This window comes from Pinus tabuliformis, chromosome 7 (assembly GCF_031772625.1).
Source record: "Pinus tabuliformis cultivar Carrire ecotype Pingquan chromosome 7, CPIR1, whole genome shotgun sequence".
NCBI classification, from domain to species: Eukaryota; Viridiplantae; Streptophyta; class Pinopsida; order Pinales; family Pinaceae; genus Pinus; species Pinus tabuliformis.
Genome location: NC_142293.1, coordinates 1,425,943,491 through 1,426,015,579, shown reverse-complemented (window position 1 = coordinate 1,426,015,579; position 72,089 = coordinate 1,425,943,491).

Here is a 72,089-nt window from a genome sequence, read left to right as displayed (position 1 = left end):
TATTTTGCAGATTGCTTGGTTAAAACAATGGCTAAATTGAAAGTGAATGCCTAGTCATAAAAAGGATTGACACAAGTTATTTTGTAGAGGAATTAAACAAGAAAAAAACCCTACACAAGTGAAAGAATCTTTGATTTGATCGATTCGTGTTTTCTTTGTGACTGTGCAACATTGCAAGATTGGCTTCTTTTAGTGAGATGTGAAGGCAAATGGATATTGGCTCCTTTAAGTAAAGTTGTTGATATTGCTAATTTGAGAGGGACATGAATCCTATGTCAGAATGTATTACAAAATTCAAGTTTTATTTGTTGTCTTCTCTGAAATTTCTCATCCAAAATTATTTATTGGTGTTATTTCTAGTGTTTTATCATGAGAGGAAGAATAATGTAAAGGTGTTGTATTTGTGTGTTGTTGGTGAAACCTCATCACACATCAGAGACATTTTTGTTCCCATCACTCCAGAATACATAGCCCAAGCAAAAAAAAATTCCACTGATAGGTGAAGAATATTACAAAGAGCAACACTTCAAAGAGAAATGATGAAATTTATTTTTAGAAAAACAAAGGAAAGGAAAGGAGAAAAAGTAAAGAATGTCATCTACAAGGAAGGAGAAAAAGTACATGAAGGCATAGATATCCTTTTACAGGTAGCTCAAGAGAAAGCTTCATCTTCAAGGGTCAGATCCATAGGTACATCAGCAGGCCAGTCAGCATATAGAAGCAAAATGTCAAGAAGACAGAGGCAAGCATGAGGACATGCCTTAGAGTAAGCAAGGGGGAGATGTTGGCCCTCGTTTTTTTATCAAATTTTGCTTATTAAAATACACCTAATTTCCATCATTTTCAACCATATATCATCCATATACACCTTATTTTTACCTTATTATGCATATTCAAGCAAATAAATTATGTTTTTCAATTTTTAGATATTTTTGCAAAAATTGGGGTTTAAGAGTATTTTTGGACAGAATCAGAAATTCCCGTAATAGCAATGTGGATGACATATTTGCAGGACACTTGGGCTCGAGTTGGATGCATGAATCGAAAGCTTGGGAACTATGAATGAATTAATTCCACTTGGTTCTATCAAAACAAGCTTTATTAGGCCCGGTCAAGGCTGGTCAAACATGACTAGTCACCCAGAAAATCCCTAGGAAATAGGGCAGTTTTGTGATTTCATGGGATTGTCCATATTTCTTGGGATGGATTGAATGAATTTGACTTAGATAGATGGATATGAATAGATATGATTGTTAGAGAGACTTTAGATCATTTTGTTTCATAAACTTCTATTTAAGCCAAGACTTTGAAGGCTTATGGGATGTAATTTTTATATAATTTTATGTTGAGACATTTGAATATTGGACATTAATTAGAAGAACTTGTTCTACTTTCATTTTGTTGTTCATTAGTTTGGATGAGTGCTTGAAGTTTCAGCATTTGATATCAGCCTCAAGTGTGCAAGGCAAGGGTGGAGGGCCCCTACTCCAAGCTAAGTACACTTCATTGTTAAACTAGCTTAATTTTCATGAACTAGTTGCTTTAGATTTGTTTACTTGTTTTGTTTCATATTTTCTTATTTGAATTAATGTGCGATGATTGTTGAATGGATATTGGTTTAATTCTAATCTACATATGAAGGGACACACAAGAATTTAAGTTAAATTCCCCTTCTATTTGATCTTGAACTAAAACTGGATTTCATTCTCCTTTTCTTATTTGAAGTTATTTATTCATTTCTGGTTTGAAGCAATGGTGATTATGATAGAGTAGAATTGTGAAGAAGGAAAATCTAGTCATCCTTAGTGAGGAGCCTCCTCTTTTACATCTTCTACATCATAAACCATTGTTAATTAGTGATTTGGATTTATATTCATGAAAGTAGTATTGTAGGGAAGGACAACCTGGTTCTCATAAGTTAGGAGCCTCATCCCTCACATATTACATAAGTGAATTAGAATTGTTAAAATAGGTTTATATTTGTAATATGTACTTCCTTAACTCTTCAAATTTTATCTTCTAAGCTTGGCTATATCTGATATCCATACACTGTGGACTTGCCTCCAATTTTTACAAACCCGGATTGATAATTAAATACTTGTGTTAATTTGTGTTAATAAATAAGCTCAACAGTTGACTAAAGGAGTTATATCGATAAGACATAAAGGCTTATCGATCTACGTGAAGTTAGATTTAGGGCATAAAATGACATCACGCTGATCTCTGGGTTCGGAAACTTGGTTCTAGCATCCCCCCGTACTGCTTCGGGTGAGACTTCAGTCCGCACTCCGCAGATTGATGTCGAAAGGGCCAGTAGTGTAGGGATTTGTTTGTGTAGAAATTTTGAATAATATGACACTTATTCATAGAGATTATCCCGATTATACACTATTACGGAATACATGCACAATACATAATCTCCTCTACGTTGATCATCAATTTAGCAGCATTAAAAACAATGAAACATCAATCGCATGCACACATTAACACAGTATGTAATCCGGGGAAAGCATACAGCTGAAAACCCCACACTATTTGTATATTATAATGATAGAGAACATGTAACAATACATAGTACAATACTCCTCACAAGTACTCAGTACTATCTCCACCTGTTACACACAAACTAGCTTAGATCTGATGCCTCAAATCTTCTCCATTGTTTGCCTACCTCCACTGCACAATCCTGCAAGAGAATCAATCACTCTATGAAATCGAATTCCTTTGGTTATACTGCGCAAGCCTCATGGGAAATCTCCATCCATTCATGTGAAAATCTCATGCACAACTATAGTCACAACTGATAGCAATCTCAACCTCTAACACCTGTCTCCACTGAACTGTACATGCACTGAGTTAACTGATGTATTCTTTAGTTGCTTTATGAGTTAATAATTAGTGAATTAGTTTAACAATTAATTCACATCACTCATCACTAGTCTATTTGCAGTTAGACTAAATACAACTAGTTCAACCAAGTCAAACACAACTCCATCAACTCCACAATCAACTCCACCGAAACTCAACCACATGAGTTCTAACTGAAGTCCTACATGCAATAGCTCAACTGACCCACAATAAAAGCATATTTCATTCTGATAGCTGCATGTGCCACATCTGTAACTCAAATGGAAGTGCTCCAAGAGGATAAGATAATGTTTATAGTCCAATTATTATTATGAGCTAATAATATTCGACTGTTCTATTTTTAGCCTGGCAGTCTAAAAATAGAAACCGCCCATATGTCTAAAAATAGAAGTCTATCTATTTTTACCAACATGACCAATCATCCACAAATAACATCCTGGAACTCATAGACCATGATCCATATGTCTAAAAATAGACTTTGCGCCAAAAATAGCCTACAGGCCCACTTAGTGAAGGCGACTTCTTTCCACTAAGCTCCATCATCTTGTTGCATTCTCAACACTCCCTCTCAACAAGATATGGATTATCAGCAACCCCTATCCTGCCTCGGTGGTATTCGAATTTGCTCCTGGTGAGCGCCTTCGTCAAGATATCAACATCCTGATCCTCCGTTGGAATGTATGAAAGTAACATGATTCTCCACTGCACACAATCTCTGATATGATGGTACCTGATGTCAATGTGCTTAGATCTATCATGAAATACAGGATTAGCCGAGATTTTAATGCAACTCTGGTTATCACAGTAAATCGCAGTAGGCTCCAAGTAAGAACCAAACAACCCGACCAGAATCTTCCTCATCCATATAGCCTCGCATGCAGCCAAACTTGCCACCATATACTCGGCCTCTGCTGAGTGCCATGGATCTCTGCTTCCTGCTGTACCAAGAAACTGTTGTCGATAGGGAAAATTTTAAGAACCCCCCTAAATTTATATATATAATAAATGGGCGAATCTCCATGGTATATAGGAAAAATGGAAGGCGATTTTATCAATAATATAATATGTATATATAATTGTTTGGCGAATCTCTCACCAAGCATGGCGAATATTTTACTCAATTATAAAATCTTGTAAGATCTTGGTATTACCATGGGTTATTATAAACCTGAAGCTTAAAAGTTACTATTAGTAATTTATAAAAATTAATAAAATTAATAGTTGATTTTTATTTTATTTTTTATTTTAACCAAGCTAAAATGTTACACATACATTAAATTACAACATCCATTTTTACTCTTGATCCACCCCCGAGAGGGATCAAATATTTTTTCACTCTATGCTAGTTTGCATATCACGATATTTGATACCTCTCGGGGGTTAGTAGATCCAGAGTAAAGATGGATCTATGCTGGTTTAATTCCCCCATTTAAATAGGCTACATTCCAGGTGAATACCATGGGTCAATACCATGTGCCATTTTGGATAATACCATGGTTCAATACTAGGTGCCATTTTGGTGAATACCATGGGTCAATACAATGTGCCATTTTTATTTTTATTAATACTAGGGTTAATAATGTTCGTTTGCATGGTATTAATAACAATCCAGTCCATGGTATTTGTCCCATAGTATTTTGTCCATAGGTTTCACCTAAATATAATGCATTTTTTTAGTGTTCGTAAATATAAGTTGACTTATGGAGTAAATATAAAAAAATGTTTTATTTGTTTACCATACCTCTCGTTTATTTATATTTTTATTAATTTACCATACCTCTTTTACAAATATGGTATTTGGCCCATAGGATTCACTTAAATAAAACCTCTTTCTTGAGCCTTTATAAATAGAATGAGGGTTATGGACTAAATATAAAAAGAGGTTTTATTTATTTACCATACGTCTAGTTTATTTATATTTTTATTTATTTACCATACCTTTTGAGTAAGTATAAAAAGACGTTTTATTTATTTACCATACCTCCACTTTACTTATATTTTTATTTGTTTACACCCTTGCATGTATATAAGGTGACTTATGGAGTAAATATAAAAAATGTTTTATTTATTTACCATACCTCTCATTTATTTATATTTTTATTAATTTACCATACCTCTTTTATAAATATGGTATTTGGCCCATAGGATTCACTTAAATAAAACCTATTCTTGAAAATGGGCGAATGGATTCACTTAAATAAAATCTATTCTTGAAAATGGGTGAATGGAAGGTTGTAACTCCTAATTTCAAGGGCTAAATTTACCTTTTTTACCCTCTCCCTTAAAATAAGGTGGGCTATTTGAGGTGATTTGTAAAAATGTACTATGATACAAAATATTCGCCCACTAAAAATTTAAAACCCCTTAATTTCGCCAAAGGGCAAACATTCGCCCCTAAAATTTTCTATGGTTGTCGACATGATACTGAAGACCCCTCTTGATGTGCTCTTTCTTTCCGTTGGGCTCCCTGCCCAATCTGCATCCGTAAAGCCACATAGCTTCACCTCATCCTCTTGTCTGTACCACAATCCATATCCCGATGTGCCTCTAAGATAACGCAATACATGCTTGCCTGCCTTCCAGAAGAGCTTGGTTGGTTTAACCATAGCTTGTGAAAGCTGGTTAATAGCATAGCATATATCGAGTCATGTATTGACCAGATACATAAGCGACCCCACCAACTGTCGATAAATAGTGGCATCCACTACTTCCGCCGAAGTAGCATCCTCCTTCCTCCAACCTCCAGGAAGAGGAGTATCAACAGGCTTGCAGCCATGCATGTTGAACTTCTCTAGTATCTCCCGAGCATACTTACCCTGAGAAACAAATAGTCCATCACTGCGCTGCCAAATTTCCAATCCCAGGAAATAATGAAGGAGGCCCAAGTCCTTCATCTCAAACTCCTTAGCAAGATCATCCTTGCATGAAAGTATCAACAGCTCATCACCCGTTAGAATCAAATCATCTACATAAAGTACAATGATAAGAAACTTACCCTCCACCACAATCTGGTATAGGTTAGGATCCGCCTCACTCTTGGAGAATCCAAGTCCAGTGAAATAACTGTCTATCCGTGTGTACCAAGCACGTGGTGCTTGTTTCAACCCATACAGCACTCTCTTGAGCCTGCACACATGCGACTCGCTGCTGAAGATCTCGAAACCTTCGAGCTGTTCTATGTACACCTCCTCCTCAATGACTCCATTGAGGAACATAGTCTTCACATCCATTTGATGAATGTGCCACCCCATCTGCACTAAGAGAGAAAGAATCGTCCGTATGGAAGAATACCTTGCAACAAGTGCAAAGGTCTCCTCATAATCGATCCCCTCTATCTGTGAAAAGCCTTGGGCAACAAATCTTGCCTTCTACTTCTCCACACTCCCGTCAACTCCATGCTTAACTTTGTGGATCCATCTCGAACCCACCACTAATTTCCCTTCCGGTCTTGGGACAATCTCCCATGCACTGTTTCTGACAATCAAATCATACTCTTCCACCATGGCATCTACCCATGCGGGATCCTCCACAGCTTCCTCGAAAGAGGATGGCTTAGTCACAACACATTTTCTCACAAGAGCCATGTATCCAGTGTACCGATCAGGTGACTGTCTCTACCTGCGTTGAGCTGTAGGTGGTCCTACAACCTTCTCTGCATCTTGAGCCAATCGCTCAGCTTCTGTCAAGCACTTTCGCCCTCTGATGGTTGGCGCTGCATGAGTGGTCTCTTCCACTCCATGAACTTCATCCTATGGCTGATCCATGTCCTGAAGCTCATCGTTAGGAACTAATAGCTCCTCATCTACATGCAAGTGTGGCTCCCTCTCAAGTGAACACTTCATGGCTTTCTCCTCCTGAAATTTTATATCCCGTCGCACAACAGTCTTGTCACTGTCTGGAAAATACACACGATAGTTGTGGGGCGTATCAGTGTACCCCACAAATATCCCAACCTCTGCGGTTGGCTCCAGCTTCTTCCTGGCATACTTCGTCACATGCATGTAAATGTTAGCACCAAAAATCCTCAAATGAGAAAGATCAGGCTTCTTACCAGAATAAGCCTCCTCGGGTGTACCCATGCCAAGTATCCTGTGAGGACAATGGTTCTGCACATATACTGTAGTATTGCATGCTTCCACCCACAAGTGAAGGGGTAGGATCTGATCATGCAACATCACCCATGCAGCACCCATGATCGTTCTGTTCTTCCGCTCAGCAACCCCGTTCTGCTGTGGGTTATGGGGAGCTATGAGCTCTCTTCGAATCCCTTCTGTGCTGCAGAAATCCTTGAACTCGCCAGAGATGTATTCACCACCATTGTCGCTCCTAAGAGCCTTCACCTTCTTCCCCGACTCCTTCTCGACCAGTGCTTTGAACTCACAGAACTTTGAGTATGTCTCGCTCTTCTTCTGCATGAAGAAGATCCAGCACTTTCGAGAGAAATCATCAACAAAGATCACATAATACCTGTGTTTTGCTGTCGAAGCTACTGAGAAAGGTCCACACACGTCTGTGTGAATTCTCTCAAGGATCATCATGGCGCGACTATCCTTCTCGTGAAAGGTGGCTTTCACAAACTTTCCCAAAGTACACCCCTTGCACTGATCTGACTGCGCAAGAGTGCCTTTAGGAAGCCCAGTAGTGATCTGTTGTAGTATCTTCAAGGCTCCATGGTGAAGGTGACCCAATCTCCTGTGCCACAGCTCGCCATCATCCCGGCTCACCAATCCTTCTGCCTTGCATGCCATTGCTGCGCAGCCATCTACATGCAACTGATAAAGGTTCCTCACTCGAACCCCTATCTTCCAGATTTCTCCAGTTGTCTTACTGCGCAGGAAAGCCTTTCCCTCACTGAAAACAACATCATATCCCTTGTCTTCTAACATCGCCACAGAGATAAGATTCTTCTTCAATCCTGGAACATGCATCACTTCCTTCAATACAAAGGGTTTACCAGACTCCCTCTCAAAGGAAATGGTATCGATACCAGTCGCACTATATCTACCATCATCGCCCATCTCGATGTGCACTCCAAGATCTTTCTCCTCCAGATCAGAAAACAAATCTCGATCTCATGTCGTGTGAAAATACACACCACTGTCTAAGAACCATACCGATCCCATCACACTTGATACCAAGCATGCGATCAATGAAAAATCAAGCTCAAACTGCGAGGCTGGATCCTCTCCTGCTACAGATCCAGCAGCTTGCTTGTTCTTCTTCTTCTGCGGACAATTAGTGGCATAGTGTCCGTGCTGGTGACAGTGAAAGAACTTCACCTTGGACATGTCCTGCTTCTTGCATTTAACACCGGACTGAGAAGCTTTCTTTCTCTTCCCCTTCTTTGCTTTGGCAGCCAAAGTGCAATTTTCTTCTTCAGTTCCCTTTAATGAAAATCCGTCCCTGGTATTCCGCCTAATCTCCTCCTGCACAAGATCTAACCAAAGTCTCTCCCATCCTGGAAATTTCTCCTGACCATAGACAGAGTCCTGATAGGAATGCCAACTCTTCGGAAGACCAAGGAGAGCCAAGCTCACCAAGTCCTCATCATCGATAGTCACCCCCACACTTCCCAACTCATCCCTGCACTGAGTGAACTTCGTGAGATACTTGGGCATACTGTCTCCCTTCTCGCATTTAATGTTTCTGAGTTTATCCTTGAGTGCCAGCTTCCTCTGATCACTCTTGCTTTGGAATAGATCTATCAACACTTTCCACATCAAGTATGGAGAAGCCTTTCCATGCAGGCTGGACACAATGTGATCCTTCACGCCCTCCAACAGAATCCTTCGACACTTTGTTGTCTTCTTTTGCCAAGCATCAACTTGCGCAGTATCAGTAGGCTTTGGGACCTCAGCCTCTATGAACTCCTTCAGCCCATTATCATCTAACACTGCCTCCATCCTATCCTTCCATGCAATATAGTTTGAGATGCCCTCAAGAGCATACTCCAATCGCAATCCGTTGAAAGACATTGCCACGTTGACACCAAGAAAACACTGCTGCAAATTCGAATTCCACCAGCTCAAAACTCAACCGCCTCTGATCTAGAATTCATGAGAACAAATTATTTCTCGTACAGAGATTGACTGTATGGGCTTTTACCAGATATCTCACCTTCCAAAGGAAGGATGAATCCAGAGGTTACCTGGCCCGATTACAGACTCTGCCTGAAGAAATAGAATGTAAACACTTTCTGAATAATAGATCTGATGATCAACTGCTCTGATACCATGTAGAAATTTTGAATAATATGACACTTATTCACAGAGATTATCCCGATTATACACTATTGCGGAATACATGCACAATACATAATCTCCTCTACGTTGATCATCAATTTAGCAGCATTAAAAACAATGAAACATCAATCACATGCACACATTAACATAGTATGTAATCCGGGGAAAGCATACAGCTAAAAACCCCACACTATCTGTATATTATAATGATAGAGAACATGTAACAATACATAGTACAATACTCCTCACAAGTACTCAGTACTATGTCCACCTGTTACACACAAACTAGCTCAGATCTGATGCCTCAAATCTTCTCCACTGTTTGCCTGCCTCCACCGCGCAATCCTGCAAGAGAATCAATCATTGTGTGAAATCGAATTCCTTTGGTTATACTACGCAAGCCTCATGGGAAATCTCCATCCATGCATGTGCAATCTCATGCACAACTATAGTAACAACTGATAGCAATCTCAACCTCTAACACCTGTCTCCACTGAACTGTACATGCACTGAGTTAACTGATGTATTCTTTAGTTGCTTTATGAGTTAGTAATTAGTGAATTAGTTTAACAATTAATTCACATCACTCATCACTAGTCTATTTGCAGTTAGACTAAATACAACTAGTTCAACCAAGTCAAACTGAACACAACTCCATCAACTCCACAATCAACTCCACCGAAACTCAACCACATGAGTTCTAACTGAAGTCCTGCATGCAATAGCTCAACTAACCCACAAGAAAAGCGTATTTCCTTCTGACAGCTACGTGTGCCACATCTGTAGCTCAAACGGAAGTGCTCCAAGAGGATAAGATAATGTTTATAGTCCAAATATTATTATGAGCTAATAATATTCGACTGTTCTATTTTTAGCCTGGCAGTCTAAAAATAGAAATTGCCCATATGTCTAAAAATAGAATTCCATCTATTTTTACCAACATGACCAATCATCCACAAATAGCATCCTGCAATTCATAGACCATGATCCATATGTCTAAAAATAGACATAGTCTAAAAATAGACTTTGCGCCAGAAATAGCCTGCGGGCCCACTTAGTGAAGGCGACTTCTTTCCACTAAGCTCCATCATCTTGTTGCATTCTCAACAGTTTGGCACAACTATTCTGAACTTGGGTCAGGACTAACTAAGCCAACAAAAGGGGCACTTCATCGCACAACACATAATACATCTGCACATGCTGCCCAGAACTACAATATTGTAGAATACTTGGCGCAAGCACCGTCAGCTATGTCTGCACTCGAAGTATTGCAAACTTTTCCAGCATAACGAAAAGCTTTTCTTTTGGCTATTTGTGCGGTTGACCCTTAGGATTCCATGCTAGTAATGTTCGACATGGAGAAACGCAAACCCCACCTTTCCCACCAACTTGCGTTTTACGTGCAGATATTTTCGAAAGGCCGATGTGTACATAGAACAATCATTGATGAAGGTGCTTCGACCTGCGTCATGTCTACTTCATGTTGGCTCACCTTGGGTTCTCCAACCCTCTCTCCATCATTGAATTCCCTTAAAGAATTTGATGGCCATACATTCATCCCAAAAGATTACCTTGTCGACTACCCCATCACTCTAAGTGGGAAAACAGTAACGGTGGACATTGAAGTTGTAGATCGAAAACTTGACTATAATCTACTTTTGGGTCACAGTTGGACTTATGCCATGACTACCATCGTGTATTCAATTTTCCACCTCATCCTCTTTCCATTGGATGGGAGAATAGTCACGGTGGACCAGCTATCATTCTGCACCCTGGAGTACTCCTCATTGCCTAGCGGCACCGTACCTTTAGTGGGTGGCATACCTGACTCTTATGTCAGTATTGGTACTGGTCTATTGAAGGGTTCTTCCCTTATGGGTTTCTTTCCTCTCCCACCAGTCGAGGTTCCACAAATAGTTTCTATGGTCTCCACCATTCCTCATGACCCAACTGATCCCTGGATCCTCTCGGCCCCTTCAGACATTGACTCTTATGGAGGATAAATTTCGATGTCACCAATCAAATTGGCTTATCAATCCATTAAATCTCCATCATATTCTCCTGTCACTTTGGTCATGACCAATGGTACCATCTCCTCTCCCACAATTTCTCCCTCTAATGATCTCCTCAATCAAGTCCTACCTTCGGACGAAGTTATTCGAGAGATCATGTGTTTAGAGGAGTGACCTTGGGAAAACTCTCACCATCGCATTTCGATATCTGATTTAGATGTGACCCCTATACAAATATTTTCCTTTGAACCACCTGAGGTTATTCCCTCGAGTTATACAATCGTCCAAACTTTGGATTCGGAAGGGAACATGGGCAATATTTCAAAGACAATGCTCATTGATATCTCAGTCAAGATAGGCATCGTGGAAAATATACAAATTGGAGTCGATTGCAATCCTGAGGAAATTACAAGCTTCACCTACCTTTTCAAGGAATTTCGCGATGTATTCACTTGGTCTTATGAGGAAATTCCCAGCATAGATCCATCTATCATCGAGCATGAGATCAAGGTCTATGACAATGTTAGGCTTGTCTGCCAAAGACTCTAACTAGTCCACCCCCGCAAAACTGCAGCCATCAAGAATGAGGTGGAAAAATTATTACGTTATGGCTTCATCTACCCCATTCCATTGATGGAATGGGTTTACAATCTGGTTCCTATAGATAAAAAACAGGGTACCATCTGGCTCTGTGTTGACTACGAAGCTTCAAACATTGCATGTCCAAAAGATAATTATTTGACCCTGCTCATTGGACAGATAATCGAAGATTGTGTTGGTTGCGAATCCTTCTCCTTTATGGATGGTTTCTCGAGCTATAACCAAATTGCCATAAAACCTGCAGATCAGCACAAAACTACCTTCATTGTCCCTTAAGGAATATTTTCATATATAAAACTCCCATTCAGTCTAAAGAATGCTGGAGCAACCTTTCAACAGGCCATGGACTATGCATTCCATGATATCAGACACATCGTTCAAGCATACTTGGATGACCTTCCTGTTATCACTAGGAACTATAGTTCATGTATATAAGATTGTCCATAAGTTTTTATAAAGTATTGAGGTCTTGTAAATAGGTTTGTTAGTTGATGTCAATTTCAAATTTGAAATTCAAGAGTTGTGGATGAGAATTCGTGTAAAGGCAAGATCATTAGACACCCTCCATCATTGTTAGTTATGTCATGTCATGTCATTGGTACTTTGCGCAGTTTCGCAGCGCGGGTATGATGTCTTTGGTACTTGCGCAGTTTCGCAGCGCGGGTGTGATTGGTCAGTTTTGCTGCGAAATAATGTTTGCGTGTTTTCGTAGCGCTCTGTTTGTCAGCGATTTCGTAGCGCATCCTCTTAAATTTGAACTGCCCGCGCTACGAAATCGGAGTTTCAGGGTTTTTTGCAGCGTTTTTCTCTGAATGTCTAATCCGAGAGTAGTGAGTCACAAATCCGGTCATGATTGTCTTTTCACACCCTTTCTATGTCATGATTAGCCATTATTTTGCCATAAGGTCCGAAGTTATATAGTTGTGTGTCAGTTTGGAGGACGTTATAGGGGGTGGTCATTCCATAATGAGTTCTTCATATCATATGAATGTTTTTGCTCTATGAAAAGCCTGAGCTTTGTTTTAAACGGACTACTGCAAGCGAGCCTGCTCTCTACAGCTAAAGATTGTTTTCGTGCTGCAAACCACCGTCATTCCCTTGTGTAAAAATACTCAAAGAAGCATGGAAAGAAAGGAACACCGTTCGGGTAAATGTGTGAGAACAGAGCCGGAGGGGTTAGATGTAACTCTCAGAGATGAGGAGGTAGCAAAGGCATTTCGAAGTGCTGGCTGTTGGCGATTTTGTGAAAAATTAAAGGGTGGACATGCAGAAGTGACCAAGGCATTTGCATTGAACTTCACTGGACTGAATTCGAAGGTGGCCATGTTGGAGTTTCCGGTGTCCCCTGAAGTCATTTCTACTGTCACAGAAATCCCGAGGGGTGGCCAAGAGTGGTTCAAGAATTTCAAGTTTGACATGGGTCCGTGTAAGGAGTTCTTGAAGGCACCTTATGTAGATGAAGATCTCACTAAAGCTGTCCCAAGGAGCTATCTAAAGGAGAATTATGCTATGCTATTGACATGTATCCAGAAGTACCTGACATGTGAGGGTAGGTACAACAAAGTCTACTCATACCACTTCAAGCTGCTGTTACACTTCACTGGTAAGAGTTCAATAGACATACCTTTTTACTTTTTCAGGAGTATTAGCAAGATGTGTGATAAGATTCAGTTAAAGAAAGATGCTTATGAAACATCTCTTTTTCATCATGGTCTGGTTAAATTGCTGGTGTTGGATAGCCTACATAAAATTGGTAAAGACTGGGATTCATTTGTGTTTATGGCCGGTTTCCCAAGTAAAACGGGCCTCACTCCATTACCTGTAAGAGAAAGAGAAGAAAGGAGTGAGGAAACTACTTTGGCTGAAATTAGGAGAGAAATAACAGACCATAAGAAGCCCAAAGCTAAAACAAAGAAATCAGAGAGGTCTGTAACAGTTAAAGAAACACCTGAAGCATCAATGAAGAAAACTCCTAAGCCAGCAGTTAAAGAGATACTTGAAGCATCAGTAGATAAAACTCCAAAATCATCTAGAGTATCTGAAAAGGAAACACCTCAGTCATCAAAACAGAAGACTCACAAAAGAAAAGATGAAGCTAAATCCAGTGAAGTTGAAAGGGTTTCAAGGGTGAAAACTAGAGGCCAACTAAGCAAAGAAAAAGGAAAGTCAGTCCCTGTGGAAGAAAGTCCTATTTCAAAGGGTAGTTTAAATGACTTACTTGAAGCCATTGAATTGGAACAAGATCATCCAATCCAAATTGAACCACTTGAACTTGAGCAAGATCAATTGGTACCACCAATGCATATTGATCTAACACAATCCTCACCTAAAAGTTCTAAAAGGTCAAGGGCTTCTAAAAGATTAAAGTTTGAAGAACCAAGTGAAGAATATGCCTTTAAACCACGCAGACCAGTGACTAGAAGGCAAATTAAAGAAGTAGAGAGAGCTCAGAAAGAGAAAGCACCTTCGGAAATGCCTAGGACAGAGGCACTTGAAATCTTCTCTGAAACAGTCTAAGCAGCTAAAAGCAAGAACAAGGATAATAAGGTTGTTATCAGTCAAAGTGGAAATGTGATTGCCATTAAGAAACAAGCTGGAGCAAGTAAGGAAATACCTCAGGTTCAAAATGTTTTTTAAAGAAAAGGCAGTAAGATATACAAGCTATAAGAAAGCTGTAATGAAAGGTAAAACAAGTTTGATCAGTCAAGCTAGCTCAGTATCTGATGCCTATGTATGGACAGTGCCAGCTCTGAAGCAAGCAAAGATTATGAAACAAATGAATGCAAGTCTAAGAGCAAAGAACAAGAAGTTGAAGGAAGAAGTCATCAGCCTGAAAGGGAAGCTAGACAAACTAGCTAAATGATCCAAGGAGGAATGTGCTTCCCAAATTTTGATATATTTTGGTTATCATCTTTTTAAAAGCTTTTTGAGACTTTTTGATGTCCTTGCACCTGTATAGAATGACTGAAGAAATCACAGACTTGAGTTATTGTTGCTGTAAGGTTCATGTGTTTAATTTTGATGACCTACAGCAGTTTCGTAGCGCGCTACGAAACTGCTGTAGATGACTGGTTATGTTGAAAACTTGAGTTTGAATGCTGAGGTCAGCAAATATTTAAAGAGATGTCTTAATGCCAGCATGGAGGTTATAGAAGGTCAGTCAGATATTTAAAAAAGGATGCCAGGTGTAAATATTCGAAGAAAAGGTGAAGTTTTGTCTTTTGTTGAAAGTTTCACTTTATGTCCGAGTTTTTAGGGTTATGATAGAGCTGCTGAGGTGTTAAGTGATACACTTGTCTAGTTATGGGATGGCCAGATCATGAGTTTTCTTCAGTCACACGGGATTATCCAAGGATTAAATGGCTTGAAACTGGATCATTAATACATGAACACCGATGGGAGGCAGCAACCGTGAATATAGGCTTCATTTTCTTGTTGGTTGATGAATCATCTTTGCATCAGGCATCCGAAGCCGTTCATACATTGAATCTGCTTTCAGTTTGGTTTGGTTATTATTGTAATGCTACAGGTGGCAAGCTCCAAGAACGCAGCAAAGTATACGAGGAGAAAGACTTAAAGTGCCAATGTGATGGAGTCCTCTGTTTTCGTAGCACCATATCTCTTGTAATTAATTAGTTTGTTTATGTTATAGTTAAGGTCATTAATGTCAAAATTCCGAGCTCCCTTCATGCTTGTTGAGGAGTCTCATGCAGTAGTGTTTTGATTGGCTATATATAAGAATAACTTTTATGTAAAAAAGGTTGGATACTTTATAGAAAAACAGTGTTGTTTTGGGCCATTGTAAGACCTTTTTTGACAGTAATAGTAAAACAGAGTTATTCTCTTCTCAAGATTCTCGAAGGATTGCCATGTTCAAATGTAGTGATGGTGTTTTATACTTTATGTTCTTTTATAGTCTTGTTGTAATGCAATCACTCAGAATTCATAGTTATATGCTCTGACTTCCTGTGTATTCAGCAAGCTATGTTTTGGTGTAGTATGTTTGACATGTAATGCTAAGAGCCTTGATTTCCATGAGATCACTGTGTTTTCCTTGTTTACTTAATATTATAGACTCCATAGCCCAATGAGAGCCAGTTTGATGTGTTTCCAACCAGTTATGCTTTTATAAGTGAATAAAGAGTTAGCCATCTAGTGTTTGAAGGATTTTATCAAGAGTTGTGAGAGAGCCCTCTCTGGTCAAAGAGGCTAATCTTTGGTCTAAAGATAGGTTGAAATAGTTACATGAAATCTTACTTGGTTGCAGCCCTCAGTAGTGATTTTGTGATAACATTTTGGTGCGTCTGCCGGGAGCTTAAGATTGAACTTCTGAAGGTAGCAGGAGTTCAAATGATTTTCGAGGCTGCATTCTACCTTGGTGACTCCATTTGTTATTTAAAAGTTTAAAGGTGGCTTCGAAAGGAAGGTACACAAGGAGTAACCCTGATCCAAATCCACCTAGTCCTATGGAAAATCCTAATATCATCTCAAGGAGTAAACAAAGATTCTCTGATATACCAGGTACTTCAAGTATTTCAAAGTCATTATTTACTGAGTTTTCTAGAAGTCCTGAGAATAAACTTGTTGATGATAAAGTTCAAGAGGTCATATTAAGGTCTGAAAATGAAGAAGAATTAATTGGTATCATTTTGGATCTACAAAAGAGAGGTATTGATACTTCTTCTCTAATTTCACATAAAGATAAAGAGGAGTTTTGGGAAATTGTTTCTTCTGAGCTATTATTAGAGAAAGAAGATTTAAAACAGCTCAAGGAGCTTGACCCTTTCGAAATTTTGCTCAACTCAAAGATTGGTTTACCTCTCCCAAATTGGAGTTCTTTTGTTAGTGGTCTACAAAGTCCTAATAGTCCTTTTCGTACTCATATTTTGTCCTCTGCTTCTGCAAGTCCAAATAGCCCTCAAGCCACATTTCATACTAGTTCTGGTCATAACATACCTATTGTCACTCTTCCTCCTTTCATTATGGCCGTACCTGCTAGGTATGCTCCTTTGGCTCTTCCTGCTGTTCTGCATGATTTACCAAATAAATATGCTGCTAGGATCCCAACATGGGGAGGAGATGAGGACATTACAGCTGAAGAGCATGTGGATAGATTCAATGACTTTATTGATAGGTATGAATTGGATGATGAAGATGTCAAATTGAGATTGTTTGCTCAGTCTTTCATTGGAGAGGTTAGGAAATGGTTCAAGGCCTTGGGAGCTGGTAGCATTCACAGTTGGGCTGAGTTTGAAGATAGCTTTCTGAGGAAGTGGGGAAATAGAACTAATCCAGTTCAGGCCCTCACTGAATACAATAATTTAAGAAGAACTCCAGATGAGACTATTCAAAATTTTTCTAAGAGGTTTAACAAGATTTATAATTCTATTCCAGCTCACTTGAAACCTCCTGGAGCTTTAGCACAATTAAGATATGCTGAGTCCTTTGATTCTGACTTCTCTCTTTTACTCAGAGAAAGAGAGTCTGCTACATTGGCTGACATGCAAAATGATGCTATCAAAGTAGAGGTGAATATACTTGCTGCTAAAAAGTCCAAGATGGCTAAGACCAAGATAAAGGAAGAGGAAAGGCCTTCTACTTCTGCTCAAGAGGATAAAGTTGAAACCATGATAAAGACTATGGAAAAATTGATGGACCAATTAGCACTTGGGAATACTGCTGCTCCTCAAGCACAACAAGAACCTCGGTTTAGAAATCCTCAGTTTAGAAGGCCACAAAATCAACAAAGGCCAAGGGAGAATAGAAATCAACAAGCTGATCCTCCTGTAAGACCTCCGTTTCAGCAAAATATGGTAGATGGAGAAGAAGAATCTGAGGAACCTGAAGAATCTATTCATTGTCTTGGTGAAGAAGATTCAGAGATCTTTCTAACAAAAGAGGAACATGATGAGTCTAGCCAACAAAAAGTTGAAGAAGAACCTTCAGATTTCCTAAAGGGTTATCAGCATGCCATATTTGAAATTCAAAAGCAATATAACCTCAGAAATAGAGATGTCCCCATTACAGCAAACAAGGGTCAGCCTAAGAAGAATATTTCAAAAGCAGTGGAAGATAAAAAAGAAAAGCCAAAACAAGCTGAAGAAAAAGGTGATGCTCCTATTGAAAAGAAAGATAATCAAACTCTTGTTCTTCCTAAGGAAATTGAGAGGTCTACTCCAGTGTTCAATATAGAAAATGAGATTTCTAAAATCAAAATATCAGTCCCATTTAATGAAATTTTGAAAGTAAACAAGTATAGAAGCAAGATTGTGGAAATGCTTAATTCTCCCCCAGGAGGAGCTGATATTTTAAATTTGCAAGAAGACAATCCTATCATTTGTTTAGGCCCAAGGCTTGAAGATGAGCAGAATGATGAATTTCCTCCTTTTTATATAAGCATCAATATACATGAAATGACTCTTCATAATGCCATGTTGGACTCAGGAGCATCTCATAATCTTATGCCCAAAGTCATTATGGAAAGGTTAGGATTGGAAGTCACTAGACCTTATAAAGACTTATTTTCTTTTGATTCTAAGAGGGTTCATTGTATTGGGTTAATTAAGGATGTTGTTGTGGCACTTACACAAATCCCAGCTAAAACCACTGTCATGGATATTGTTGTGGCTGATGTTCCACCTAAATTTGGAATATTACTTTCAAGGTCATGGGCAGCTAAAATTAAAGGTACCATGCAAATGGATTTGACTTATGCTACTATTCCAGTATTTGGAGAGCAGAGAAGGTTATACCGGGAAACCAGGATGGCATATATGGTGAGTAGCAAGGATAAACCACAGAATTTTCCTATCTATTCTTGTGATACAGGCTTGGGATCAGCCATTCTATTTAATGAATCAGTGGGAGAAGAATCACAGAAAGAAAAAGCAGAAAATCAGTGTGAAGAGTTGCAGCAAAGTAATGAAGAAGATATTTCTGGTTGTTGGTCTTTGTATTTTGATGGAGCAGCAGGGAAGGAAGGAGCTGGCGCTGGAATTTGGATCATGAGTCCAGATGATGAAAGTAAGTTTCTGTCTTATAAGCTCAATTTTGATTGCACAAATAACATGGCCGAGTATGAGTCCTTGGTTTTAGGCTTAGAAAATTTGATTGAGTTCAAGGCAAAAAACATTGCTGTTTATGGGGACTCTGAGCTAGTTATAAAACAAGTTCAAGGTGTTTATCAAACAAAAGATGCAAGAATGAGAGCTTATAGGAACTTGGTGTTAGAATTGTTGGAAAAGTTTCAATCATACACTTTCAATATCAAAACCAGAGAGCAGAATTCTATGGCAGATTCTCTTGCTGTAGCAGCTAGTCTTTTTGTCATTCCTAAACATGCTACTGATAGTTATGAAGTCAAAGTCCGCCATAGGCCAGTAATCCCTGATAATATATTAAATTGGCAAGTCTTTGAAGATGACCAGCAGGTGAAAAGTTTCATAGAATTGAAAGGAGAATTTGAGCATTGTCAAATTGATCAGCAAAACATGTTAGTAGAAACAAAAGAAAAATCTGAGGTGTTACAGCTGCAAAATAATCTTATTCCTAAAGGTCTGATTCCACTTGAGAAGCTTTTTGATCAGAATGATGTTTTTAAGGCGCCAAGGTTGCAAGCAAATGAAGAGGAGATAGAGAACTGCAATCTAGGTGATTTAGTAGCGCCTAAATTGATCAAAATTTCAAAATTTTTATCAGCTGATCTAAAAGTTAAGTACATTGATCTAATGAAGAAGTTTATTGATGTGTTTGCTTGGAATTATACTGATCTCAAACAATATGATTCCTCAGTTATACAACATACAATCCCCATCAAGCCAAATGAGAAACCTTTTAAGCAAAAATTGAGAAGAATAAATCCTCTGCTAATGCCATTAATTGAGAAAGAAGTCAAGAAGCTGTTTGATGCAAAGATTATTGTTCCTATCAGATTTTCAAATTGGTTGGCCAACTTGGTTCCAGTTAGGAAAAAGAACGGAGAAATAAGGATTTGCATAGACTTTAGGAATTTGAACAAGGCTTCACTGAAGGACAATTATCCTCTTCCTAAAATGGATCTTATGCTGCAGAATATTGTAGGCTCTCAAAGAATGTCAATGTTAGATGGCTTTTCAGGATACAATCAAATCCTTGTTCATCCAGAGGATCAGGAGAAGACAGCTTTTACCACACCATGGGGCACCTTTATGTATGCCAAGATGCCTTTTGGCCTCATGAATGCAGGGGCGACTTTCCAAAGGGCTATGGACATTGCTTTTGCAGAGGAGAGAGATAAATCAGTTGTGGTATACCTTGATGATATCACAGTCTTTTCAAAGAGAGAGGAAGATCATTTAAAGCATCTGGAGAAGATATTATTGAAGTGTAGAAGGTTCGGCATTTCTTTGAATCCAACTAAAAGTATCTTTGCTTTGACTTCTGGTAAGTTGCTTGGGCATATCATTTCTCAAGAAGGCATCAAAATAGATCCAAATAGAGTTAGTGCTATTTCAAGGCTGGATTTGCCAAGGAGTAAGAAAGAAGTTCAGTCTTTCCTTGGTAAAGTTAATTTTGTTAGGAGGTTTATTCCCAACTTTGCAGAGGTGGTTAAGCACATCACAAAAATGCTAAAGAAGGGAGCAGACTTTAAGTGGACAGCTGAGGCAAGAAAGTCATTTGAAGAAATTAAAAAAGCACTCACTCAAGCGCCGGTTCTTATTAGCCCTGATTTCTCCAAGGAATTTTTAATATTCACCTATGCCTCTGAAGATACAATCGCTGGAGTTCTTTTACAGAAAGGGAATCAAGGTACTGAGCAGCCTATCTCATTCTTTAGTAAAACATTGGCAAATGCTGAATTAAAGTATAACATTTTAGAAAAGCAAGCATATGCTTTGGTAAAGGCAATCAAAGATTTTAGAATCTATGTGCTACATTCTCATATTATTGCATTTGTGCCAAGTGCTGTTATTAAAGAAATTCTCACACAAGCAGACCCGGATGGTAAAAGAGGGAAATGGATAGCCAAATTGCTGGAATATGATATTGAAATTAGGCCAACTAAATTAGTGAAAGGTCAAGGATTGGCAGAGCTGCTAACTCACTCAAATCTAGACTGCAGTGACATTAATTTTAATGCAGAAATATCAGAAATTTTTGAAGAAGAGGAAGAGTTGGTTCAAATTAATGAAAAATTTCTGATATCTGAATGGTATAAGGATGTCTCATTTGTTCTACAGCACAACAGAGCCCCTGACAATCTTTCCAAGTCTAGAGCTCGTTTCATCAAGCTGAAATCCCTTAGATACTTTGTTTATGAGCAGAATTTATTTTGGAAGGATGCTGGCGGAATTCTATTAAGTTGTTTGATTGAAGAGGAGGCTGATAGGGTGATTGAGGAATTTCATAAGGGAGATTGTGGAGGTCACCATTATTGGAAGGCTACTGCTAATAAAATATTGAGAGCTGGGTATTTTTGGCCCACCATGTTCAAAGATATTTATAAAAAGGTCGCAGCCTGTCATGAATGTCAATTGTTTGAAGGTAAAAGGAAGCTCATGCCTATGCCTCTAGTTCCTATTTATGTAGAAGCGCCCTTTCAGCAGTGGGGGCTAGATTTTATAGGTGAGATACATCCCTCTTCATCAGGCCAACATCGGTGGATACTTACAGCTACTGATTATTTCACAAAGTGGATAGAGGCAGTACCAACTAGACAAGCTAATGATGCAGTCATTATTTCCTTCTTAGAGAACAATATTTTATCAAGGTTTGGATGTCCACTCAAGCTTATCACAGATAATGCTCAGGCTTTTAAGTCTAAGAGAATGATAAACTTTTGCCACCAATACCATATTTCTCTTGGTCACTCAATAGCCTATTATCCACAAGGCAACGGTCTAGCTGAAAGTTCAAATAAGAGTCTTGTGAGGATTATCAAAAAATTGCTGCAAGAAAACAAGAAAACTTGGCACTTGAAACTGAAGTATGCATTGTGGGCTGATCGCATATGCACTAAAAGATCTATTGGAACCTCACCTTATGAACTTGTGTATGGAGCAGAAGCTATTTTTCCAACGTCTCTTGGTGTCCCAGTTATGAAATTAATTCAAGGACTTGAGGAAGAGCCAAATGCTATACAGCGGAGGATTAATCAATTGATAGCATTACAAGAAAAAAGGAATGAAGTGGTTGAAGATTATCAACAAAATCAGAATAGAGTCAAGAGGGCTTTTGACAAGAAGATTAAAGATGTGACCTTTCAGATTGATGACAAGGTTTTGAAATGGGAAGCCAAGATTGAAGAAAAGGGCAAACATGGCAAATTTGAGAATTTATGGAAGGGGCCATATTTGATCTCTGCTTTCCATGGAAACAATACTTATATTTTGCAAGAAGTTGATGGATCACAGTATGCTGGTGGGCCTGTCAATGGCAGGTTCTTAAAGCATTATTATCAGTGAAAAATCTGCCAAGTAATCCATGATCATTGTAAATAATCATTGTTTTGGGAGTGTTGTGTGTTAGTAATAAGTGACAAGCTGAACTAGAAGACTTTAGCCCGAGGAGAAGGCCCACAAAGTTTGAAAGGAATGCTTATCAGCCAGATGTGAGTGCAATAAATGGATAAGGCACTGGTACTACGTGTTCTTAGTGTACCGCAGGGGCACACTATCCCTAGTGGAGCCACTGTTATCACTAGGAACTATAGTTCATGTATATAAGATTGTCCATAAGTTTTTATAAAGTATTGAGGTCTTGTAAATAGGTTTGTTAGTTGATGTCAATTTCAAATTTGAAATTCAAGAGTTGTGGATGAGAATTCGTGTAAAGGCAAGATCATTAGACACCCTCCATCATTGTTAGTTATGTCATGTCATGTCATTGGTACTTTGCGCAGTTTCGCAACGCGGGTATGATGTCTTTGGTACTTGCGCAGTTTCGCAGCGCGGGTGTGATTGGTCAGTTTTGCTGCGAAATAATGTTTGCGTGTTTTCGTAGCGCTCTGTTTGTCAGCGATTTCGTAGCGCATCCTCTTAAATTTGAACTGCCCGCACTACGAAATCGGAGTTTCAGGGTTTTTTGCAGCGTTTTTCTCTGAATGTCTAATCCGAGAGTAGTGAGTCACAAATCCGGTCATGATTGTCTTTTCACACCCTTTCTATGTCATGATTAGCCATTATTTTGCCATAAGGTCCGAAGTTATATAGTTGTGTGTCAGTTTGGAGGACGTTATAGGGGGTGGTCATTCCATAATGAGTTCTTCATATCATATGAATGTTTTTGCTCTATGAAAAGCCTGAGCTTTGTTTTAAACGGACTACTGCAAGCGAGCCTGCTCTCTACAGCTAAAGATTGTTTTCGTGCTGCAAACCACCGTCATTCCCTTGTGTAAAAATACTCAAAGAAGCATGGAAAGAAAGGAACACCGTTCGGGTAAATGTGTGAGAACAGAGCCGGAGGGGTTAGATGTAACTCTCAGAGATGAGGAGGTAGCAAAGGCATTTCGAAGTGCTGGCTGTTGGCGATTTTGTGAAAAATTAAAGGGTGGACATGCAGAAGTGACCAAGGCATTTGCATTGAACTTCACTGGACTGAATTCGAAGGTGGCCATGTTGGAGTTTCCGGTGTCCCCTGAAGTCATTTCTACTGTCACAGAAATCCCGAGGGGTGGCCAAGAGTGGTTCAAGAATTTCAAGTTTGACATGGGTCAGTGTAAGGAGTTCTTGAAGGCACCTTATGTAGATGAAGATCTCACTAAAGCTGTCCCAAGGAGCTATCTAAAGGAGAATTATGCTATGCTATTGACATGTATCCAGAAGTACCTGACATGTGAGGGTAGGTACAACAAAGTCTACTCATACCACTTCAAGCTGCTGTTACACTTCACTGGTAAGAGTTCAATAGACATACCTTTTTACTTTTTCAGGAGTATTAGCAAGATGTGTGATAAGATTCAGTTAAAGAAAGATGCTTATGAAACATCTCTTTTTCATCATGGTCTGGTTAAATTGCTGGTGTTGGATAGCCTACATAAAATTGGTAAAGACTGGGATTCATTTGTGTTTATGGACGGTTTCCCAAGTAAAACGGGCCTCACTCCATTACCTGTAAGAGAAAGAGAAGAAAGGAGTGAGGAAACTACTTTGGCTGAAATTAGGAGAGAAATAACAGACCATAAGAAGCCCAAAGCTAAAACAAAGAAATCAGAGAGGTCTGTAACAGTTAAAGAAACACCTGAAGCATCAATGAAGAAAACTCCTAAGCCAGCAGTTAAAGAGATACTTGAAGCATCAGTAGATAAAACTCCAAAATCATCTAGAGTATCTGAAAAGGAAACACCTCAGTCATCAAAACAGAAGACTCACAAAAGAAAAGATGAAGCTAAATCCAGTGAAGTTGAAAGGGTTTCAAGGGTGAAAACTAGAGGCCAACTAAGCAAAGAAAAAGGAAAGTCAGTCCCTGTGGAAGAAAGTCCTATTTCAAAGGGTAGTTTAAATGACTTACTTGAAGCCATTGAATTGGAACAAGATCATCCAATCCAAATTGAACCACTTGAACTTGAGCAAGATCAATTGGTACCACCAATGCATATTGATCTAACACAATCCTCACCTGAAAGTTCTAAAAGGTCAAGGGCTTCTAAAAGATTAAAGTTTGAAGAACCAAGTGAAGAATATGCCTTTAAACCACGCAGACCAGTGACTAGAAGGCAAATTAAAGAAGTAGAGAGAGCTCAGAAAGAGAAAGCACCTTCGGAAATGCCTAGGACAGAGGCACTTGAAATCTTCTCTGAAACAGTCTAAGCAGCTAAAAGCAAGAACAAGGATAATAAGGTTGTTATCAGTCAAAGTGGAAATGTGATTGCCATTAAGAAACAAGCTGGAGCAAGTAAGGAAATACCTCAGGTTCAAAATGTTTTTAAAGAAAAGGCAGTAAGATATACAAGCTATAAGAAAGCTGTAATGAAAGGTAAAACAAGTTTGATCAGTCAAGCTAGCTCAGTATCTGATGCCTATGTATGGACAGTGCCAGCTCTGAAGCAGGCAAAGATTATGAAACAAATGAATGCAAGTCTAAGAGCAAAGAACAAGAAGTTGAAGGAAGAAGTCATCAGCCTGAAAGGGAAGCTAGACAAACTAGCTAAATGATCCAAGGAGGAATGTGCTTCCCAAATTTTGATATATTTTGGTTATCATCTTTTTAAAAGCTTTTTGAGACTTTTTGATGTCCTTGCACCTGTATAGAATGACTGAAGAAATCACAGACTTGAGTTATTGTTGCTGTAAGGTTCATGTGTTTAATTTTGATGACCTACAGCAGTTTCGTAGCGCGCTACGAAACTGCTGTAGATGACTGGTTATGTTGAAAACTTGAGTTTGAATGCTGAGGTCAGCAAATATTTAAAGAGATGTCTTAATGCCAGCATGGAGGTTATAGAAGGTCAGTCAGATATTTAAAAAAGGATGCCAGGTGTAAATATTCGAAGAAAAGGTGAAGTTTTGTCTTTTGTTGAAAGTTTCACTTTATGTCCGAGTTTTTAGGGTTATGATAGAGCTGCTGAGGTGTTAAGTGATACACTTGTCTAGTTATGGGATGGCCAGATCATGAGTTTTCTTCAGTCACACGGGATTATCCAAGGATTAAATGGCTTGAAACTGGATCATTAATACATGAACACCGATGGGAGGCAGCAACCGTGAATATAGGCTTCATTTTCTTGTTGGTTGATGAATCATCTTTGCATCAGGCATCCGAAGCCGTTCATACATTGAATCTGCTTTCAGTTTGGTTTGGTTATTATTGTAATGCTACAGGTGGCAAGCTCCAAGAACGCAACAAAGTATACGAGGAGAAAGACTTAAAGTGCCAATGTGATGGAGTCCTCTGTTTTCGTAGCACCATATCTCTTGTAATTAATTAGTTTGTTTATGTTATAGTTAAGGTCATTAATGTCAAAATTCCGAGCTCCCTTCATGCTTGTTGAGGAGTCTCATGCAGTAGTGTTTTGATTGGCTATATATAGGAATAACTTTTATGTAAAAAAGGTTGGATACTTTATAGAAAAACAGTGTTGTTTTGGGCCATTGTAAGACCTTTTTTGACAGTAATAGTAAAACAGAGTTATTCTCTTCTCAAGATTCTCAAAGGATTGCCATGTTCAAATGTAGTGATGGTGTTTTATACTTTATGTTCTTTTATAGTCTTGTTGTAATGCAATCACTCAGAATTCATAGTTATATGCTCTGACTTCCTGTGTATTCAGCAAGCTATGTTTTGGTGTAGTATGTTTGACATGTAATGCTAAGAGCCTTGATTTCCATGAGATCACTGTGTTTTCCTTGTTTACTTAATATTATAGACTCCATAGCCCAATGAGAGCCAGTTTGATGTGTTTCCAACCAGTTATGCTTTTATAAGTGAATAAAGAGTTAGCCATCTAGTGTTTGAAGGATTTTATCAAGAGTTGTGAGAGAGCCCTCTCTGGTCAAAGAGGCTAATCTTTGGTCTAAAGATAGGTTGAAATAGTTACATGAAATCTTACTTGGTTGCAGCCCTCAGTAGTGATTTTGTGATAACACTTCCAACCCATTCCAAGAAGCGAACCCAGCACCTAGTTCATCTCAAAGCAATTTTTCTTAGGTGCAAGTTCTATAACATACGTCTAAATCCACACAAATGCGTATTCTTTATCGAGTCTGGACACTTACTTGGTTTCATTATTTCCAAACATGGGATTAGGGTTGATCCCGATAAGGTACAAGAAACTACTCAATTTCTCGCACCACAATCCATTTTATAGCTCCAACGTTTGCAGGGGAAGGAAAACTTCTTATGATGATTCATCGTGAACTATGTCAAGATGAAAAAAGGCTTTATGCGCATACTAAAGAAGGGAGTACCATACTTGTGGGATAATCAAGCCCAATGATCATTTGATGCCTTGAAAGAGGCACTTATATCTGCCCCACTGCTTAGTGCTCCCAACTATTCACGCGACTTTCTCCTATACCTAGAAGCCTCGCCATCCTCCATTGGTATGGTGTTGGTTCAAACCCACAATGATCTTAGTGAGCATGTGATCTATTATCTCTAGAAAGGCCTAGATGGGCCCGAACTCTTATATTCACATGCAGAAAATCTATCCTTGTTAGTTGTCTTTTCTATCAATCGCTTCTGGCACTATATACTATTGTGACAGACTACTGTCATCACTTTGGAGAATCCCATGGGACACATTTTGTCTCATAAATTCATGGGAGGAAAATATTCCAAATGGATTGTTATCCTCCAACAATTTGATTTGGTTTTCGCCATTTCCAAGGCGAAAAATTCCTTAGCCTTCACAGAATTATTGTCAAACCTTCCCATAGTCGAACCAAATGAGATATCCCATGATCCTATTCTGGATGAATCTGTCTATCTGATTGACTCAACTGAACCTTGGTATGAAGACATTCTTGTCTACCTCCAAGCGCAGGGTTCTACCCTGATCTCTCGTCAAGCAACCATCATCACATCCGGCACTATTTATTGTTGAATGATACTTTATATTGTCGTGGCGCTGATACAGTTCTTCAACGTTGCCTCAATCATGAAGAGGCAGAACATGCTTTAAATGACTGTCATGCTGGGGAATGTGGCGATCTTTTTTCTTGCATGGTTACCGCCCAGAAAATTCTACGCTCACGATACTACTTGCCAACCATGTTTAAAGATTGTATTAAGGCAGTCTAGTAGTGTTATCCTTGCTAAATATTTACCAATAAAATGAGTGCACCTTCGGCCCCCCTACACTTGGTTATCTCCATCGGCCCCTTTTCCAAATGGGGCATCGACTTCGTCACATGCAACCCTACTTACTCTAATGGAAACAAATACATTATTGTCGTTGTGGACTACTTTATGAAATGGGCAGAAGCCATTCCCACTTTTCGGGCCGATGGAGAAACTGTGGTGTTATTATTGTTTAATCAGGTAATTTGTCATTTCGACTTGCCCCGCATGATCGTTACAGACCATGGTTCTCACTTTTAGAACCACATGATGTCTGACTTAACATCATTGCTAAGTTTTAGGTAAGAACATTCTTCCTCCTACTACCCCTAGGCTAATGGCCAAGTGGAAGCCGTCAATGGCGTCCTAAAAACCATGATCCATCGGTTCGTAGGAAATAAAAAAACCCACTGGCATCACATGTTATATCGTGCGTTGTGGGCATACTGAACCTCAGTCAAAACTGCTATAGGCTTTACACCATTCCAACTTGCTTATGGCCTGGAAGCAGTGCTACCTATCGAGTGCCAAATTCCTTCACTAAAACTAGTTGTTGAACTCTTGCCCGGTATCACTGCTGAAGAACAGAACTTGCTATCCCTCAATCAGATGGATGGGACTCATCGAGATGTCGCTCTAGCTCTTCAAGCCCATAAGCATCGAGTCAAGGCCCAATATGACAAAAATGTCAAGCCTCATTCTTACCAAGAAGGTGATCTTGTTCTACTTTATGATAAAAAAACACGACCTCTTGGGGGAAGGTACGCTTCAACCATTATGGATTGATCCATATGTCGTTACTAAGGTCCTCTCAAAAGGTGCCTATGAACTTCAGGACTATGACGAAATCCCGCTCGCAGAGCCCCGCAATGGGCTCTATCTGAAAAATTATTATGCCTAGTATTTCATTGGATATTTCCTTTGTAATTTTATGTATTTATAAGTTTTGCTGCTTTTGTTGTGACTGGATTTTTTGGCATTTTATGAGTATTTGTCTCATGCATGTATCTTGCTTCTTAGATGTCTTCATTACCCTTACCATATGTAGGATACGTGGATGGTGCCATTCATCACACACGGCACATTGCATCAGCTGCTTAGGTCATTTACACACCCGAGTCGGAACTACTTAGTTTCAGGAGAGTTTTTCTTGGCACTGCCACCAACAATATTGTTGAGTATATATCTGCAATTGCACTTCTTACCGAAGCATCATATCAAGGCATATCTAATCTGGTGGTCAGGTTATACTCTCAACTAGTCACTATGCAATTGACAAATCATTATCACATTTGCAATCCAATCTAGTTACATCATTATTTAAGGGTATGACTCTTGGAATGTAAATTTGAGTCTATTACATATGAACACATTCCTCGAGAATTTAATGTAGTAGCTGACTCATTAGAAAATTATGTATTAGATTGGCATCTATCTCATTCATTATAGATACATGCATGAAAGTAAAATTTTACATAGTTAAAAATTTACAAAAAATTAAAAACAAACATTTACATCATGAATCGCCAAAATATTTGTATATATATATTGAGTCCAGTCTTTTTTACATCAAAAATTCCCAAAACTTGGGTGTTTGTAAGTACAAAATGGATTTACTAATCCTCTCTATGACACCCACTATCTATACCATACTATTGTTAATCATGTTTCTCATGATATTTCAGAACAAATCTAGCCAAACTCCTAAGAGCATAAATCACTCTGGCACACCCACAGTGTGTCACTGCATATGATTTGGTATCTCACTTATGGGAAGAGGTGGCACACCCATGCTCAACCCTTGAGGTTCCTAGCAACTTCATGGATACTTTGTGTGTCATCTCCCTCTTTGGCGGCTGCCACACCTGCTCTAGCCCCAAGTAGTTGATCACCCCTCCTAGCATGGCAAGGCATGCCTGCAGGATGTACTGGTGCCACATCTGTGTCAAGCAAACACTTCATGTCAGTACTTGTTCACCCATAATCAACAAATATTATATAAATTTCAAAATTTTAAAAATACTTTTTGTACTCTGGTTAAACCTCTTACCTTGTGGCCCCCACTAAGTGTCGGGTGGAAAAATCAATTCTGGATCTACTGTGTAATCCATACCTGCATAGCCATAATTGTCTATCATGATGATTTGGCCACTAAGTCACTAGAAGAAATCATCCTCAAAAAAGTGTCTAGTCAGCCCCCCTCCAGTACGAGGTGCTAGGGAAGCCCATCACTCCTGTCTTGGTTCCCTGGGACCGGCTATGTCCAGACTCATGCGAAGCCTCAGCACGAGCACTCTCTCAAGGAAAAAGGACACTATCAGAGTACCATACCCAAACTCTCTTTGGGCCTGAGTCTTGCAAGCTGTTAATTTTTCTTTCACCTAGCGAAGGACTCCCTCACACCAATTGAATACATGTGGCTGTAAGTAGTCTATTGCTAGTAGAAAATGAGCCTTTGAAGCAACATGATGGCTCTTGGACCCTGCCAAGTGTATGATCATCCATAGAATTTCCCTCATAGGCATAGTTCCGATCCGCTAAATAGGGACCCAATTGCTCACTGGCGCACTGCCTGATCTACAATGTATCTAGACTAATTCCACAATGGTCCTGGGATCAGCTCTCCCTCCTGTTACATTTACTCGGGCACCTTTGCATGATAAACTAGTGAGGAAGTAAATATCATCTCTTTCAATAGAGAGCTCATGATCCCCAATCCTAAACACACCCTGATGTTCATCCCACTACTCGATAATCCAGCTGAGAAGGTCCTCCTGACCCTTCATCAGGTCAAGTATGGAATATTTTAGCAAATTACATCTTTGCAAAGCTGGTAAACTTGTTGGATCATTTAGAATTTGAAGTTCCTCACTATCATGGGCTCTTTCCCGCCACAGACTCATGTTGTTGGCTCCTAACCTACATAAAAACACCCATAAATCAATCTTTCAACCATTTAAATTCATCAAAAATCAAGTTGGGGGTTTCAAAATTGTACCTAGCATGCTTAACGCTACCACCCCCACAGGGCATGCTAACGCACCCCAATGGAACGGGAAGAACGTTTAACGCTCCCCCGAGGCCTAGGAGACAGTGTTAGTCATGCTAGTTATTTAGGGCCTCCCAAAAACTCATTTTTAACCCTAAACTGAACTAAAAAAGGTAATGAAATGAAAGATAAAGGTTAGGCCATCTACCTGGAATAGACAGCATGTCGAATGGTTGCTCGGATTTCTCACAATTTCTTGTGGAAGATCTACTCCTTTTTACTCTAGAACACTCTCACAGAACTCAAAACAGTGAAAATGAAGGCTTTTTTCCCTTCTTATAGTCACTCTAGAGGTATGACTCACCTTATAGTCATTAAAATTGAAGTTTTTCATTCCTAGATTGTTAATCATATACCATTTTGATATGTTGTTAAATTTTGTTGATGCCATGATGAAATTTTAGTGTTGAAATGCAGAATTGACCACGTTTGACTCCATATGAGCATGATCTTTTTGGGACCTTTTCTCACTCTTGAAACGAAAAATCCCTGAGTTACCGTCTTTGGGCTCGTAAAACTCCTACGAAGATGATATGAGCACTTTCTTTTTTGGGACCTTTTCTCACTCTTGAACTAAAAAATCCCTGAGTTATCTCCTTCGGACTCGTAAAACATTTACGAAGAAGACATGAGTAGTTCATTTATCTTTTTCCTTTCTCATTAAACAAAAAAATACATATCGATTTTCTTCATTTGACTCGTTAAAATTTAATGAAGATCTATTGATTTTGTCTTCGCGTGACTCATTAAAATTTCATGAATAATATCGAGTTTACTTTATTCCCTCGTACTTGTAAAAAAATGAGGCAAACATCTATTGAGCATAGGTTTATCACTTTATTTGGACTCGATAGACTAACTTATGGAAAAGGAACTGTGTCACGTATACTATTAAACCTTTGTCACACCCGACTATCAGCTATGACAAAGGGACCCCCCTGGAGTTGCTCTTTACGATCTTTTCAGACTCTCTAAATATGAAATTACCACCAAGTTTACCCATCTAGACTCGTTAAACTTAATCAGATGGGGAAAAGTTGGACAACAGAGTGGCTCTATGTCTATATTCAAAAATATTTTTTTGGCAACAGTCGTTCCCTTGAACATGGCACTCCCATGGAAAACCTCCTTTTTTTCAACCTCTCAAATGAACCTTACCATCCTATGAGTTTATCATATATACTCTGATGTTCCTACATCCCTGTATCCTAACACTCTTTGGTGTTCATGAGTCTAAAGCTTCCTGGTAAACCTTTGTGTCATGCCTTCTATTGTTCAAGGGATTCCTTTATCCTTTGCTTCATGTATCAACCATCGTTCATACACTTTCATCATTCCCTCTATCTGTTTCACCCATTGTTGAAAATTTATCTTCAAAAACAGTCATTCTTGTCCCACTTTGTGTCAACTAATGTAGGACACATTATTGCCTACCTTTCAATGGGTCTCTTCCTATTGACTTCGACACTCTATCTAGGAAGCAGATCAAGAAACATATTAGTACCCTGGAACTTGCAATTATTGGTAGCAGGTTACCGTGTGTTTAATTGGGGGTTTTCATCATTGCCTCCCATTTTAATGATTCTACAAGTGTTCAATGACAACATCATTATTCACACTCATTAGATTGTGTGGCGCATCTTTGAGACCATCATCATTATCGGTGGCCATCCTCGCATTTGTTAACAGTTTTCATTATTGACTGGTAATAAAATGATTTCTCACATGTTCGACATCAACTCCTTTATTCACATGTGTAGAAATATGTTGTTGAGATAAAGCGACAACCAAGACCTTGGGTAGAGGCTTACATCACTCAACCTTATTTCCTCTCCTAGGTTGTGTATATTGATTTCAGAGATAGATCATCGGGGTGATCATATTATGACACAGTTCCACATTTTTCTTATCGGTGGACATAATCATCATACCTCTTTTGAGAAATCACTTTGATAGAGCTACTGAGCATGGGAATGCCCGACTCGGGACGTGATTTTATTTTTTAACATATGTGGTTTGTATCAGGTTTCCTGTAGTCTCAAAGCTCTGATCCTCTCTCTCTTTTTTCCAACAATTTATAAATTATTTCAGTCATCATCTTCATCTCTAACCTCACACTTGAGGGGGCATCTATTATATAGGAAAATGACCTCCTCATCATCTCAAAGGAGAAAGACGGGTTGACTGAAGACATGACCTATTTCATAGTCCTATTTGCCAAGTTAACGCTCCCCAAGAACTAGCAGGAAGAGTTATAACACTCCCTATGCATGATCCATGTGTGTTAGTCCCTAGGGAAATTCACTATGTTTTCTAAGGGACAGAGTTACCAAATTTTTGTGAGATTTCGGAGGTCAAATGAGCGGGTTGACTGACTAGTATTCCACTTTTTACTCAAATGTCAACCTGAAAAGCAGGAAACATTTACCTTCGACCTGTCTAAGGATATTTCCATTCCTAACAGAGTCTAATGGAAGGGGAAAGAGAAACAAAGAAAGGAAACATCTTAGATTTTTCCAAAGTGAACTCATGAGAGAATTGGAAAGGATAATCCTCTCATCATCTATATATTGGAGGCTTGGGCATTGTGAAAGAGGTCGAAGGATTGTCAACTAATTGTTGAAACTTTGTATGAGATATAGTTGCTTTGCTACCAAGAGGTTAAGAAGAGAGAGAGAGAGAAAGGAGCTAGAGGATTAAGGGAACGTTGATTCACCATATGGTTGTAATCATCCTTTTCTATCTAATAATATAGACTTGTTGTTGTGTTGTCTACTCGACGGTGCCAATGTCGTGATTGTTTACTTGTTTATTTAGTACCACTATTTATGAGTAGATTAGATGCATGTCGTTTTCATATCTTTATGTATTAATGATTTTATTATCAGATTTTATATGTTGTAGTATTACTCTCCATCTTGTTTATATGCAGGTTTTGATCTAGGAGCTAGAAAAGGGGTCTTCTGCTCTACTACATTGGGTTCTCTAGCAAAACTGCATCAAGATCTAAGGTAATCTCTTCTTTCCTGCTTTGAACATCATGCATTGATATAGATATGTATATGATTTTTTGTGGCAGCTGTAATTAATCTGAACAGTCTGCCTTAGATCCCAGGAAGATCCTTGAGGGTATTCCAGCCACAACCACCAATGCATTAATCCTTATAGAAGATTTGCACCTAGTGTTCAATGTATATTTCCTTCGACCATACTTTCCACCATTGTTGGACACATCCGACATTGCAGAACAACTCACACCAATAGAGCTTGTTGGCTTAGTGGGGCCTGACCCAGGTTCAGAAGTGATTTAGCCAAGCAAATCCCGGTACTACTGGCCCTTTCAGCAATAGTCCGCGGAGCGCGGACTAAGGTCTCACCCGAAGTAGTATGGGAGGGTGCTAGAACCAAGTTTCCACACCCTAGGGATGTCTGATATGAGGTGATTGGTACGCATTCCAACCTTCGCACTTACTGCGCTACGCTCATCAGTGGGCACCCCGCACCCTTCGATACTGTCTTCGCGCAGTTCTAGCCATAGCACGATTCATGTTATTTACCCAAGTCTTCCTTAATTAGACTCTCTTGGTTGATTACTTAGATTATTTTCATATATGAGCATTCATACACGTATTTATCAATTGCGCGCAGTAAATAAACAGAGTAAAAGTAATACATAACATCAAAATACAGATTCAAGAATAGATGCACAGAGTAAACTTCTCTTTATTAACTTTCAATCCCAAGTACAGACTCAACTCCGCCCTGTGCACTCAACTGCAGGGATCCATGCACTCAGCTACGGAATCTTCTGGGCCTCTGCGCACATAGCTGCAGAGCCTCTTCCTACTACTGACCCAGTACACTTCATATCCAACTCTAATCCTAAACCATGCCTTTGCTATTCTATCATTCCTTACTTTTCTTTACACTTAGAGCCTCGCTCTATTTATACAATACCATGGTCGGCAGACCATGGGTAGGCCGACACAACTTTACATTAAATTACAATATTTTAGGGCGAACAGCCCTATGACTCATCCTAGACTTCGCGCTTCACGCCCGCAATTCGCAGAGTCTTACAATATTATTGACCAAAACTTGGGCTTTGAGCCCCAAAACCTACTATGGGGGGGATTCCATGCCCAGCATGCCCCCAACACAATCATCATGACTCATCCTGAGTCACTCTGCTGGTGCGGCAATCTTGGCACGAAGCCCCTCCAACTATGCCTATGCTGCGCGAAGGTCCGCAGTGCACTGTTCTATCGTGTGCTAGATCTGCTCTACTCTTTCGGCTGAATGCTCGCTGGCAGGGGCAAATCCCTGTCTTAAAGCATGCATCATCTTCATCTATGTGAGATTTCCTTCTATATCAGTAGTGATGAGGAAGGCCTCATCAATCCAAGGCTAGACACGTGCTTTAAGTACTGCCTATTTCTGTCACGTGGCATCCACCTATTCCTTCAACGCCTTTGCCTGTTGTAGCTTTGCCAGCCATTGGGTCAAGAAAACTGTCTGCGTCATTCCGTGCACACTATCATACTGCACTTAAAGCTCCCGCGCCTCTATTTCCAGGAGCTGTATGGTGGGGTCTTCCTATAAGGAAGTGAGGACTGCGAAGGATTCTTCCAACATAGTAGTACAGTTCTGCACTGCCTGTCCTATTTCCTCCGGCCCTTTTTGGATAGCGCCAGCGCGCTGTTCCCTAACTTTCGGAGGTGTGGATGACTGCGCCTTTAATCGCAGTTCAACAATCTGAAGGTTTAGGTCCAACTATATCCTCATTGCTTCCTCCTTTGCCTCACGGAATCCACTGGCCAATTTGTGAATTCGCACTCCTACTAGTAGGTCTACTGGGACAGCCAATTCCAGGACAGTTCTATAAGCATCATCCACCGCCTGTGCCAGTCCTTGAGTCTGCACAATGAGTTCATCACGCTGCCAGCTGAGCTGTTCCATATTGATCTTTTGTTCGCTCAATACCTGTAGTGCACGGCCTTCTCTAGCGCGGAGCTCAGCTATGACCCCATCCTGTAACTAGTACAGGGTGTCTCATGGAAGGGTAGCCACATTTATGCTCAACCCCTTAATCCTGCCCACCGCAACTTGGTCAACTTCATTTGCTGCCGCTAACGCGCCCTTGGGGAACACAAAAGTGTTGGTCACGTGGGCGCGCAGCATCTGTTCCGTCTCTGATGTACCTACTGCGGCATATGGGGCCATCATTCCTGTTTGAGGGGGTTGCACCTGTAGTCCCTGTAACTACGTTCATAGCACCCCCAACACAGTGTTCTGCTCCACCATCACTTCTTGGAGCGCGTCCTTAGTGACATCACAAACCGTTTTGCATATGTCAAAAATATCACCTTCTATAAGCGTGATTGGGTCAATGGACGTCTTGGAGGCCTTCGTCTTCTTTCTGGGGACCAGTTTCTCAGGGACGCAAAGCTGTTTCAACTATTGCAAGGTAGTTTCTGGATCCGTGTGCTCTTCGTCCAGGTCGATGTCCTCAGCCCCCTACCCTATGGACATTTCCTGGGCCCCCTCAGCCTCTTTTATTAGCACTGTTGTTGTTTCTGCCATCTGCGCCACAACTGTTACATCGGTCGTCTTCTGTTGGGTGGCTGAATCCTATTCCTAGCGCCTCTTTTCATCCAACTACGCGATGCGCAGCTTGGTGTCCTTCTTCCTTTGTTGGGCTGTGCCTTCTCCATTCCTGCTAAGTCTGGGGCGGGCCATTCCGAAGGCCATTTTTCCAATTCTATGAAGATGGAGCCATCAGTAGCAATAAATGGAAGATTTGTCCATTCCTTTGTTGGATCCTTCCACACCTGGACATGAATGTTGTGCATGTCTGCTTTAAACTCTACAAAGCTCTGCAGAGTGGCGTACACTGTGGGTGAAAACCGTGGTCTTCTATTGATCCACATCTGGATGTTTGCCTCCATCAGCACCCAAAAAACCTTGAACACGTGAATCCACTTTGCATCCTTCGTGGCCCAGAGCGAAGCGTACTTCGCGGCCTCAGGAAGGTCCTGGTCAGTAGGCGGGAACTAGCTATCTGTTGGTAGTTCATTTGCTACTAGTAAGATGGATAAGAGCAACCACGTGTAGTGGAAGGTCTTACCCTACTCTTGGGCCTCCTTGCAGTTCATCAAAAATTCTTCGCAGAGGAACTCAGCCCAGTTGAACTGGACCCCCTCTGCACACTGCTCGGCCAGTGCAACCACAGGCGCTGGTACTTCATTGGCACGGCACTTCCGCATTAATTTTCCGGCCAGGAGCTGGGTGGCTACACGCACGCCTTTGTCCTTGATACTCACAATTACATAGCCGTACTTCTTCTTTTCCATCTTGTATTTGGTTTTCATGGCTTCTACGAGAGCCAAATCGCTACTTTTACCAACTATTTCCCCGGGGTCCCTTCCCTTACAGGGAAGCCAAGAAATCCTGTGAATAAGTTCTGCCGTGATGGGAATAGGCTCCTCCAACCATAGATACCCATCATGCACCAGGCACAACAGCTACCTGATGACGAAAATGGTGATGGGCGCATGGTGAAAGTGGGGTATCCATCGTAGATGAAGTAACTCGGCCTTCTCCACACCGCGCAACCATTTTCGTGGCTCCAACGTGATCACTGGCCCCTCCAACTTCTATTTCATCAAGCTTTCTGTCGTCAGGTGCGGGAACTTCTCGCTGTCTACGAGGTCCCAATCTTCGAACTTCAGGGTAGGCACCCGGCCGAGGGGCGGTCCTTCAAAAGTAATGCCATCGGGGAGGAGCGGGGTCTGGAGTGCACTCTTCATGGCCTCCAAGTCTTTGGCCGCCCTAACTTTCCCTTTCCACAGAGGGACGTACGTGGGTAACTTTGTTGTGGAAGGCATTGGTGGGACATCCTCCTCCACATCGTCTTGCACCTCTATTTGATCAATTAGAGCCTGTAAGTCTTCCTCCTCTTCATCTAATTCAATGGTGACGGCTTTGCCTTTTTCTTCCATTGACAATTTGTTGAACCATGGGTTTCTTGGGGATACGCGGACTGGTCCCATAGTCTACTTATCTTTCTTCGGCTGTGGCGTCTGTGGCGATTTTGGAACTTTTGGTGCAACTGCCGCATCTCCAGGCTCCTCATGGACCATATGGGGCTCCGCGGCCTCACCAGCGGTATCTTCGGCGAATCGCACTCCTGGTCTGGTAGCAGTCATTGTGTTTACATGGGATATGTTCTGTCGCGTACTCAAAGGTGGTAAGAGTGCTCGGTACTCAATGCTCTGTAACTGCTCAAATCTCAAACAACCAAGTGTTGTCTTGTGGTTAGCCCTGGGGGTTTTATAGCATCTTTTGAATTTGAATTCGACCATTCCCCCCATTTCTGAGTCATTAATGCATTCCTGGCGGCAGATTGTCCCAAATCTAGTTCTGACTTCGTGTCTTAATTGCCCGCCGCCCACTCCTCTTTGTCTTAAATTGGACATCTTGTCATGAACAGTGACACCAACGGTCACTTCCCAGCCTACCCACGTGGCAGCGCAGCCCCCTCTACGCGGGCGTGACCCTTGTGACATGCCGATCCTGCGCGCAACCTCCTTATCACGCAGCTCCCTCACAGACTCTTTTATAGTCCTGCGCTCTCTTTCAACTGCTTGGAGTGCTGAGACTGTGCTCCCTACGGCTAGTCAGGTGGTCGCACCACTTGTGCGAGACTTCAATTCACCTTCCAGCCTAGTCCATGGGCCCTCCTCAATTACCTTCGCGACAGTCAACGCCGCGCGTTCTTGCCTATGTGGTGCGCTCCCCTGGTTACTTTGTTTGGTAAGGTGCAGCCACACCCATGGTAGCAGGGTCACAAATTCTCGACGACAATCTTCTAATGTAGTAGCATGGTTGTTCGTATCTTGTCTTGTCATTCTTAGTTTATCAATGAGACATGCTTGTGCAATTTCGTTTTCCAGTTTTTTGATCTTCGCATCCATAAACATCCTTTTCTTCCTTAGTCGTACCCGATCTTCTTTAAGTTCACGAAGCTTAAGGTTCCCTCGCCAAATGGCTCCCTAAATCCACATATGTTCGCCCTCGCGTAGCTGCATAATTCCTTCATCTTGGTCCTCGTGTACTATCCCAACTGTGGGAGGTATCGCATGAAGATTCCTTTCCTCCAAAATTTTGGTCTCGACTCTACTCTTCAGCTTCGGAATCATCTTTGCACTCAGGTTTTCGTACATGGCCCTATAGGCCCATTGGACCGATAGCACGCGCAGGTCCCAGTCAGTTCATCTCGCCTGGTGAACCCTGTTCAAGACTCCACATACCTTATTGAATGCTTCTACGTGGAACGTTTGTGGTGCACGTTGCCTTTCCTACTACTGCATCCTGTTTCGACTTTCAATCTTGAGTTTGGGGTGTGCATATGTCTGTACCCACTGAGACAGGTGGGCACATAAGTTGCTCCGTCCTTGCTGATCGACTCTTGTTCGAATCTGGGGGCTTCCAAACCAGAGGCGCATCATCCTTCTACATCCGCACCAGTCATCAAAATTTCCTTGATGTGTACCCCGCCATCATGCGGGTGTTGCGTGCAGTGCCCACTTCAATGCATCAAACCTTTGTTGTTCCAGTACTGCACTTTCAAATTTGCTCAGGAATTCATCCACCGCTATCAATCCATCATATGTCGGCAGCTCTCTTTCCTATGTTGTTACGCAACGCAGTGATCTGACCATCATGTTCCAATTCAGCGTCGTCACTTTGTGCAACTGATTCTGTCGTCACTCTACTTCTTCGTCTGAATCCGAAGTGCAGGAGCTTTCACGCTCCCACGAGATCCTCCCATCTACAGTCGGATTCACCCAATCCTGGTCTCACGTAGTTATCTTGTAAATACAATCAAGATCATCGTTGCGCACTAGTTCAGTGTAGCGCGCTCCTTCAGCTGGGTCCAGTGGGACTACTACACTAGTGACATTTTCTCAAAGATCATTTTGCGCTTCTTCAGGTTGATGACTCCATTCACATTGGTGGCCCAGTCTATTCCTAACAGCACAGGATAGGGATTGTTGTCACCGACAATCTCTACTACTTCAAAATCCGCATGTGCACTCATGCCTTCAATATCAACTGTTACCCCTTGCAACCTCCCCATGGGCAAAATCTTCTATTGGTTCACCATTTGTAAATGAATAGAGGACCATTGTAACGTGGGCCTGCCCATGCATTCCCATGTTTGCTTCTGTAACACATTCACGTCCGAACCTAGATCTAGGATTACTTGATCCATTTTATACTCACCAATTTGTGCAGTCAACCTGATTTCCCTTCCAATGCGCAATGCATGCTTTCCCAATTTCTTGACTATGCACAGTTCCCCTGACCCCCAACACCTGGTGATCAGTTCCTATAGTCCTTTAACGGCCTTGCTATCATGTAGCAGTTTCATGCATGTCTCTAGAAAGGTAGTGAGCATAGAAGGATCCATTCATGGCTCTAGTTGATCCTTACTTCCTGAAGTGGAGGCCTCCACGAAGCTCTTCTTAGCTTCCATGAATGTCTCTTTTGCGCGTTCTAAGTCAAACTCGGGTTCCTTTGCAGGAGCCTTGTGAACCCACATACTTTCCTCTCGCTACTTCCCCATATCCTCTCTCGTGTCCGTACCACTTCTGAGCATCATGTTTACATTCGGGTCCTCTTCGTGCAGCTTAGACCTCATCATTTGTATATTCTGAGTCAGAAGAGGCTGGAATACCCCTTTTTCACACATCCTTGTGATCAACATAGGACAGTATATTGTTTCATGATCAAAATGAGCACAATATGAACAAGATATCCTCATCGGGTTGGTACAATTGCAGGCATAGTGCCCTGGTCCTCCACAATTGTAACAAATTAATTATCCGTGGCCCCTTCCTGGTCCCATTCCACCTCGTCCTCAACCTTGCCCCTGAAATCCACAGTGCGCCATCCCCACTTCTGGGTTGAGGGCTTGTGTTTCGGTCTGCATCCTATAGGCAAGGGTCCGATCCATCATTAGCTTGTAACTACGGCAAGTGCGCTCATCGTGGCCTACCGACCTGCAAAAATTACAAAACAATTGCTGGGGTGTCTGTGTATACTTATGCAACAGATGAATTTTATCCATCGTGTGTTTCCCTCCTATCTGACAAATCACGCACCATAAAGCGGGTGTCACGCTCAACCCTTCCTGTGCCTCCCGCCTCAACGACATTGACCCTCCTCCTGCCAAGTAGTTCACGAACACTGGACAATGATCCTTGTCATGGCCCTGGCCTTTGCATTTTATGCACCATACTTCCTCGCGCGCTTCTGTCTATGGTGTCATATCCTGCTTCAAACTTTGCATTCCCAAACATAGGTTCTGTAGTTGCGCATGGATTTGTTGAACTCCCAACCCAAGGTCTTATATCGGGGTCTCATGTAATCTCATTGCCATTTCTAGCGCTTTAGCCTGGGTAGAAAGTTTCTGCTATGACAACATTGTCCTCAAGTGCGGTGTCAGAGATGCTACAAACCATGTGCGATGTTGTCCATCTGTCAATGTCATATTGGCTTCACGGATCATACTCTTCAGCCATTGATCTAGATCCCAAGGAGTCTCGCCCAGGAGCATCGCAATTTCTTTAAATCCGATGATTGATTGTGTTTTTGACTTTGGCCTGCTAAATTCCTTGTTCAGTGCGTTCTGGATCTCTACTATCCCTGCGTTTGGGTGGTCGTTAGAGTGCTTGATATACCATGTTAATGTGTGATCCTGCAGCGCGCTCACCAATGTAGCCTTCTTAATATTGTCATCCATGACACCTTGTGCTTCCCATACTGCTCTTACCACGAACCAGAATTGGTTTGGATCTTCATTTCCTACTCCTCTGAATACTGGTAGTTTGATCACGCTCACCATACTGAACTATGGAGGTGGTGGGGGTGGAGTGGGTGGAGATGGAGGTGAGGGAGGTGAAGCAGGTGGCAGTGTGGGTGGAGGTGGTAACTGCGAAATTCGTTGTCTTATCAAACTGACCACACTTCTCAGAGAGACTTTAGCGAACTCTTCCTTGCTCTCTCACGAGGGTGAAATTAAGGGACTATTTTCTAATTCTTCGTTATTTTTGTAGATATTTCCACTCCACGTAGTCCCAAACATTAATGTATTCGCATGACCCTTTTTTCACACAATAGCATCTTAATCCAAGTATTCAAAGATTTAATATACTTACCTCGCGGTCCTTTGAGAAAGCGTCATTCTGCCTTGTTGTAGCTCATGGTTGTGTCTACCACAAACTCAGTGATAAATCCCCCTATTATCCGGTCGAGCCAATGGTCCACAGCTCGTGTGATCTTATCTTCTGATGCTTCTAGTCTGTGCACTAATTCTGGAGTCCACACTATTGGTTTGTCGAGCCTACACCTTCCCTGGCTGTCGGCTAACTTCATGATCCACTCATACAGCTCAGAAGGAAAGGATGCAAAGAAAATCTCGTGGATTTCCGTATACACATAGTGCTCCAACCATTTTTCCTTAGATACTTGCGGAGTTCTGCTTTCCTGTGTCACGAACTCGTGAATCTTCTTGTCCAACCACTCTTCAATTTCCTTCTTTGTTGGGTTCCAGTGGCACGATATCAGACATCCCTTATGCAGATCCTAGTCCAAGCAATGGAACCATTTATTAGCTTAATGGGGCCTAACCCAGGTTCATAAGTGATTTAGGCAAGCAAATCCCGATACTACTGGCCCTTTCGGCAACAGTCCGTGGAGCTCGGACTGAGGTCTCACCCGAAGTAGTATGGGAGGGTGCTAGAACCAGGTTTCCGCGCCCTGGGGATGTCTAATATGAGGTGATTGGTACGCGGTCCAACCTTCGCACTTACTGTGCTACGCGCACCAGCGCGCACCCCTCGCCCTTCGATACTATCTTCGCGTAGTTCTAGACGCAGCGCGATCCGTGTTATTTACCCAAGTCTTCCTTAATTAGGCTCGGTTGGCTGATTACTTAGATTATTTTCATATATGAGCATTCATACATGTATTTATTAATTGTGCGCAGTAAATAAATAGAGTAAAAGTAATACATAACATCAAAATACAGATTCAAGAACAGATGCACAGAGTAGACTTCTATTTATTAACTTGCAATCCCAAGTACAGACCCGACTCCGCCCTACGCACTCAGCTGTAGGGGTCTGCGCACTCAGCTGCAGACTCTTCTAGGCCTCTACGCACTCAGCTGTAGAGCCTCTTCCTACTACTATGACCCAGTACACTTCAAATCTAACTCTAATCCTTAATCATGCCTTCGCTATTCTATCATTCCTTACTTTTCTTTACACTTAGAGCCTTGCTCTATTTATACAATCCCATGGTCCACGGACCATGGGTAGGCCGACACAACTTTACATTAAATTACAATATTTTAGGGCAGACAACCTTATGACTCATCCTAGACTTCACGCTCTGCACCCACAATTCGTGGAGTCTTACAATCTTATTGACCAAAACTTGGGCTTTGAGCCCCAAAACCTGTTGTGGGGGGATTCCATGCCCAACAGAGCTAAACCCAGAGTGCATGGAACAAGACACAACTAATCAGATCATGGAAACACAGATCGAGAACACTCGCCAGTAGAAGATCCATCTATATCGGGTTGTCAAAGCTGGCCAACTCCTGCACCAATGCAAGTGGCTCACTAGTTCACCAGAAGTTTCCCCATCTCATGGAGGCACTCTATGCAATGGGGACCATTGCTTCATAAAGGGGGAAGGACTGATCCAGTTGGATATTGGTGGCCACCCTCCTATTCCACTTGGACCCCCAACACTGTCTCTTTCAGTTTTTTAGTTTCCTTAATTGTAGCATAGTGTACTATTTTTGGTAGTTTTTCAGGTCCTGAACCTTTGGAGTTGTTTTGAGGCCCTAAACAGTATTTTTAGGGAAAACAAAGAGAGTGGAAAAGTCCCAAATGACCATAAATTCGGCCTACTCTTGGAGATATTTGAAACGAAGTATTATGATAGCCAAATGGAGATATTATGCCAAAGTTACGACCTCAGGGAATTGATGTATCAATTTACCCAAACGGGGCCCACAGTTTTGGTGCTTCATCTCCTAGGGTTGGTTTCTGGATGTTTAGGGTTTTCCATTGTTTCTCAGTAATAAATAGGCCTTGGAGCCTCATTATAACACAATTCAGAGGCATGTAGCTACCACATCTCTTCTCAAATATAAGCTACCATCGCCCGAGCTAGTTTATTTCCATTCTGTTTGTAAGCATATTTCAGTGTTCTGATATTAATGAAATGAAGTGTTATTTCTATTGCATTTCTGTATTTATGGTTATATCTGTAATTTGTTGTGTTTCTTTTTAATTTCATATTAAAAATAGTTCTTTTGGAGGAGAAAGTGGCTTCTCTAATGCTCTTCTATTGGGGCTAGTGGTGTTCATTGTCTTAATGTATCTTGGAACTTTTTCTTAATTCAGAAGCTTGTTGAGTCAGCACACTTTCATGCATATGTCGTAAATATTGTAAGACTATTCTTTGAATGTTTGTGATGTATGTTGTTTCATTTGTACTAAGGAAATTGAACTATTTCAGTGCCTTTGGTACTTATATTGTTGAAGGCGTGTTGTATGTGTTTTAACAATCATTGCTTCTATGTGAACTATTTCGCTAGTTTTCCAATTATTCATTTATATGTATATGCTCTTGTTCCTTTTCTAGATTAGTACTATTACTTGTCTTTAAAAGGCCCCCATTTTTCTACCCTTTTAGTAGAAGAACCCTAATACATTCCACAATTGAACATTCCACAAGGAATACTCACTTGCTAATCTGAAAGTACTTATGCATTTTTCTCTTGTGTTGAGCAGTATAGCCAGGGAAAATCTGTAATAATATATGGAAACCAAGCCTTAGTTCTGGAAGGGCTCCCACACCAAATGATGTGAAGTCTAATTGGGACTTTTCATCATAGAGACCCCCTTGGTTGAAGGATTTCCAGCACCGTCAACAAATCGCGCTAGAAGGAGGTCTAGTTGACAATTTGTACTTGTTGAGTCTATTTTGAACCTTTTATCTTAAATGGATCTTCCCCAAATAATAATCCTATAATGTTTCTCTAACCTATCCCTTAGTAAAATTTTCATCTCCACGAAACAATTTTATAACTTGTCACAATTTAAGTTTTATAGTGAGGGTGATACATCCATTACCGAGCATACATCTATTTTTCTTAAGTTTTGTGAATACTATTAAATTGACTGTGAAGATGTGGCTTGTATTTTTTTTCTGCCTCACACTTGAAGGTTGAGTTAACCGATGGTGTCATACCCTACCACCAGCTTCCATTCATTCTTTTGAACACCTCATTAAGGATCCATTTATCTTTTGATAGGTATGATTACTGGGATGTTATTAAAAGAATCAATCAACTAAGAATGAAATCTAATGAATCAGTTGAGGGGTTTTCTAATCGAATCCTTCATCTTTGTTACAAATTTTCTGAAGAAGATACAGATTGGGATTTCTTGAAACAAAAGTTTGAGTGTTTGACTCATATATTTTTTCATGGTGAATCTGAACACCCTGATGTTTTTGCTTCTCCCTTCTCTTGTAAATCATGGGACGCCTCTAATTTCAAAGGAGTTACCTATTATTCATTTCGTTCCTTGTCCTCCTCCTTTTCCAGTATTGGTTGGGGTGCCTCTATGCATTAACGTTGAATTTGAGAAATATGTAAATCAAATCATCGATCCATCTCTTCAACCTTCATCAACCTCCCATGATTCAGATCTAGTGGAAGAAACCTTTGACTAGTTCATAGATCCTAGGGTGAAGACTAATCCTTCCATTCCTGAAGATGATACTAGCATTCTTAACCTCAATCTTGAATCTGATTTGTTAGTATGAAATTTCTTGGAAGGTGTACCAAAAAATATCACTTAATTCACTGTTGACACGTGACCCTAACAAAAATTTGTGGTTTTTTACGCTTTGGATATGGAATAATAAAAAGAGAAAAACCTGCATCAAAAAGACATGTGATCCAAAACAACAAACAGTGATATATATCCAAAGTAATAACCCTAATGGAAAGATTTTTTGAATAATAATATTTATTGATAACATCTAGTGAAGGAGATCTACAAAACGGTTCTACAAATCCCCCTCCGTGGGACAAGTCCTTTGATGTCCTCTAGGCTTTAGTAATCGATTCTCGCTCAATATGTGAAACACCCAAAACAATGTGTAGAACTCAAGTGGGAGCTCAAATAAAAGAAGACGATAGTGGTGACGATGATAATGATCATGGTTAACAATGAATGGAAAACCCTCTTATTTATAACAAAGTATTGGGTTGATCTCAAAAATGGAATATAATAAAATAATATTGACCAAATCAAGATCTAACCATTAGGAATACTTTATTATATTTCTGGGAGAGGGAAAAGATATTCAAAATGGTCAAATATCTTTATTTAGAAATAATTAACAAATAGATCTATTAACTATTTCATGGGGATTAAGAATGGTGTGAAATTGAAATAATTATTTAATAGTGATTTAACAATTATTCCAATAATAGAATTAAGGAATAATAAGTAAATAGTGATTTATTTAATTATTCCTAGGTGATATAGCCAAACGTGACAAGGAATAATTATCAAACAATGATTTAATAATTATTCCTAGAGAAAATTAAATAAATAATGATTCATTAAATTATTCTCATGGGGTTTTTTAATTTTAATCAGAAATAATTTAATAAAAATGGTTTACTAAATTATTTCCCATTGTGAAAGTGATTTTACTATGGTAAAATTAATCCTACATAGTGTATTTCGATCCACCTAGTTAGAAATGGCTAAGTGAGCATTTTTTGGTGATAACGGATTGCCCCCCAACATATGAATGTTAGGAGAAAATTGTATGACCAAAATACATTGTAGGTTACACTTCCATGAGACACAAAAGGAGAGAGAGAGAGAGAGAGAGAGAGAGAGAGAGATGAAGCAATACAAGGGACGACAAAAATGGAGGGGGAAAGATCTACTAAACTGGTAGAAGTCTCCTTTTATGTTGGAGTACATGATCTCAAATGAGGCAAGGGATTCATACCCATGCCCACTCAGATAATTGAGTAAAAAGACTAATGGTGAGCCTAGCAATGTGGCACTGAGCTACGAAGTACATTATACATGATATGTTGGCATCAATGGGCCAGAAAATAATACAATGAGTCCCATGTACATAATGTTCCTGGTAAGACATAGGCCAGGACTGAATATAATAACGTTTTAGTACATGATACATAATTACCCTCAAGCTGACACGGTGAGGGGGGATCACAACCAAAGAAGCCCTGTTGAACAGGAAAGGGATCTAAATATCTTAGTGGAACATTTGGAGGAGACATGCATGTTGTGGGTGCTACATGTGGCTGAATCTAAACCCATCACATATGTGGAACTGCATCTAAGGCTGGATTGACATTTGCGGACATTTGGGCATGTGGGGGGCTACCTAAAGGGTCACCCCCACATGAGGTCTCGAACATCTCACACGTGCCTGGGAATCATTGGGACAATCATCTGGATCACTAAACCATCAAGTGTATGATTCTCAATCGTGCAATAATGAGTTGGTGTCGAGCACATGAGGAACAACCAAGTCAAAGGGAAATGGTGATTCCCTTTTCTTAATCTAAGGCACTGAACAAGGATGAAGGTTGGAACCAAGGTACACCATCATCTAGACCACACTTCTGGAATAAATGTGCCGAATTCGACAGAAGAGGGCCCGCCAGAGTTAAGGCAATGAGGAATCCTTAACAAAGGCACGAGGTGTCATAGTAGAGTGACGAATGGAATAACATCAAGGATGATGATGGAAGTAAACAAGATGAGTGTGGATGGATGAATTCCCTTTTCAGATCATAATATGCATGGTTGATCTGGCAGGGACTGACTCAATTCTAGAGGAGATGGTCAATTACTCATACGAGGGCTTTTCAAAGACAGAGCAGTATACCTGGAGGCCAAATATGAACATGATGGGATGGATACGACATAAATATATATGGAACATTGTAACTGGACTCAAGGGGACTCATAATAGACTCCATATATACAAGGGTGAATCATCTCAGATGCTCTAAACAAGGTTGACTTGATGATGCTACCATAAGGGGGAGGCCTAGAGGGGACCATAAAAACATGAGTAAATGATGGTTACTTATGAAAAAAGTTGACATGTGAGTCAACCAATGCGCGAGTAAAGTGGTATGAAAGTATAGATTTCTCAAATGAAGAAATTCAAGTTTAATAGGTGGAAAAGTGAGACCTCATGGAAAAAATGGTTTCCTGGTGAAGTTTCAAATTACTAAAACCTAAGGGAGACCCATTATAGAACTTGATGAGATATTTCCAATGGTGTTGACTGTTCGTCAAACAAAGCTACAATTTGGTCGCAATGGGCAACAGAAAAAACTAGGGTTTTTCCTATAAAAGGGCTTTTTACCTCCAAATCAAATTTATTTGCATAGTGAGCTGTTGGAGAATTTGGAGAGGAGGATAAGGCCCTAAATCTTATGGAGATCATAGTGGTCAAACCGACCATCAAAATTTGGATCTACGAATTTCAGCCTAGGTGGCCTTACTTGTCTAAAATGGCCTTAATGCTTCTTGGAAGAATGGTTCCTAATGAAGAATCAAGGTAAGAAAATAATACAGGAATGAACTACTAGAGAAGGTCTAGGATCATCCCTACCCACCAAGTCAAACATGGGAACCAGGTAATAAGTGTGGCATCACATAGAGTAGAATGTTTGAATAGATGGTATCAATCATCTAGGATATGTGATGTGTCTACGGCTCGTCGGAGAGGCCGGTAGGTCAAACTGTCCAAAGAATGAAAGGATAATTGACCATACCTAGATCATTGGGGTTTAGGCCGAGACTTATGATAATCAAGTGAGAAGGTGGCTAGGGGGGTCATCATGCCCCCAAGGATATGTGATGGAGGGGATTGATCTAGTATGCAAAGGTGGTAATGATGCCCCTATATGCATAAGTTTGTGGAGTGCCATTGTGCTCAAATAAAGGATTCAAGCAGTAGTACTAAATGGCACGAGATTGTCTAGAGGATGAGGAGGAGATATAGGGGCATAAGTGCCCCCCAATTTTATATGTATGGATGTAGCATTCTTATGGGCATACCGAATGTATTTAGAGTGGTGGACTCAAAACACATTTTGATGATGTCGTTCGCCATTTGTTTATGTTATGGTTGTCTTCTTAGGGGAAGAATGGATAGATACAGTTAGAGAAAGGAAGTCATGGATTACCAATATCATTTGGCACTACATATATGAATCAAGTGGATTGAATTTATGGGTTTGCATACATGGTGTCACTACACGAAAGAGTGGCTTTGAATATAATGAACTGAAGCTCACCTAGAGAACACTGTGGTTGACCAACAAAAATTTCTAAGGGACTGGGTTGTTGATGTAATATGGAGGGATGATTAAGTGGTTCTTTTAAATGGGGAATAATAATGTTACTATATTTGACAATATCAGATGCACAAAGAGATTTGGGGAGAATTGCTTCTCCTGGACTCCCAAAAATGCATGCCCACTTACCCAAACATTGAGTGGAAATGTATTGGCCTCAAGGTGTATGTGGTTTGAATTCATGGGCTGAAAGTAAGGGTTTATTTAACCAATCGACCTCATCATGAATGAATTCTTTGGCCTCCATAGCATATTGGTCATGGGTTACCTATGGAAGGAATTACGCACGATGGTGCATATCATCTCAAGGATATTCAGTGGTGGTCATGGATTTTATGATGTCTTCATCAGAATGGAAGATGGGAGGACTAGAGGAAGAGATACCACATGATGAAGAGTAACTACCTGAGGTACCTTCATGAGAGACAAGGTTCGCATACGCACTGTCAAGGCTGGGAGATAGGTGACTATTAGAGGTGACATATATCGATGTTGAGACCAAAGTGTTCATCAAAGAAGGTTCAAAATAATCACAATAGGATACATCTATAGAGTCCCAATATATCAATCCCATCGATGACGATAGGTAGATAATAGGAGTAGTACTATTTTCCATCTCAACATCAAGGGGATGGATCACGATGGGTGGCTTAGAGACCTCTTGATCTGGCATGGGAGTGGGACCAAAACCAGCAGGTAGATAAGAGGTGGAATCACTATGAGTGGTCTCTAATTCATGAAGCACTTGAAGTGTATCACGAAAGTATCCAAGATGGGGATATCGATGAGAATAATGGCCATAATTATCACACAAATCATAAGGGTGATTTGTGCGTAATGATCTGTTCTTCTTAGCTAACTCAAGTAAGGTTTCATGGACCTCAGGAATGTCAGAATCATGGAAGGTATCAGAGACCACATTCTTGATATGAGGTAGTTCAAGACAATTATTGGTGGAATGACCAACAACATCACATAAAGCACATGGAGGAGTAGGATTTAGTGGCTTAGGAGGAGTTGGAGTTGGTTGGGTTGCCTTGCCTTTAGTTCCCTTTTTCTAAGCTTTGCCCCCCTCACCATATTGTTTCACAATAGGCATAGGTTCCTGTTGAGGTTGTTGTGGAACTAAAGCAAAGGAAGGGGTAGGAAAAATAGGTTGAACCGGGGTCAAATCAGTGTAAGGTTTAAGTTTATCAGGGGGAGTGTTTGCGGGAGGATAAATGTACTAGACTGGGATCCCCAAGGTAATGTTAGGTAAACTAAATGTAGCCATAACAGATGTAGAATAAACTGTAAGGGGTGGAAATAAGGATGGTATCTAACCAGAAGGGTAATGACTTGGGGGAATGGCTCTGAGATGGTTAAGACCTGGGGGAACGATTCCAGGTTGAAAAGGACTATGAGAGATACTAGCATAAGGAAATGGACCTTGCGGAGTAGTACCAGAAGGCTAGGTTGAGTTGGGAATAGCAGGTTACAAAGGTGATGCCTGTTTTGAAGGCATAATAGACCACTTGTGGGAAGCATGTGATGCTTGAAGCATGCAAACACTAGATGAGCTAGGCTCAGAGGGATTAGGTGGTGGACCATAATAAGCACAAAGCAAGGTGGAATATTTGTAGACTCTAGGAGAGACAATGGTGAGCGACAAGACAGTATTATTTCTAATCATCGATGAGATAGTGGACTGAGGTGAAGTATGAGACTTAAGATCATAGTACATCAGCTGGTTGATAGTGACAATATTTCCATTATGAGGGAACCACAAATTACGGAGAAATTTGGATGTGACAGCTGACATAGTATAGGTGTAACTATGACCCAAGAGGATATTATAATCTAATGGGGCATCAATGACCTTAATGTCAATAGAGATTGTCTTGCTGGAAAAAGTGATAGGATAGTTGCGATATAAGTCAAGGGGCTATGAGGGATGACCGTCCCAAGCACGGAGAGTGATGGTTGAATGAGACAGGTTAGTTGAACCAATTTTCTTCCAAACACTAGTAGTCATCATGCAGGTGGAGGTGCCTTCGTCTATGATACACCGTTGAACAGTGGTGTTTCTTATGGAGACTGCTGTTCGAAATGACATGGATGAAGGACTGGGGGATGTTCTAATTTTTCAATGTCAAATACAATCATACGATCGTCATGGGGATCCACAGCATCCAAAGTAGAGAGTATATATTTTCGTTGGGATGGGTACGTTTGGAGGAATTCCAACGTTGACATGGCAGCAGGAGAAGGCACCAAGTCATCTACTATCTTATAGGTATGGGCATCTTTAGTAGAAGTAACATTTTGACGTAATGGACCTTTGAAATCTTGGGGATAACCTATACCTTAGGTAGAGCTATTTTTAATGTACCATTGGATGTTAACAGGGGCTCAGTGGAAACTTGAGGTTGGGACTCACTCGCTAACTTAGTTGATGGCTTGTCATAGTCACACGATCGAGTCTGAAGGTTGACTTGTTCGGTGTTGACTTCATCAAAATTCATCATAAGAATCTGATAATCATTGTGACTAGATGGTGGAGGTGGGGGAGCTACATGACCTTGTGTAGGTTGAGTAGTAAGATATCCTTGGTGAGGAAAAGGATTGGTAAGCACAACTAGTTGAGATGAAGCAGGAGGAGGAGGAGGAGCTATGGATTGTGATCCTCTAGAAGCAATTGCTTGAGCTTCCCATACTTGACACATATGAGGTAAAAGGGGACACTCATGAGTATAATGGCCATATATGTCGCAACAGGCATAAGGTTTGTTTGTACGAAGACCCTTGTTTTGCTTGGGTTGTCCACCCTATTGTTGGGTTGCGGGATTAGGCTAGTTTCCTTTAGGTGTTAGGTGATGCACCCTGGTTACCTTGATTACCTTGATATTGTTGGTTCTTGTTACCTTTCCCCTTGTTCCTTTTCTTGGGGTTGGGGGGATTGGTTGAACTCTGTTGACCATACACTTAACCTTGTGGAGGAGTTTTATGTGGTGGCAGAGTTGGAGGAGGCATGGGGGGCTGGGGCACTGGTTTTGGTGAGGCTGGAGCATTAGGTGGTGCATAAAAATAATAAGGAGATGGGGAAACTGTGATGCAAGAAAGTGTTCCCTCTGCGGACAAAGGAAACCCCTCTAGCCCTGGAGTGGGTCTACTCACAAACAAGGACAGATCAACAATGGCTTTCCTTAAATAGTCATAGTTGGAGGCCTACCTTAACCGGTGGTCGATGGAGTTCCGTTGCGCTGCTCCAGCTTCTGCTTCATTCTCCTTATGAGTGATCAACCTAAAACAATGCAAAGGAAATACAACAAAGCACGTAACCGGAAAACAACAATGGTATATTTACTCACAAAGTCAAGAAGTCATGAGCTATCAAGTACATTACATACAGGACATAGGAAAACATCATTGATTGTATTAATAATGAAATAAGAGTAAGCTTACAACCAAAGTCTTGACGACACAAGCCTTCTCAGAGGGATCCAGCCAGCATGTTCTTCAAGCATTCACTCTTTGAAGATGGATCTCCCAACACACAAGTCTCTCTCACTCATAAGTTTCACACAAGATTAAGGGCACTTCACAACCTTCCATAAGCTATCAACAATCCCACATTTGTCACACTCACACCAGCTATCTAGTAAACTCATAAACACTAACAACACTGCTCAACTAGCCAACTATCAAAAACTAGCAATGCATAGCAATGGTGAGAGTTTAAATAGGAGAAGGAGTCTCCATGAAAGGTGGAAGAGTGAGCTTATCCCAAAGGAAGGTAGCACAAATGATGGAACAGCCATGCCAGAGAAAGGAGGGCGATACAAACTATGCCAACAACCAGGTCTGGAGTCATCTTGAAGGCCGACTGTTGGAACAAATTCGCCCAATCTAGATCGTCACGGGGGAATAACTAATCTATAGCGTTGACATCGCTATTGAATAACGCAGCCAGTCAGGTCATCGCTAAAGATTACAAACAACCTCGCGCTAGGACATGAAATTGGACCATCGTGGGAATCAGGTGTACTTCCGTGATGGCAGCGCTTCTGGACTGTTTAGGAGCGCCCTTCAGCGCGTTTATTTAGCCAACAGACGCGATGAGGCAGATAACTTAGGAAAAGTGGGTCATTTGGCAACATCAGAGAGCATTTGTCTAATATGAGCATGTTTGACTTGGACACATGACACAGTAGAAGGACTGGAGTGAAGACAATGACAAATTATTGTGTAACAGATGCCCCCTAAAGTATGAAGCCTGAGAGAGTGGGAGGGATGAAATTCTTTATGACACTGACCGAGCTGGAACACCAACTGGAAGAACTTGCGTGCAAGTACAACTGATATCTCTGATAATGAAGTACATGTAGTCTAGGCATGTGCGCAACCATCCAAAAGACATATGAACTAGGTCTATGGTATGGACGCAGCCATCCAGCTAATGAGACCCTGATAATGATAAAGGCATGATCGTAGCCATCCATGAAGACTCAGGTATGGTCGCAGCCATACATCAATGAGTCATGTAATCATAAACCAATCCATGCAGCCTAAACATGTGTAATCTGAGTTCTGGGTCTTGAACCCATCCGATCATAGTACAAATTCTAGCATGCGAATAGATGCGCTGAGGTCGAGCATGATAGAAAGTCACTTGATTAACAGTCAATGATGGAAACCGTTAACAAACGCGAGAGAAACCACCAATAATGCCAATGGTTCTCAAGGTACTAGCTAACACAATCCACGAAGTGTGAAGAAGGAGCTAAAGTCAAACACTCATGGAATCACCCAATCGACAACCAATGATGAAAGTCGACCGTCAGGTGCAAAGAACTTACCATTGAGGCATGCAAGCTCTAAGGTACCAAAGGGGATCTCTAGATCAATCTCCTGGATAATGAGCTGACGTCGACAGGAGACGACCCGTCGCAGGAGGGCCATAATGTTTCCCCCCTCAACGACATGAGATAAGGAACAAGTGGTAGATGGTGAAATAGAGTATAAGAGGAGAAGGCGAGGGTGTAAACTGCAGAAGGATTATACTCTTGAACATGTCGGCGACATGACTCCGGAGGGTCGCAGCATTCAGGTACCAAGGGATCAGAGGCTTGATGGAGATGGTGTGAATCAGATGGAATAAGGCTGAATGGTAACCAAAACCCATGGAAGGCCAAATGACGATGTATGGATGTCCCAACCCGACAAGAAGCAAAAGTGTCAATGTTCAAGAGTGACTAGCTGCCACAGACAATCAATGATAAACCTGCTGTTGAATCCAACCTAGTAATAATTTAACAAGCCCTAGGAAGGAGAAGCTCAAGTCTCGTCATGGTGACGAGTCCAATGTCGTCATGTTTTAACGAGTCTGACATAGGTAAAACTCGGAGTCTTTTTCATGTTTAAAGAGTTTGAAAAAGACACAGAAAAGAAAACTCCAGGGGGTCCCTTTTCATATATTTGTGTCTCTTGAGCCTAAAAAAGTATAAAACGATACTCGAAAGAACCGCTTGACCATTACGATCAAGGAATACTTTTCGTGATTAGTGACTTCGATCAGAAAAGTAGAAAAGTGGTCGAAATCACGTCATTTCGTAACCAATGACGAGCTTGAAACGAAAAAGGCCCGGAAATCTTTTCGTGTTTACACGGTCGGAAAAGAGCTTAAAGTTGACCGCCTCTTTTTTCGTTTAACGAGTCAAGAGGAACAACTCGGCTATCTTTTCATTTTTCAAGTCGTAAAAGAGCATTAAAGACGACTTCCATTTTTATTTTCTTTAACGAGTCAAAAAGGGAAAAAATACTCGGCAATCTTTTCATCTTTTACGAATTAGAAAAGAGCTTAAAGGTGACTCGTCCTAGAGGAACGAGTGGTATAAAGGGTATCAATTGGTTCCGGTAATGGTGGAACTGCTCAAAACATGTAATGGTCAAGAGGGTGGCTAATAAAACCACTCATTTCTGTGGTTCCTCAGGAAAGGAAAAACAACCAAGTGAAAGCATATGACCGGCCAAAGAGGTGGTGGCAATGGAATGAAACAACCAAAGCTCATCTAGCAGAATTTAGCGGATAAAAACGACAATAATGAGGTATAAATCAGGTATGGGTTCATTTTTACACAAGCTTGAAACAAAAAACTATGCTTGTCATAAGTTCGCATGCCCCCAACATAATGACGCAAATTGAGGTACATGCCCCCCAAGCTTCATTGCATTCAACGAGGTGGATGGAATGAAGGTTCACATTCGAGATCTTGGAAAGACTTGACTTTGGATTTTACGAGATCTTAATCAAAGACTTGATTTGGAAAGGGATTTGTTTCATTTTTTAATGAGGTTGACACAGTAAAAGAACTTTCCTCAAGACTCCTTGTTTCATTTTTAACGAGCTTGACACAAGGTCAGGAACTATGCTCATAACCCTTGTTTCATTTTTTAACGAGGTTGTCATAAGTTCAAGAACTTTCCTAAAGACTCCTTGTTTCATTTTTTAACGAGCTTGACACAAGGTCAGGAACTATGCTCGAGACTCCTGTTCATGGGCCATACGAGAACATGGCTCCCAAGAGGTCTTCGCGGGATGGAAGAAATGCACTCTGGGAGGAATACATGTCATGATGCACCAATGATAGATCGGGTTCCAATGCCCCCAGTACATGATGTACGAGACCATCTGCATGATCATCAGTAGAGGCAGAGATGGAATGGGTAGCCACATAATTAACCTATGGCAAGGAAGGTACTACTTGAGAGAAAGAACCAAGAGGGGATGATAGCAGCACAGGAGGCACCGGGGGACTAAAGAACGATAATTGATCAATAGTCACCATTCTCCCGTCGTGTGGAAAACAAGCCACACGGAAAAGTGAAGAGACAAGGGCCCCCATGGCATAAACATAGTCATGGCCAAGGACAAGATTGAAATCTAAAGCACCTTGGACAACCATAACATCTATATAGACGGTTTTGGCCCCCAAAGTAACAGGAAGCTTCGGGAGGATCCCTAAAGGTTGACTAGTTCCTCCGTCAAATGCCAACAGATTCTGTGTGACTGGCACAAGCTGTGGGGAGCCCAAAGCTTTCCAAGTAGTGGAAGGCATAAGACTGACAGATGCACCCTCATCCAAGACAGTGCCAGGTACTGCCTTATTATAGGTATGTACTGTAATCTAGAAAGGCACATAAGATGGAAGGCGAAAAGCAATCAAATGACTCCAGTTGAAGGAAATGACTAAGCTACTTGGTGGGGGAACCGTATGATTGTCCCCCTGCTCTATAGGAACTAAAGAAGGACTCTCGTGATCAGCAGGGATAGGAGGGTCGTTCTCGGACTCAGGAGAATCTGACGAGACGAGAAGAACATGAGCATGACACTCTTCCGAAATAGAGTGATCAACAGGTGGTGAACCTAAGTTGACACTCTCCCCGACCAATGGTTGGTCTGGAACAGGCTTAGCATAGCCAGGCTCGGAAGGAGGAGGACAGACAAGAGAAGAATCTAAGTCAATCTCTTTGTCAATCGGGAGAGGGTCTGAAGAGAGCCTCTGATAACCAACGGGAAGTTGGGGTGAAGAAGTTGTAGGATGTTCCAAAACGGCGAAAGCTTTATCCATGAGCGGACAAAGGTGAAGTGGATGGTTGCCTTCACATAGCCTACAGGGGAATTGAATCTTCCCTTTCTTCTTACCGTTTCCAGTTGATAGGGTAGCATCATCATGAGCTTCAGAGGATGATGAGGGACGAGCCGAATTGTGAGACCATACTTCTAAGATCCTAGGAATTCCAGGACAATCACGAAGAAGATGGTCACCCTTGCACAATTTACAAGGAAACTTAACCTTTCGCGGAGGAGCAGAAGGTGTTCCGACCTGAGATGTACTTGGAGCAGTAGCTGCACAGGTGGCCACGCATTTAGTGGAATTCTTCTTCTTCATCATCTTCTTCTTCTTCTTCTTCTTAGCCTCCTGGTTACTAGATGTGAAACTTTCACCAGGCGAAGGAGGAGAGGAGGAGGAAGAAACAGGGGAAGAAGGCGTAGGCTCAACCTTGGAATCATCGTGTCATGGTTCGGACGAAGTAGACGGTGGAACAGGAGTTATGACACTTAGGACCACCGAGGTTGAAAATAACCATACGGGCAAACCGATGGTTAACCCAGGCAAAGACAATGTTTCCATATACGGAGCACCGGCATTTCCAAAAGAAGGAAATGGACTAGGATTCCCATCTGGGGAAAGACCTTAGCCGGTAGACTTGGGGAATGTTGCCATCAAGAACGAGCCTGAAAATACTCGAACTGTAATGAAGAACTCTAACTATTACCAGGAATATTTCGTGGGCAAATAAATTTTATGTCACAGGAACAAAGCTTGAACTTTTCATGTTTCAAGAGTTGAGAAAAGGACGAAAAGGTGACTCTATCTCTTTCGAGGTTTAATGAGCCTGAAAGGAAAAGTGCTCAGATGGACCTTTTCTTTTAAGGAGTTCGAAAAGGAACGAAAGTGACTACTCTGGAGAACTAGGAAAAAGGTTTACCAAACAACCCCTAAAACTGCATATACACCTTGGTAATCATATGAAAACCAAGGACTTTCCATACGGCAGTCAATCTTCCCGAATGCTGTGTTTGGTGCGTTACGGTTTGTAAGGCGGTAGACACGACTTCCTAAGGATAAATGATGATAACCTAGTGGGGTCTCCCAACATATACTCGACGGTACATGGGAGCACAATTCCGTGCTAGACCACTATTGAGTCACAGAAGGAGGAATCACCCAACCTTGAGTGGAAACAAAAGTGACTAGGTTTAACGACGCCGGAGCACGTCTCTAGCCTAGACCTCTAAATAGTGTGCGTTATGTTCCAATGCGTTGTTAGATTTATTTAGTTCATTTTAAAGTTGATCTTGAATTATGTTTCAGTTTCCAGGCCCTACCGTATGTATATCAGAAACCTAGGATGCAGCTAGAATGAGTAAAACATCTTTCATTTCGATGAAGAACTACTTACAAAAAGGTAGAGAGTTCATTCCCAAATGAAGACAAGCGAATGCAAACACTAAGAAACACAATGCATCAATACACTAATCTCACAATGCATCGATACTACTAATGAAATATTTAAAATTTGCTTTCCAATTTCTCAAACATGAAAATTCGTAATGCAAATGTACTTTCACTTTCGTATGCTAAATAAATGCAAACTTTTGATTTTCTTTTTTTTTTTGTTTTGAATTTAAAGAGACAAACAAGCAAGTGTGAACTGATCGATCCAAACAATTGTGATCTATGCTTGGTGGTGAAGAAATCGAATCAACATAAAAAAATTGGTTCAATAATTGACACTAAAAATCAACCAGCAAGAAAACAAGCAGTGAAAAAGCCTCAAGAAAATCAATAAGACAGTTGTGGATGAACCTTGAACAGACAAGTAACCCAAGCAAATGGTTTCTCGACGAAACTTCTAAAGGGCTAGGTCACATGGTCTAAAAACACAAGACTCACTCAATGAAATCAAAGAGACAGTACCCTAACCAAAAGCAATTAAAACAAGCTAATGAGAGACAAGAAACAACAGGGGATAGACAAGATTGATGAATTCAGGAGGTAAAAAGTTGTAAAAACAACTTTACAGGAATCATCACAAGTGTTACACTGACAACTAGAGATGTCATCGCTAAATGAGATACCATCGCTAGTGATGGACAGACAACTAGAGATGTCAGCGCAAGTTTTACACTGACAACCCGAGATGATTGCGGAAATACACCTATTTTCCACGATGATGCAATTTCGAGAGTCGTCGCGGGAATTAAACTAGAAACCTGAGATCATCGCGGGTGAAAAGCTATAAAGTGGCGATGACGTCGCGACTGTTAGGCTTTTTTCCGCGATGATGTTCAAAAACAATGACAAATGAACAAAAACTCCCAAACAAGAACCAGTCAATCCAACAGACAATAGAGGGATTTCCTAGATCGATCTAGGTAACCCAAAAGACTGATAATTAATCCCCAAAATTCAAAAGAGACCAAATCAAAATCAAAACAAGAGCAAACAAGAGAAGAACATAGGACAAACTCCCCAGCGGAGTCGCCAATTTGTGATGCAGGAAAGTGTTCCCTCTGCGGACAGAGGCAACCCCTCTAGCCCTAGAGTGGGTCTAGTCACAAACAAGGACAGATCAACAATGGCTTTCCTTAAATAGTCATAGTTGGAGGCCTACCTCAACCGATGGTCGATGGAGTTCCATTTTGTTGCTCCAGCTTCCACTTCCTTCTCCTTACAAGTGATCAACCTGAAACAATGCAAACGAAATACAACAAAGCACGTAACCAGAAAACAACAATGGTCTATTTACTCACAAAGTCAAGAAGTCATGAGCTATCAAGTACATTACATACAGGACATAGGAAAACATCATTGATTGTATTAATAATGAAATAAGAGTAAGATTACAACCAAAGTCTTGACATCACAAGCCTTCTCAGAGGGATCCAGCCAACATGTTCTTCAAGCATTCACTCTTTGAAGATGGATCTCCCAACACACAAGTCTCTCTCACTCATAAGTTTCACACAAGATTAAGGGCACTTCACAACCTTCCATAAGCTATCAACAATCCCACACTTGTCACACTCACACCAGCTATCTAGTAAACTCACAAACACTAACAGCGCTACTCAACTAGCCAACTATCAAAAACTAGCAATGCATAGCAATGGTGAGAGTTTAAATAGGAGAAGGAGTCTCCATGAAAGGTGGAAGAGTGAGCTTATCCCAAAGGAAGGTAGCACAAATGACGGAACAGCCATGCCAGAGAAAGGAGGGCGATACAAACTATGCCAACAACCAGGTCTGGAGTCATCCGGAAGGCCGACTGTTGGAACAAATTCACCCAATCTGGATCATTGTGGGGGCGTAACTGATCTATAGCGCTGACATCGTTATTGAATAATGCAGCCAGTCAGGTCATCGCTAAATATTACAAACAACCTCACACTAGGACATGAAATCGGACCATCACAGGAATCAGGTGTGCTTCCGCGATGGCAATGCTTCTGGACTGTTTAGGAGCGCCCCTCAGCGCATTTATTTAACCAACAGACACGATGAGGCAGATAACTTAGGAAAAGTGGGTCATTTTGAAACATTAGAGAGCATTTGTCTAATATGAGCATGTTTGACTTGGACACATGACACGGTAGAAGGACTGGAGTGAAGACAGTGACAAATTACTGTGTAACAGAAACATTATGATATACAGGTGGAGAAACAACTGGCCCTGACATCTTTTGATGTGGATGAGGATATGCATATGACATGCTAGAACTTGAATAAGAGATGTCATGTGGAATATTTGGGGAGGGATAGGTGTAAGAGGAACTTGTTCCTCCCGGGGCTTGACCATAACTCATTGGAGGTGGAGCATATGGTTGAATATGAGGATGTGAAATGGTTCTAATGATACCATCACCGGCATGAGATGCCCCTGGTGCATTTACAGCACCAAGTCGAGGCATATCATAAATGACAGTATAAACACAGCCTAACTAGGCATAGATTAGATCGAATTTCAAGGCTACTTGGAGCGCATCTTCCTCAGATTGTGTTGAAATTTGCAACAAGAAATATTGAAAATGGCAACAAGAAGAGGCTTCTAATTTAATTTTCCCTTAATTAAATTAGAAGTAAATTGTAATTCCACATCACATGATAGCTTGTATGAGTTAACTAAGTCAGGAAGACTTAGTTAGCTCAGTCAATTCGAGTTGAGGGTCAAACTAGAGGCATGTAGAGTTCTCCCTAAGTTTTAGGGGGTCCAATTGCAGTTTATTTTGAGTTGTAATTATTTAACTTAATTATTTGAGTTAAAATCAGTTTAACTAGTTCTAACTGATGGAGGAACTAGTGAGAGGTCTAATGAATTAAATTAGATTTAATTCACATGCAGTGATCAATCAGATAATTGATAATTCATTATAAATAGTTTTTACATGTCATTTCTTAGCAAGACCTAGTTGATATTGGAGTTAAAGGGAAGTGTATTATCAGTTGTATAATCATCAAATTTTACAAGTGTGCATGAAATCAGAAGAAGGCCTTTAAAAGGACGAATGAAGGCACAAGTTTAATAATTGCTTTGGTGAGCACGAGTTCATGAGACCAAGAAATAGGAAGAAAAATTTTGTGTGTGGAGCTTGTGAGCACAAGGAAGTAGGAGCTTGGCAGGCAGCAAAAGTGACTAATTGTTGGCTTGCGCTGGTTTGTGCAGCAGAGAGATAGATTGTACTTGTGTAGGAATTGTTCAGGTTGAACAAGCATTGTATTTTCTTCTCAGATCTTATGGTTAATGCAATATAGATAGTCGAGGTTTCGAGCAGTTGTTTTCCCTAGAAAAATATTGTGTTAAGTGCGATTGAAATTCTTCCTTTTCTGCTTTGTGTTTCCATTGATCAATTTTTGTTTCCACTGATGAGTAGAGTAGATTCTTGTCTTATGTTTTAGCATATCACATAAGATGTTGAATCTAAAAGTAAAAATTTACATATTGAGGGAAGTGAGAAGCGACATCTTCAACAACGGAGGCCAAAATTGATCTAAGGAACTAATCCATATAGACGCGATCTTCGAATTCAGGACCTTTACATATGCTCCTCCTTCTACGCCATTCCTGAACATGGTTGGATAGGCGAGTGGTGGATTTTTTACAGAAAGAATTCAATAGTTCAATTCTAGTGTCATAAAGAAGAGGTAACTGAAAATAGGCTAGAAAATCTTTGACAGGAGCCGGGAAAGTGGAATGAGTGGCTCTAGGTTTATCAATATACCACTTAGTTGTAGCTCCAGTAAGAGTATGTTGGAATAGGAAAAGATGGAAGGAGCCTTCAGTGACAGAATTGGATGAACACCACATATGGAATGAGTGAACATGATTTGTGGGATATTATCTAAGATTACCTCTGAACTTATGGATTTCGAAAGGAATTTTAGTAGGCATAGCTGGCCAATTGGGGTCATGGAGAAGAGGATCGTTAATGAGCTAGCTGAAATCAGGGAGACTAAACTAGACATAAAAGTAAGCAATGGATTAGGAGTCACCATACCGGTGGAGGTTATGCTTGTCGGGTTACCCTGGTTCTGAGTACCTAGGTTACAACCTTAGTTTCCCGCACCCACGTTGGTTCTTGACATGGTGACAGTATGGGGTTGATAAGACGTGGAATCAAAGGAAGAACTAGAAGAATCGATAGAACCAGAGTTCGATGGAGGACTGGGAGGATGCACTCTAACTCGACAAGGAGTAGTAATATTTCCTAATGGAAATTGAGGGCGAACGCCTCAAATTCTCCACGAAAAATGCCTAGGGGTCGCAATGATGTCAAGATAATGATGACTCTAAGGACTAAAGGGTGATGATAGGAGTAAAATAGAAACAAACAACAAGAAAATAGTTAATGCAGTGGTGCCAAATGTAAACTAACTATGTTAATTATGCTACTCTAATACAAGCAAGCACCTCCTATCAAAGAAAAAGACCTCTAGCCTATATGTGGTCTAAATCCTCAAACAGTCCTAAATCTATTGTTTCATATGGTCTTCCAAATAACTTCTTCCTTGATGGAATCTCATCCCTGCAAGAATAGTTGTCTAGAAAAAGGTAGGGTAGAGAACCAATTGCTTCACCCAACCCTTCCTATAGGGTGTTTTCCTAAGATTGGTCACTACGGTTACCTTCGTCCCACAGGGGTGGTCAATTTTTAAGCTTCTTGGTGATCATCCACCGCGCGGTATTACCCTCCACTAGTTGGGTATCCTCGAGGAGAACCGCTTGCACAATGACCTACCCAAACCCCCTCTGAATCGGGTTTTTGATGCACTCTAACTTTGGACTCTGGGATGGTGAAGGATTTTAAGCTCCCTAATATGTCAACTTTTATGTCTCAATTTAAGTGATTGATGGGTGTTATTGGAAGCCTATCCCACCAATCCTACACTTAAACTACATAGATTATTTTTCCCTGGTGCCCAACTGGGCTTAATCTATGTATGTTAAATTATTAAGGTGTAGTGTTTCAAGTCTTGGCTTAGCGGTGTTAACCAAGCTCATGTTCGCTTAGGGTGTGAGTGTGTGAAAATGATATGTCATGTGGATGAGTTAATTGAGCATGTTTTATGAAATCATGTGTTGTTGAAAATAAAGCGTTGAAATATTGTAAGTAATGTTGAAAAGGACAGAAAAATAAACAGCCAATCAAGCAAACAAAACCCGACCCAAGAAGGATATCCAGCAACTAAGCAAGAGAAGGAAAACAAGCTACTCAATGACACATAAAATTCCTAAAAGACCTAATTTCAAATGGACTAAGATCTAGAGGCACTAATATGTTGTAAATGGTGAAGATACACAACAAAAATCAGAGATGAAAAATGTTACAAATGATAGGTATTAAGCTCCAAAACCTAGGATGCTCAAGGAGATCCTTAGGGGGAAAGGAAAAACCCAAAATCTAAAGGGAGAAAAGGTAAAATAAACCTATCCACAAGTGTTGTAAAGTAATGGATCGGACTCTGAAAATCAGTGGTTAAAAATGTTGAAACCCTAGACTCCTTGCCCACCCAATCTCTTCCTTAAAATACGGAGGTGTACTCTAAACCCTAGGGGGGTTTTTAATTCCTCAAAGAGAAAAACTAAGAGAATTTAGGCCTAGGGGAGACTAAAAAAGAGATAATAAAACCTTCCCAGTCTACACACAACACTTTCGGCAAGTCTAAAAATTTCTCGGGAAAAAATTCCAAAACGTAGGTACTAACTTGGAAACAGTGGAAAACGCAGATAATGGGCCAAAAAGTGCGCTCTCAAGCGCATATCTGGGGTTGAAAAGTGTGTTTTTCTCCCGGGACCCTTGGTCAGAATATCTCGCACAAATTTTCCGTCTCCTACTTGGCTGGTACCTGTGACCCGCAGAAAGAACTTGAAAACCACCAGAATCAGAAAATTTGACAAAAAAGGAAAGAAAACTATAAATAGAAATTGAGAGGCTAAAAATAGTTATAGAAAACCATGAAATTTACTGAAACTTCAGTCACCCAAGAACTAAATTACTACATAGTGGAGTCACCATTTGTTATTATGAAATTTCTTGGAAGGTGTACCAAAAATATATCACTTAAGTCACTGGTGACACGTGACACTAACAACAACTTTTTGGTTGTTTACATTTTAGATTTGCAATAATAAAAAGAGAAAAATCTGCAACAAAAAGACATATGCGATCCAAAACAGCAAGCAACAATATATATCCATTGTATTAACCCAAATGGAAAGACTTTTAAACGGATAATAATATTTACTGATAAAACTTGGTGAAGGAGATCTACAAAAAGGGTCTGCAAATCCCCCTTTGTGGGACGGGTCCTTAGATGTCCTTGATGCTTCAATAATCGATTATTTCTCTCAATATGTGAAAAACCCAAAACAATGTGTAGAACTCAAGTGGGAGCTCAAATGCAAGAAGACAATAGTGGTGACGATGATAATGATCATGGTGAAGAATGAATGGAAAACCCTCTTATTTATAACAAAGTATTAGGTTGATCTTGAAAATGGAAAATAACAAAATAATTTGACCAAATCAAGATCTAATCATTAGGAATACTTTAATATATTTTTTGAAGAGGGAAAAGATATTCAAAATGGGAAAATGTCTTTATTTGGAAATAATTAACAAATAAAATGATTTATTAACTATTTCACAAGGATTAAGAATGATGTGAAAATGAAATAATTATTAAATAGTGATTTAACAATTATTCAATAATAGAATTAAGGACTAATAAATAAATAGTGATTTATTTAATTATTCCTATGATATTTAGTCAAATGTGACAAGGAATAATTATTAAACAATGATTTAATAATTATTCCTACAGAAAATTAAATAAATAATGATTTAGTCAATTATTCTCATGGGGTTTTTTAATTTTAAACATAAATAATTTGATAAAAATAGTTTACTAAATTATTTCCCATGGTGAAAGTTATTTTACTATGGTAAAATTAATCCTATGTGGTATATTTCAATCCACTTAGTTGGAAATGGCTAGGTGATCATTTTTTGGTGATAACATGGTTCAGTTGAAAGTATTACTTCTTCAAGGGACATTTGTCATCCTCTATCATCTACATGCCATGACTCTTTGTACCATGATCCACTTGATCAATCTTCTCCACCAACTAGTTCTTCACACTCTCTTGATTTTCAAGTTGTTGGTTCAAATTGTGATCAAGTACAAGGTGGTCATATTACACAGGTAGAGGAGAAGAAAGTGAGGATTCTTTCAATCTTTCTTCTCTTTTTCAAATTCCCCCATGTTAGGATGATGCTCTTCCATTCTTGGATGATTTTCAATCTGCTAATCTTGGTAGTGAATCAAATGAAATCAATTTGTTTAGATCTATAGTCTTGGGAAATAATCATTCTGATGATGATGACTTTGTTGATGTATGTGATGATGAATGCTCAAGTGCACCAGATGATATTTTAGTTTCTCGAGAAGATTTTGATTTGAAATAATTAGATCTGGAATCTAATCCAGCCAAAGAAGATGTTCTTACCAAAACTTCCTCTTCATATCACTATCCCTTGTGCTCTACTATTTGTGATGCATCTACTTGTGATGAAGATACTCCATTCTCTTCAAGTTCTTCATCTGATGAGTTAAATTTTTAATTGACATAAGATAGTGAGGTTATCCATGATGAAAAAGAAAAATTATCAAATCGTTGATTATTTCGTTCATCCCTCATCATCTCCTATTTTGCATGAAGACGTCTCTTCAAATAAACTTGCTCATGAAATTTATATGATTCATACATCTCTAGATTTGTGATCAGAAGAAGCTTTTGACTTGAGTAATCTAGTTGTTGAAGTTGTAAAATATGATCAAATCAATGACAGAGATTTATTCCATCAGCTTAGTAGAGGTCTCATTTATATCAGTGGAAGTAGTTATCCTCATACCATGCATGATCTGATTCAATCTTCAGAATGAAATTTTACAATTCTTGAAAGTTTCGAGACTTGTGAGGAAGTCGAGGCACTTCAACTTCTATTAATGGTTATGTCAGGATCTCATGGCTCTAGTAAAATCCCCGAGCTAAGTGATATCTGGTTTTTCTCCCAAAATTATTTTCTTTGCATGGATTCACTGGAAGTAAATTATTTCTTGAAATATGCTTGGTACTTTGGATATAGTCTTTCGAACTTTCAAGATTCAATTTCTGATCAGATTCAAGGTTTTATTTCAATTGATTCATCTCCGTGCAAGGCTCTTGTACTTAACTTGAGTTTGGAGTGTGTATCTCTCATAGAAACATGAAACTGTGAATTTGATCATTTTGAATATTATCTTTGGCCAAAGGAATCATTTCTATCAGATGCTTTTTAGAATAGTCGTCTCCTAGTTTTTCATGCGAATGTTATACGGCTAATATTTTTCTTCATCGCACCTAAAATCCTCTTGAGTGCTAGTGAATGCATGAGTTATTTGTCAAATCAAATTCTTCTTCACTCATTGTATCCTAACTGGGTTCATGTGTTTTCTATACTAGAATTCCTTTTAACTTATTTTGACGATTATGATGCTAGTGCAGTGTGTAACCAGTTACAAGAAAATGGTTTGTCACATTCATCACGTGAGGAAGATGATTCTATTATTCAGAGCATTTGTGAAAATTTTCAAACTGACTTATCCTTATTGTCTTGTAATCAAGAATATTATGTTTTGATCAGACCTTCTGATCATAATTCTGATCTTGGTGATCATCACTCAGTTTATTTTTTTCTTACCATACTATCCAATGATAGTCGTCCTACATGCTTTAATCTCTATAGTTTATCATCTTACTACTCGGATACTTGTCAAGTGGTTAAGGCACTTCAGCTCTTGCTTATGGATATCTTAGGACCTCACTATCTTGGAAAGCCCTTTGAACATGATTAGATTTATTTTCCCTCATAATATTCTCACCCTGATCCCGAAATTTTATCGAAAATTCATCTTTTCAAGGATTTCAAGGTTCTCAAAATGATTGTTTCAAATTTCATGATCCAATAGTTGAATGGTTGAAGCAATCTTACCTAGAAATCTCTGTCACAAATAACAAGTTTCTAACTTTTTTCATGCTTACTAAGGTGGGTAGTACATATGAAGATACATTAGCAAGAAGATTCTTAGGTTTTGTTTGATTATGGTTTTCATCGAAAAGGTAAGAATGGAAGTTGGTTACAAGTAGTGGCTAAAACATATCTTTCTGCTAACACGAAATACCTTTCATTTGTTGTGAAAGTTATTCCATCTCTTATATTTTCCATCGCACATTGTTTCACATCAATTTTAATCGCTTCTATCTTTGTGTATGCAAATTGGGAGCAATTACAGTGGCTATATAGGAAATTTCATTACACTTGACCCTAACTTTCTAGCTTGTTAGGTTCCTATACCAATAGGTTTCATTTTTCATGATTGACTGTAGAAGAGCCAAATATGTTCATCCTTTCATGCTGCAAAGGTTCCATATTTTGTAAACAAATGAAGAAAATTAAAAAATGAAAAGAGGGTATGCCCTAAAAGAAAAATCAAAGGGCAAAAAGAATGAATTGGTCAGAAAAAATGATAAAAATGAACCCCAAACCAAAAGACCAGGAAAGTGTGCTAGTTTAAATGCCACTACTGTTCCATTTTTGAAGAATTTCATTGTGTACAGGTGGTTGATTCTTGACACAGTTGATGAATAGCCAGACAGTTCAATCCTGGTTAGATCATGTTTGAATTTACTTGTCTTTAGAATAGAGAATAAAGATCTGTCCAAACAGTTCAAGCTTGGCAGATGAGTAAATAGGTAGAGAAACAAAGGAGCCCAACTGCTTAATCTGGGCCCTTGGAAGAGATAAGGGTAGACTTAGATAGGAGGGCATTCAAAAGAAAAGAGGAAAATCAGGGTTTGCTAGTCCAAATGCACCCAATCAAAAGGAAGAAAAAATGCTAGGTGTATTAGGCTGGGTCGGCAGTTTGAGGTTGCAGAAACAAGTTTGTGATCATTTTTTGTCTTATCAAGAAAGAATTATCTCACCCGTCGATCGTCTGATTCAACGCTACTTAACTCACCCGTCGATCGTCCGATTCAGCGCTACAGATCTAACGGCTGGTGGTGATATCGGAAGCTCCCATCCACTGAACGTTAGCGTTCATGGGATTGGCGGTATTTCTGCCGTACCCCTGCCACGCATTGGCTTCCCGGCGTGATCGGAGCCCTCCCCTCTGAAACCACCATGGCCCAAAGGTGGTGCGGGGAATACCGCTTACCGCCCCGCTGCCTACCCCCTGACGTCATACCCACGTCACCTGATGATGTCACATCCACGTTGCCCGCCACCACTCCGTATCAGCACCATGTCACCCGCTGATGTCACCACCTCACCTCCGTGTCACCTGCCACATCATCCAACACGTCATCCTCCGTACCCGCTACACGACAAAATTACGTCATGATGACGTCATCACAAAAAAGCGCCAAAAAGCCCGAAAAAGCCCAAATTGTGTTAAAACCCGTGAAAGTGATGGTTTTTTGTTTATTTCTATTCGTTCGTTTGTGGAAACCTCTACATGCAAATTACGACGAATTTGCCACCAAAGCTGTACAGTCTGTCACCCAGTGAAAGCAACTCCACAGCGCAGTCCCTCAGCTCGGCCTGCAATCCATATTGTGCACCTAGCACCCATTTGAAGCAGGTATTTACTCAATTGCTCCCGAACCCTGTGCATTTCCAGTTTTTCTCTGTGTCTGAACCCGTGGAACCAAAAAATTGCACAAATCCAGTCTACAGCTCTTGAGAGATATACCGCCACCATCCCTGTTTTTAACATTTTCCACAAAGCGACCTATTTTATCCATTTTCACAGTAAACCACACTTTTTTAAACAAAAACGTAGTGCCGCACCCAAACCTACGCACTATAGCCTTTGTTTTTGTCCTGTTTATCAAAATAATTCCTCAAAATCCATTTCCCTCTGCAAGTTTCGCTCATTTGGCTAAAATTCAAGCTCATTTTCTTTGCATTCCACTCGAAGAGCCAGCAAATCCAACAAATTCAATCAATAACCCTGACTAAACTCTGAAAATTTTGTTTTTAACCATGAATGTTACCCAATAATGTGATTTCAAGATAAGGCTCAGTCTGCAATTCCCTGAGAAAAACCTCAAAGCCAGTGTTTTGTTTTCTGTTGTTGCATAGACCCACATTTCAATCAAAAGCACAGAGAATTTAAAGATGGAGACTCCAGCAGCCTTGAATGTCACTCCTCTCAATGCACCCCACAAGGAATTGGAATCACTACCTTTGTCTAATAGGGATTATCTAATCCAAGACTTGGTTGCTGACAGAAACCACCTGCAGACATTCTGTAAGCTGAGGAACAATTATCTGAATAACAATGATTTTTATGGGATATGGGAATCAAATATGCCCATATACTTCCTCCCCTCTGTCAATATCTTCCCTAAGATAATTCACCTCTACTGTGAAAACTATGAACCAACTCAAAGGGCAGTCAAATCTCCATCTGGGAGCATCCTCTTTCATATAACTCCTGACTCCATCAATCAAATGCTAAATTTCAAACCAACTCAGCTGTTGTTCCATCTTTCTATGAAATTCTTGCTTGATGAAGGTCCTAAACTCTCCAGCTCAGAGATAACTCAATTTGCCCAAATATTTATGAGAGCAGATCGCCAGCCTACAGAGCCACCTCCTTTTCACTATGTATGGTTCAATGAAGTGGGTAAATTACTGGTTGATATGATATCTTATGTTCTGGGTTTCAAGACAAGTGAACATATTGATGAAACTATATTGGTCTTACTATCCGCATTTACCCCAGGGCAGCCCCCTGTTGTCAAATACAATTATGCCAAATTCATTGCCAGCAAGTTACATGACCAACTATTGAATCTAGATAGGGAGGGAGTCTTCAAGTATTCATCCTACATCTATCCTCTGTTCCTGTATTACCAGCCAGACTGTTTCCAATTCCCCATCAAAAGATTGGACTCTAAAGGAGAAAAGAGGTCTGTGATTTTTTGGACCTCAGTTTTTCATGAAGTCCACAGCTCTCCCTACTCCTACTGTGAGTTCATAAACATGTTTGTCTATCCAGTATCTTCTCTGCTAAAGAGAAATCCTCCTCCTAGACTGTCTTATGATATGCAGAAAATATTGCAGCTCTCAAAAAACTACAAAATAGGTGACTGGTACTTCTACCAGAATCACAATGTCATCAGGATATATGGCTGTGAGCTGTGCCCCTATAGGCTGCCAAGATATGTGCCAATGAGTTTGTTTGCCTTGGAATATTACAGGCAATTTATCAATTCATATTTGACTCATTTCCATAGCACCAAGAAAAAGGCTTAGTTGAAATTCAGAGACCAACTAGGCCCCTATGTCATGAACAAAAAAGAAGGATGGCAAGAGGCCGATCAGATATTGGGTGAAAAACTCAGATTAAAAAGGAGCTTTTGGTGGGTACCCTATGACCCAAATGGCTTTATCAATGAAAAAAAAATAAAATATAGGCTGTCAGCTTATGAACATTGCAAAATCCCAGAGATAGAACAATTTGCCAACCAAGATGAGTGGGTAGAAGGCACACTAGTTGAAGAGTTCACTGAGGAAGAGAAAATGGAGAAAAATATGAAAAATCTAGAAAAGACTCTTGACTTGTATTCTTTTGGGCAGGTGTCATTCAAACTGCCATAGCAAGTCGGAGAAGGCACATCAACTACTGCAGCTTCACAAGCTGCCCAAGAAAGGACTACACCAGCAACAGGGACAGCAAAAGGCAAGGAGGTAGTAGATACAGAGCAAGAAACAATGACAGACCAGCCAACTACCTCAAAGGAACAGAGTCAAGGGCAAGCCCCTTCACTACAGACAGAGGCACCACAGGTACCAGCATTACAGACTCCTCTCAATGAGGAAAGAAGCAAGAAACGGGACAGAGAAGAAACCACACCTGCAAGTGGGTCAACAGAGCAGCCAGAGGCCAAAAGGCAAAGAGTAGATCCTCTACCTGAAGAGGAAATTAGTGAAGAAATCATAGGGAGTCCAAGGAAAGAGAGGGAAACCAGCCAGCAAACATCCACCAGCTCTCACAGGCAAGAAATGGAGAGGCAACATGGTATGGAGGTGTCCTCCTCAAAGCAGCAAAGTAAGCAACCATCTGGTATTAAAGGAACATTCATGGAAATTAAAGCCCAAAATGAATTATTGAGAATACAGCTTTATGATCAACTTCTCAAAACAACACCCTCCAAACAGCAAAGACTGATGGCAGCTTATGACATTAAGGAGGAAAAAATGATCTTAAGTCATTTCAAGCCTAAAGTTCAACAACCACAGACAGCTGCGGACTACATAAAAACAAATCTGGAAGTCCTCGCCAAATACATACACCCAATGGACCAAATTGAGCTACACAAGCAAACAGGCAAAATGGTCTATGCTACATTGGCAAACAAGGCAATGCTGGCCCACCAATTGAAGGAGTCATTAAGCAATACATCTGCCCAATTGGAATTGGAAAAAATATCTTCCTTGGCTAAAGACAACAGAATAAAGACCCAGGAGGAAATTATTATTGAGCTAGGGCATGATCCTAAGGATGCCAAGGGCATCAAAGCCCTTATAAGGAAAAAGGAAGAAGATATTTCTGCACTTAGAAAGCAATTAAAACTACCTACAACCATGCACCCACAAACTACAGAACTTGCACAAGAAAAGGCAGAAGATGATACGATGGATTTGCTGATGAGGATGAATCAAAGGCTAATTGAAACGGAGCAAGAATTAGAGAAAGAATTGCAAGCCAAGCAGGGAGAGTCGACCTCCCAACCACCTGAAATAGCTCCAACAGTCACGGCTGCCCCTCCCACAGTTGCAGCAGCAATCCCTCCTATCATCCCAGCATCAACAACAGGTA